Raw genomic sequence first — 70,645 nt, 5'->3', positions numbered from 1 at the left:
ACTTAGGGCATAAAGTTTCTATTTGTTCTGATGTGTGGACTGATTGTTTTTGTAAAAATTCGTATATGGGCATCACTGTGCATTTCGTTGATCACAGTTGGACTTTAAACAAACGTTTGATTGCATTTCGGGAATTTCCCGCACCACACACTGCACAAGCAATTGCTCAATTGATCATTCAAGTTTTGAATGAATTTCAATTGATCAATAAAATTTTTTCAATTGGTTTTGACAATGCTAGCGCTAACACTGCTAGCATAGATGAACTAATCAGTGCATGTTCTCCTGTTATTGATGGCAAATATTTTCATGTGCGATGTATTGCCCATATTTTGAATTTGTGTGTTCAAGATGCGATCGATTTGTGGCAAAAGTATGTTGATCCTATTAGAACTGCTGTGAAGTTGATTCATAACAAAGCTCCTATTGGTAGAGTTTGGAAGAGATATTGTCATAGTAAGCAATGCAGGTACACCAACTTTCGCTTGGATGTTTCAACTCGTTGGAACTCGACATATGATATGTTGGAGTCGACTTTGAACCACATTGAGTATTTATGTGATTTTTTAGAAGTTGTCCTCATGTTCCTTTTGATTTGATTTTGATACCTGCTTGTTGGGACCACAGCATGGATTTATTTCGATTATTCCGCGCTTTCAAAAATGCCAATGTTGAGTTATCCGGTGTTTATTATCCTACTTCTGTGCGCGTTTTGGAGCATTGCATGTATGTGGCAATTGGTTTTAAAACTTGTGTGAAAAATACTCAATTCATTGAGTTGAAGGCTATTTTGTTTTACATGGTTGAAAAATGGTTAAAATATTTTTCACGTATTCCAAATGTGTTTTTGATTGCAAAATGCTTGGATCCAAAGTGGAAGTTGCATGGTGTTTATAAAATTTTAGACATGTACTATGGTTGTTTGCACGCTTTGGATTTTTCTCAACTCCGCGAAATGGGCTTGACAAGAGGAGAATGCTTCGAACAAAGTATTCCGGATGTTGATGAAATCAAACTAAGGTTAGATAGTGCACTTCGTTCTCTCTACGCGGAATATGAAATGCGGTATAACACCGCTCACCAGGTACGTGCTCCTCCTAGTCCGTCTACATTTGATTTTGGTGGAGGGGATTTTACCAATATCATGATTGATCCCGACGTAGTATCACAATTGCAAGATCTATACGGTACTACAACCAATAGGACTAGAGCGACTAGTGAATTAGATATATATTTGGAATCGCGCTCTATTTTTCAAGATGCAGGTCCTCCTACTCAACAAATTGACGTCCTTAATTGGTGGGGAACACATGACAAAGAGTTTCCGATACTCTCCATCATGGCTAAGGAGATATTCGCCGTTCCCGCTTCCACCGTCGCCGTTGAACAAGCTTTTAGTGTCGGCGGTTGTGTCCTAGACGACAAAAGGAGCAATCTCTCCGCCAAGAACATGGAAGCCACTATGTTACTTGACGATTGGGCAAAGGCGGACATGAGAGCACAAGAGCCGGATTTCGACTTCCGTGTAGAGAGTGATGGTGAAGAATTTTCTTCCGAAGGCGATGACGAGGTCAGAAGCGAGAGCACTCAACATTAGCAATGAGTCAACGGGGGGCGGTGAACGGCGAGCACAGCCGACCAAAAAGGTAAGCAAGGTAAGAGAACTACGTGGGCTTTGATTCCTCAATAAAATTGTGGATACGTAGGCACCTCAACTTAAATTTTAAAAGTTTAACTTCGAAAGTTTAAGTTGAGCTCAAGCCCTTTTCAATTATTTCCCCCCCCCCCCATTTCATGTTTTTTTATCTGTAATTATAATGTATCGTTGTTGCGGCTAAGTTGTACTTGAAGATCATTAAAATATATTCCCCATTTGATAAGTATCTTATTGGTGAAAAAGTGGATATCTTTGGGGCAAATGGTACTGGAACACAAATTTATATATGATCTTGAAGTATCATCCAGATTCCATATATAAATTTGTGTTCCAGTACCATCTGCCTCAAAGATACCCACTTTTTCACCAATAAGATATTTATCAAATGGGGAATATATTTTAATGATCTTCAAGTACAATTCTTCTCAGAATCAACCATTTTTTCTTGCAAAATGTTGCCCATTTTCTAAGCAAACACGTATCAGCACGCCATATACACATTGCTGCATTGGAAGATCAAATTGCCCCTATTAGAAATGCATCAATGTGTATATGGCGTGCTGATATGTGTTTGCTTAGAAAATGGGCAACATTTTGCAAGAAAAAATGGTTGATCATAATGTAAGAGAACTACGTGGGCTTTGATTCCTCAATAAAATTGTGGATACGTAGGCAACTCAACTTAAATTTGAAAAGTTTAACTTTGAAAGTTTAAGTTGATCCCAAGCCCTTTTCAATTTTTCCTTTTTCCCCCCATTTCATGTTTTTTTTATTTACCTTCCGAGTCCCACGACCACGAGGCGACGACACTTGTAAATTATATTATATTGTTGTATGTTGTTGTATTGTATACTTATGTATTGTAAATTGTAATGTATCGTTGACTCGTTGTCCGTTACAACTCAAAATCAATAAAATTTATTTCATTTTCTCCATATTCGTCTTATTTGTGCTTGAATTATGCATTGTCTTGTTCCGATTTATTGTATAAAGCCAAATTTCAAATTAAAAAAAATAATAATAATTGAACCGGCGAAACCGCCGGTTCGAAAACCGGAACCGCCAAAACCGCCGGAAAACCGGCGGTTCCGAACCGGAACCGGAACCGGCGGTTTTCGAACCGGAACCGGAACCGTGAAATAGCCTCACGGTTCGATTCCGGTTCCGCCAACCGCCGAACCGGAACCGGCGGTTCCGAACCGGAACCGCCGGTTCGTGAACCGTGGGCATGTCTATGGGAATTTGCTCCACTGTTGAGGAAAGGAAATATAAGAATTAAAAAAAGGAGATGAATGCATATCAATACGGCACCATTTTTTTACCACTGCAGGCTCAGCACAGGATCCGGATCCGGGAAGGAAAATATTGGTGGCGTAGATTAACAACTTGTCTCCCCCTCGCGCATGTTAGTGTTTAGGTATTATCTTTATTGTTTTTTCACTAATTTTTTATATATCTATCCATTTAACTTCGGGAAAATCGGGTTTCTAGGCTAGTTTGCCTTTAAAATAGCGTAAATGTACCCATTTTGTTATCTATTCCATAAATGGGAAAAACGCCACCCTCGTTGGCGTGTTTTTAAGTGAAAACGCCAACCGTATTGGCGTTTTACAATTAAGAACCGTATGTGTCGTCGTATTGCATGTACGTTGAAAAACGCCGACGCGGTTGGCGTTTCCACCTTGAATTAAGACGTCTATGGAGTTGGCGTCTTCACCTTGAATTAAGACGCCAATCTTGATGGCGTGTTTTGAATTAAAACGCCAATCTTGATGGCGTGTTTCACAAAAACGCCATCTCCGTCGGCGAGTCTATACAGAATGTTGCCTTCCACCGTGGAAAAAAATGGCCAAAAATTCTCCAAGTTATACACGCCAATGGGATTGGCGTGTTTCAACGTACATGCAATAAGTAAATTCGTGTCTATGTGTGTGTGTGCTTGTGCCTGATATGTTTTCTCGAGTCTACTTAAGAAGGAATTACGAACCTATGCTTGTATGGGTGTGTGCGCTCTTGTATAACATGTTTTCTCGGGCTAATATGTTTTCAATCTACCGAACAAGTATATACGCACCTGTGTGTGTGTTGTGCTCGTGCCTAATATGTTTTCACTCGGCCTAACAAGTAAATATGTGCCTATATATGTGTGCATGTGTGTGTGCTCATGCCTAATATGAAGGGATTCGTCTTTATGTATGGCTCGATAAGGTATGCTGAAATAGTTTTCTTGTAGGCTGAGCTTAGAGATAGTGTGTTTGAAGCGATCGAAGAGGAAGATAAAGTAATTGAGAAGGAAGATGGATTGCCTCCTGCACTATTGGGTAGCTGCAATGATCGTGCTAAGCAGCTGCACTCACCTTCAGGTAGTTTTTGTTGTGACTGTTGGATTTTTCTTTCTTCACAATTGATCTGTGGATTCTTGTGGTTTACAAATCTATAGGATAATAACTTCCATGTAATATGTTTTCATTTTCAGGGAGGCTTCTAACTGCTTTGATATGTGAATATCTCGATTGGTCTCAGTTAAACCACACATTAAAAGTTTACTTGCCAGAGAGTAATATGGTATTTTCTTGTTACTTTTGTTACCTGATACTTCACCGTGTGGTAGCGTGCCCGCCTCTCCACCAACTCATGCGGCAGGCACGCTACCAGGTCCACCACTGCCCTCCCTTCCGCCCTCTCCAGCATCAGCCGCTCGTTGCTCGCGCAGCTCTCCTCCAGCTCCTCGAAGTAAACCCTAAACCACCTCAAGCACGCCGCTGACGGAGGTGGCGTTTTGTGAAACATGCCAATCCCACTGGCGTGTATAACTTGGAGAATTTTTGGCCTTTTTTTCCACAACTGAAGGCAACATTCTGTATAGACTCGCCGACCGAATTGGCGTTTTTCAACGTACATGCAATACGACGACACATACGGTTCTTAATTGTAAAACGCCAATACGGTTGGCGTTTTCACTTAAAAACACGCCAACGAGGGTGGCGTTTTTCCATTTATGGAATAGATAACAAAATGGGTACATTTACGTTATTTTAAAGACAAACTATCCTAGAAACCCGATTTTCCCTTTAACTTCCTCATAAATTTCACTTACAACAGAAGTCCGCCGTGTTCGGAGACACGATTTATGCCCTCCCACTATTTGAACTGAGAGGCGGGATTCCTAAGAGCATCCCCATCCGCTCTTGCCAAAGAGCAATATTTCCACAATATTAAAATGTATTCAAAGTGCCCGAAATACTATTACAAATTACTGAAAAGTAAAAAAATGCATAATTAAAATCTTAAAATTAAAAATTACATAATTAAAATTTTAAAAATTAAAAATTACATCCCCAATTTAAGGTTTAGGGTTTAGGGTTGAAAATTTAAAGAAGACTAGTTCGATGGCGGCATCCTCAATTGTTGTTGGAGGGTTTGTATCATCCAATGGTGAGCATCTATTTGCTCGGTAGTCACCTGAGACGTATCGGCGTTAATGTCGTTATTCAAAATGGCACATAACGTGTTGGGGGTTGGAGGCAATGCAGTGGGTGGAGGCGGCACAAAGGGAGCGGGAGCCGACGGTTCTGCTGGGGTCGCGGCACGATGGCGGTTGGCCGTCGCCATTTTATTTCCCTTCGGACGTCGTCAGGAATCGCTCGGGCCGGCGTCGGAGCTATCCAAGTGAGCTTCGGCAAGCTGGCTTGCCACCTCATCTTCACCAAAGTCAGATAGCGACATCGACCTTTTGATGGAGGAGGATTAGACGCCTCCCTTATACTTTGTAAGATGACACACCTTCTGCCAAGTGTTGAGATGCTTGAATGGTTTGTAATGCATTGTTTGGTAGGCCAACATGTCGTGTCGTGATGATGTTGACCTCGTTGGTGTCGTTCCCTGCCGCCCGCTTCCTCGAGGTAATACCCCTGGAACTTTTGGATTTCTTCGTTGGCTCTGTTGACGACGTTGCGCGCCATACTCTCAGTGCGCTCCACCATTCCAACCGGTCGACTGGCATTGTACCGGCGAGTGACGCGGTACCAAAACCTGTAACCGATTTGGTTTGTGCATACCTTAGGATCTTCGGAGATCGCGACATATGCATCGAATATCTTCTCCATCTCGGGTAGAGAGCACGGGGTGCGGACGTTGGGGTCACCGACACTACCACGAGTACGGACACGGACACCACGACCGCCGCGACTGCCGGAATTTCCCTCCGGAATTTGGGGCAACGGTTGTGTCTAGCCCTCCCTGCCAAGCTGTGTTCGGGTGCCCACCCGTATCGCCCATCAGGGGCATTTTGCATGTCCACCGGGTAAGGCCGGTAGCCTCCTGAAATTTGCGAGCCTTGGGTAAGAGGAGGGGGCGAGAAATTCGTATCCGGCGAATGGAGTCGGAGGGGTGTTCGCTGGAGTGGGGTATTCTCCGGACATTTTTGCAAGAGAGAAAGAGTGAGAATTTAGAGAAAATGAGATTCAGAGAGTTGTTAGGTGTAGTGTGATTTTTTGTGTTGAAATGGGGGGTATTTATAGATGAAAATGTGAATTTTGGGGTATAAATAATGAAAAATAAATTAAAAGTGGAGAAAAAACCAAATATATTTTATTGGGAAGTGAGAAAATATTTTTTTATTCAAATCTGAAAAATATCAGATTTTCGATTTCTAAAAAAAATGAAAAATGCCAACGGCATTGCCGTTGTCGAATAGTGTTGCGCCACGTAGGCGTGCTCTTCGGCACGACGGTGCTCGTTGGCAAGAGCACACTTGCCAACGAGCACCAATGGGGATGCTCTAAGATTTTTGTAACCTAATTTTGTACTATATGATTTTCTTGCTAAATTTCATATGTTTGATGAACAAGTTATGTCTCCAATTTAGTATCGACCGTGTATTTTAGTATTTTACTACTCCTATTTAATACTCCTAACATAATTATATCAAATTAAAAAAGGAAGAATGAAAAAACTTTGACGTTGACTATACAAAAGTATACTCTTTTTTATCGTATAAAAATATGTATATTTAAAATGACACGTGTATTAACACGCAATTAGTAAATAAGAGAAATGAGGAAAATAATAGTTAAAGTAGTGTTAGTGGATAGTGAAACGCATATTATTATTAATGTTTAATAGTTGTAATGGTGGACTATAGTGATATAATATTGATTTTCATTGTTGAAAATTTGTCTTAAACAGGAAGCAACGACCCGGTTTCCACCGAATCGATGGTCCCAGTTTAACCATCGGTATTAGTTTGATTTTTCCGCCTCCCTCTCCATCGCTGTGCCGCCACTTGCTGAACACGCCGCCGCTGTGAACACCCTGCCAGCTTGACGTCACCTCCCTCTTTCTCTGGTTCTTCTCTTCTTATAACTTAGCTTTTCAGTTTAAAATCACCATTTTTCGTTTCAATTTCATCAAAATTGGCCTTCTTACATGAGTTCTTGAATGTGTATTGCTTCAGCCTTGTGGACATTTTAAGAGTATAGAAACCATTCATCTCATGCAACCTTATTGTACTTTTTATTAATACGTCAGTGCAGTATCTAGAGAAGAGAAGCAAGGCATTTGAACCAGCTTATTTGTATAACATGGAAAAGGTTTATTTTTATTAGTTCATTTGACTTTCTTGTTTACTTTTCTGCATCGAGCTATTCCCTGTTATGGGAATAATATTGGTAATTTACATTTTGCCGCTGGAATAATACATATGCTATTCTACTGTAATAACATGTACATATGCAAATGGCCAACTTCAGAGTTTCCATGTAAAACAAAATCCTACTCAGTTTTGTGTACCGACTTTTATCTCGTTCCTTCCTGTAAATAGTTCACTTCATTTCCACCTCAAAATAATCTTCTTCAACCATATTCTCTTGCTATCTTAATTACAGACATATTTATCATAATTAATGTTAACCGTAATTTTATACCCCATTCCTTTGTTTTCTTCATATAATTTGGCATGGTTTGAAGTCAATGATGATAGTAAATGTTTGTTCATGATTACTCCCTTCGTCCCACAATAAGAGTCTTATTTTTTCATTTCAGTCTGTCCCACAATAAGAGTCCTATTTTACTTTTCAAAACATTCGATTCGGTTATTAGAAATGCTAATCACCCCATTACATTCTACTTTGCAAAGAGTTATCAGAACAACCTCAACAAACTCCATTTCTCCAGTGAACCACTTGGCTCCATCCATTCTGTAGCTGCAAGTTGTGCCGTGACTTAGAACTCAGTGTCGAAGTATGCTAACATAAGTTTTGAAACCATGGCCCTCGCAAACGGAATGTAGCTTGCACTATACCTGTACATAAGAGATTTGGGTATCAGCAATCAGGCTGAAGACTTCACTACCTTACCAACACCAACAACAGAATATTGCGCTCTATAGCAACTATAGCTTCTTGTACTGTGATATTAGTGTTGCTGGGGATGACTGAAAGAGACATTTTTTACTTATCAATCGCATTCGCAGAAATCAAGGCCTCTATTTCTGTATCTACCTACCTATATCTCTAGAGAACATTTTGCCAAAGCATTTCAACACATGCATGAACCATGGCCTTCCTTAAAATTGTCAATGAACCTTGTTCCATATTCTATAAATATTCTTCAACAAGTTTCCAAGTACGGAGTATATGCTAAAGCAACTCAAGGTTTCATTTTCTCCCAAGAAAGAAAATTACAAAAAATGCAAGTGCATGATGGAAAACCATTAACCACAAATTATACAAATACAACAAGACATACCAAATAAGAGCACCAAACTCCAGAACAATTGCCAGAAGCGTCAATAGCTTGTTCCGGACCTGTGACAATTTATATGAGAAACTCTTAGGCATAATAAGGAGAAGGAAAGATTGGTGAAGTTACAAATTGATGGCATAAAAACAACTACTTCATATAAGAAACTCACATATACAGCACAAAAAAGGGCAATTATGATGCTAGCAATATATATTGCTGTAGCATATATGCGGACTGGGTCAAGCATCATTGTAACTTGTCTTTTAGGGCCAATAAGAAATGCTGTGCTGCCACCAAAAGCATCAATGTTAGCATTTAAAATTTACTTCTGATGGACTTGAAAATGACCATAGAAAGTTTAATGGAATCAGAAACTGTGACATAAGTGGATATTATATGATCAAGAGCAAGCATGGAATGAGAACGAAAAAGACAGAGAAATGTCAATCTCATGTGACAAAACTTTATGGTCCTCCAATGATTACAAAAATCAAAGAAAGTACGCGAGAATGCGTTGTCTAAAATGGTTTCCTTGCCGGCACTGCCGTATATTAGTTCAGCAGGACAATTAATAACTACGTGGAAAGAGCTACATCATATCTTGGTAGATCCACAAATGAATGAAATGCAGTTGATCGTCCATGAAATGAAAAACTAGAAATGTTCAAATATCATTTAATCTCCGTATCATCTTTGTCTGCAAATTTCTTAAACGGAACTCTGTTGTGGTATAAATCAAGACATACAGAAACACAATGTCTAACAATACACCACGGCAACTGATTAAAAGATGAGATCATAAAAAAAAAGCATGTGATTGCGAATGCCAAAATGTAAAGAGAAGGTAGCTCATAGTATTCTCGGACCATCCAAGAGCAAGCAGATTGCCTAAAGAGAACGTTATCCCAAATTTGACAGGGTGGAAGAAAACAAGCATAGACTGTCAGGCATAAAACAAAATTACAAACTTGGACAGTCTATAAACAAAATTACAAACTAGTTAATTTTCAATTGGGAGATAAAATTGACATAAAACCATGCCCAATCATATGCATAAAACGATAATTGCATCATCTTCAATTCAGATACAAATGATTTGGAAACTTACCAAGAGCGTGCAAGTTATACCAGCAGATAAGCAAATTGCAAAACCGTACAGTCTCTGCAAGAGGAAGTAGAAGAAGCTCATCAACTATGATTATTCAATTCCAGTCCAAAACAAACCACGCTATAATTTGCAATTGCAATTTCCGGAAAAAATAATAACAAAGTTTCACCTGTTTGGAGGACAAAGTGCAGTTGCGATTGAAATCATCCATGTAAGAAGACTCCTGCTGCTGCAGCTGCTCTTCATCTTCAACTTCCATACCCACCAGCATTTTCATCCTCTCAAACGCTTAATTCATCTTCTCCATTTCTCTCGAACTAATTTTTGATATCGATTTCCAAATCAACTGTGACATAAATGAGCTTCTGAATTTGTAATCTAGTCCCCATCCAATTTACACTAAGACCCTCCAAATTCATATAAACTTCTTTATAACCCCTGAGTTTCGCTCTATCCAAACTCTTTAGGAGTACGTTTTTTTTCTACATTTTCTCTTCAAAGTTCAAACGATAAAACCTTAATTCAGGAGTAGGGGATCAAGCTCGTCTTCCTTTGCAAATCGATATGGTAACGGTACCAATTCTTTGATCAATCAATCATTCATTACTTATCAATTTTCATGGTTTTCTTTAATTTCCCTTCCTTTCCTTTGTGCGTGTGTATTTGATTGGATTGAATTTGATTATAATAATTAAGCGCCGTCTCTTGATGAACTGTATGTTGTTTTCAATCGTTTACCTTACGCCCATGATTTCTGTAAAAAATGTTATTCTGTTTTAGTATAAGTAGGCGGATTTCATGAATCAAGATCGACCTTTTCAATTTCTTGTAAACGGAGATAGAGAGCCGTGAATTGGGAAATACTATGAAACATGCATTTTCTGGATTTCCATGATACGAGCGTCTAGGTCAACCAAGTCAACATCTGGAAATTTCTTTTTAATCTGGTTCGCGATTTTGCTGATTGTGAGTATTAGGCTTCTTCAAATTCCAACTTTTTTTGGGTAGATAGTTACTTTAATTGCAGCTTTCTTGGTTGGGCCATTTTCTAAACAATGTGTGTCGGTTACTACCTGAAGGGAGGTTAGACAATGGAATCATTGGTTGAACTGAATGCAATTGTGTATGAACTAGAACATATTTTTCATAGTTCAATTGGCTATTGTTTGTTACCAAATGATAGTCTTCATTCCAAGGGCATGGTTTCTTTATCTAACAGACTACATGGCTCCTTGTCATAACCTCTTTCACTTTCGCAATATCATCCATCTTGAACTTAATTAAACCATTGAAAAATTAATTTGATCACCTATACAAAATTCGCTGTAACTCAATCCAGAATTCAGCTTGTTTTACTTTTTTTTCCCCGTCTTTCTATTGATATGAGAGGTGTTTATGTTAATGTGGCTGGTATTTATTCGGTGATATTGTTGAGTCGTTTGTTGTATGCATAGTCTAGTTCTTATGAGCACAGATATTTGTTTAGTTATTGCCTACTTATTGTAGTGGCAAATATTTGAATAAAACACAATTAAACTAAAACTACAGCTGGAAAAGGAACTTATTTTAGCAGTCAAATCTTATTATTTGTAGTATGTCCTGCTTTAGCTTTAACATTTATCATTCGGAAATCAGAAGGAGATAAAAATTGATTCTACTGACAAAAAGAGTTAAATGAAGTTAATGTATTTGAGCAAAAATGGGGATGAAAGCACTTGAGTATGTGGTTGGAGATTGGATAAAGTAAGACAATTCATGGAAGTTGGATCGTGTTGACTTCTTAGATTATTTTTTACTTTCGTAAGTAGAAGTGGATACAATGGCATTTAGAAGTACAGATTTTGAGCATATATGATCCCTATCATTCTAGAATCCTAGAAATCTCTCCATTCTCGTTCTTTCTTTTTGGTTTTGTCCTTCTCCAGACCCTTGTATGATTCTATTTGACATTCACCTATCGCAGTCTACTCTCTACCGAGGGATGTCCAGGAGAGACAAACCTAGAGGACGCCATCAGGGGTTAACTCAACAGAAAAAGCAGGAGATTAAAGAAGCTTTTGAACTTTTTGATACTGATGGATCTGGTAATGGCAGTTCCAGAGCAAATGAATTTGTCGTCAATACAGTTATCCATTCTTAATGGTTGTATTTCTTCAACTTCATTGCACGCAGGAACAATTGATGCAAAAGAGTTGAACGTTGCAATGAGGTATATTTTCTTCCTTCTTTTTATTTGTGTGGGGGAGTGGAGTTTAAGATGTAATTTTAAGTTGATGAGTTATTACTTACCCTGATGTTGTGGCTTTACAGGGCTCTTGGTTTTGAAATGTCTGAAGAGGTAATGACTTATTTTAAAAATCTGTGCTGCTGTTAAATTCTCTAAAGTGCTATGAGTTATGTGCATATACTTTAGGAGTAGAGCATAATCTACAGTTTTGCTTCAACAATATAGTCCATAAATGCTGCCCTGTTATCAGCAATTTGACCAAGGAAATGCAGGAGCTTTTATATTTTCTGTAGTGGCACAAGCGTACTTCAAGGATTAAGTTTTTATCGTCCTTTTATGAAACCATCAAAGAGGCTCAGTGGCTATCTAAAACATTTAAGACTTTGATCTTTATATTCTTTATCTTAATCCAAGAATTTCTGATGATCGAATCATTTAGCTGACTGTATCTTGCCATCTTGGTCATAGTGGGGTGCTATGTAATGCTTAATAATTTGTAACTGATACATTTCACCTAAAAGTTACTTAGCATATTTATCTTTTTCACCCCTGATATTGGATGGAATGAACCAAATGATAAAGGTCATGACCAGTTCTTCTAGCTGTGATAGTAGTATAACAATTATCATGTTACTTGTCCAGGATGAAAATGTCCTATTGTCTGAAAATTTCTTGCTTTTTACCACAGGAAATTACTCGAATGATAGCTGAAGTTGACAAGGATGGCAGTGGTGCAATTGACTTTGATGAATTTTGTCACATGATGACAGCCAAGTTTGGAGAAAGGGATACCAAAGAAGAACTCATGAAAGCTTTTCACATTATTGACCAAGATAAAAGTGTGAGTTTCTCGGGTGTCTTAAATTTCATTCCGTATTTATCCTCATGAATAGGTGTTCATCGTCTGAGTGCAGGGCAAGATCTCTACTGCAGATATTCAGCGCATAGCCAAAGAGTTGGGTGAAAATTTCACCGAGAAAGAGATTCAGGACATGATTGATGAAGCAGATCGTGATCGTAAGTTTGCTCTCTAAATATTTTCCTCCAGCTAGACATGAGATGCAACTTGTATTTCTTTTTGAATTTAGGTGGTTAATTGTGGTCATCTCCCATGATATGTTCAGGTGATGGTGAAGTAAATGCCGATGAATTCATGAGGATGATGAGGAGAACATCATACGGATACTAGATTCTTTATAGGTAATTTGTTGCTGGTGGATGTTATGTGTTGTAATATATGATGAGCAACAAGAATATTTGAATTCCAAGTTTGGTTATACTACTACAATTGTTATTTGAAATGAGTTGCTATAATTGGAGTCCTTTAATTTTCAGTTAACTGAATGACATGCTCGAATAAAGCTAGAAATCTGTAATCTTGACTATAGATACGTATGCATTACATTGCACAGAACATAGGAGAATATATAGATGAATTTAATTGATGATACGACAGTTACTTCTGATCTCTCCCTCGGAACCTTCCTTGACATCTAACTGTCCCATTTTAATCATGGCTCGCTGGAAATCCATGTTAAACAAGGCTCTGTTGAAGGCATACTTATTCACGAGTCCTCGAGTTGCTGCAGATTCAAACAGCGTCTGGTCAGAGAAGAGGACTCCTGCCCGTCTCTGCAGGGCGCTGAAGTAGTCAGTGTCGAAGGTGTTTCTGGTCGAATCAAAGGGCTGCTCCGCGTCATCCCCAGTGGCGCACGTCTTGGACAGGGTCTTGGCGAAGGAAGTCTCAATAGTGGGGTCCGCTGCATCCAGTCGGGACTTGAAAGACGAACATCTCGCCACACCCAGCGTGTGCGCTCCTGTATGACAAGGTCTGCCTCAGCCTATGAATATCTAACAAAACAGCTCTTTTGAATTTACCTGATAACGCGACCATATCCTGGGCAGTGAAGCCGCGGTTGCCGAAGAGGGTGATAAGTTGGGAAGAGTTTAAGGTTGGTGAGGGCAGATTAATGGTGTCTTCTATCTTTGATCTTGTTCCATCTCTTCTCCCTTTAGGAATCTCATAAAATGGACCACTAGCCTGCGCAGTTCATAATCATATTTTTTCCTAAAATTAGAAACTCTTTCCTTTTTGGACCGTTTCTTAGAAACACTTCATTTTAGGAAAGTTCTTTACGAAAGTTCTTTCTCTCTATGAGGTGTCACTCATTTTCCATTAACACAATTTTTGTCTCTCTCTATTACTTTACCAATTTTACATTAAAACTCGTATCGTTCCAAAAGTTTCTATTTTTAGAAAACGGATAGAGTATTAATGTAGTATTATTATTGTCACCACACATGGAAATGATGATTTCATACCAAAAAAAAAAAGCATACCAAGAAAACAGCATCTCTTGCAGCCATGGCAACAATATCAGCACAAGAAACAACACCAGGGCATTGTCTCTCCAATTCTTCTTTAGCGGCATCGATGATTTCGTACCCTCTCAGGCTTAAATTCGCCGGAGAGTCTTTCTCCACCATGTTGCTCTTTGTCGAATTGATCAGTACTGATCCATCACAACCCTACACCATACACCAGAAAAAGAATACGTTTTACCAACTAAGTGAGGGCAAAGCTAATCAATGAATTGAGTGAAAAGATTTAAGAGAGTGACCTGTACAAAGCAGTCATGGAAATGCATTCTTACAAGGCCAGCAGCAAAAGTGGGATCAGACTGGAGAGCTGTTTGGACAGCATTCCTTATGATAATATCAGCAGTTGGACATGTCATGAGGTAGTAGTTCATGCTCAACCCATTAGCCATCCCATAAATCCATCCATTTACAATCATGTACTTCATTACAAATATAACCACAAATACTAGATTGAGACTCACCATTTTCGAATTGAAAACAAGCAAGATTATTAATTAATGGCTACACCTACATCTACATGCATGTCTTGGATATATCATATATATATAGCATATTGTAGAACCCAGAGCTAGTGCGCATGGACATGCATGTGAAAAGTTAATTGGACGCCCAAAAAGATTATGAGCACTAATTCCAATTACAAAATCTTAATTGCTTCACTAATTGCCCCCATGGCATAGTCATTTCATAATGATTGGAAATGAGATGCACATTAAAATAAACTAGGTCTGACCATCGAGCGAGTTGGGTCGTTATCGAATCAACATGATATCGACCCAATCCAATAAGGCATAATCCAAATCCAACCAAAAATTATTGGATTTCTGTTCAGTCGACCCAATAAGATCTACCAATAAGGCTTCACGCGAACCAGTTAATTTCGTGTATGTTCGTGGCATGTCGAAAATTTCCAGCCCTATCAATAAAGATACGATACAATTCGAGTTGACACGACTAGGGAACTACAGAACCTAATATTACACAATTAAAACTTGATAGACAATAAAATCTAATAGTACTATCATACAATTAAACTATGATATAACACGATTAAAACTTTATTAAAAAATGAAGGCTTAATGTTTTGAAAATAATAATATCATTACTTAATGGGTTATCCAAACTCAACCCGAAATCATCGAATTCTTATTGGGTCGATTCGATAAAGACCTAAATCCATAAAGCTTGATCCAAACTTATTAATTTTATAGGTGTTCGTGCCGGATTTTTATATTGCGTAAATGTGGCAGTGCATAAATCAATCAGCATATTAAGGAATAAAAGCTTAGTGTGCCAAATTTGACTTGTTGTTTCTTAAAAAAAAGATGAACAAAGTGCTCAAGTAGTTCAATTAAGATAAAAGCAACAAATGAAAAATGCTGGTGTGTGTAGAGAAAGTCAAACTGAAGTGGAAAAGAGTGGCATCAGCTGTGGGGTGGTGCTGTGCTGTGCAGGTTCATAGCTGGTTTCCATATAATTGCAAGTGGAAAGAACTCGTCTCCACCAACAACCATCAATTCATCGAATCCTTCAATTCTACTAATTGATTTATTCTAGCATTAGCATTGTACTCTCAACTTAATTTCTTTTGGGCAAATTATCAAAAACTAACACTCGATTTATATCAAATTCTCGTCAATTTCACAAATTTTCAAAAATTACTGATTACTATTATAACTTGTCATGAGAGAAATTATGTATGAATATGGCTGACTATCTGAACAAAACGTACAGTTACTTAAATGATGTTTTGTAAAACACTTAATCAGTCATATCTTTTATTTAACATATATCATGTTAGGTCAATAAATTTAGACATATAATATGTTAGAATTTGATTTAGAAATAAGAAAGAAAAATATCAAAGTTACAATTGATCATTTTTAATGTTGCGAGCAATTTTCCCATTTATTAATATTTCCTCAAACAATAGACTCATATTTAATAAATTTAATTAACTTTATTTTTTAAGTTTTTCTTTATTGTAAGTTCTATTCTCACTCATTTTGTCATTTTTGTTCATTTAATAAAATTAGTTAACTTTATTTTTTGGTAAGTTTTTCTTTATTATAAGTTAAATTTGTTCTACTGACATACTTCAATTATTTTTTCTTTTACTCTCTTTTATATTTACCAATTTCACATCAAAACTCTAAAATCTCTAAAGTCCCTATCTATAAGGGAGATAGAATATCTCTTTAATGTTTTATCAATTCCTTCAATATGCACTTCATCTTAGCACGATATGCATTAGGAGAAATCGGTTTTAAATAGTACTTACGCTGGGTTTAATATAAGTAATTTGAACTTGTTATTGATAAATATCTTCGTAAACTTGTTACGTTTTATTCGAATTTGATCACAAATTAATTAATAGGATGAAGAAAATGTTACCAACATATAACACAAATCTTTTTTTTAAAGATTATTAGGTTTTCATATACACGAACGCAACGTTAAAGTGCAAGAAAAATAAAGCCCAAGCAAAGAAAGGATATACACAACTCCATTTCTGAAACTGGAAAATGCCATAGAGCTCATGGAATTCATTACAAAGACCCTCTTCATATATATATATACACATCTCACCAGACCTTGCTTGCTTGGGGAAATCAAAAACATTTTTATTTACAGATTATATAACCCCAGTGCTCATCCCAGCGGCGACATCAACAAAAACATTATCCACCACTTGTTCCCTGCATTGCCCATTTCCCTTGTTCATGCCCCTGCCTCTACATCTATGGCAACAGAACTTCACCGGAGCACCATCCGAGTCAGGGATCCCCGAACATCTAGTGTGCTGCCATATCCCACACACGTCACATGCCAGCATTCTCTCCCCGTCGTCGTCCTTTGCACCACATAAACAATCCACTATCCATCTCTCTAGACCCCTTTCCATTCTATACCTACTCAGACCATTTTTCCCGTGGAACTTCCCCCGGATCCGCACAGACTCCATCGACCCTAGCAATAGTCTGATCTGAGTCGATTCATCAACACCCCCGTAACCAACCACCTCCTCTGCTTGGAACCTTCTCATCATCAGATACACATCTTGGAATGCCCTCATCGCTTCAACCTTCAGGTCAGCAATCGTGGCATCTGGTGACAGTACAAGTAACTCTGGCGGAGGATTATGGTTTTTATATTCTTCGGGTTGTTCCATCAGATCAACCTCACACAGTACCTGCACTGCATTTTCCTTTGAAACTGGCAGGAAATGTCTTGGAAGGTAGTCCTTCACGAACTGCTTGCAATCAAGAATCTTCGTGACAGAGCAAAGTGCAACATCTCTTTTAGCTACAGGCACGTGGAGTACCATTGCTTCAGGCTGGAGAAGACAATCATAAAAATACTTGAGATCCCCCACAAGCCGTTCATCAGATGGCTGGTTTGCCATGGGGAAGCTATTCAAACATGAGCTGGCTGGAATGGATGCACTTCCTGGCTCAAGTCTGTAAAGAACAGAGAAACATGAGCAATAATGAAATACGGCACAATCAAGTCAGGTAAAGTTCAAAATTGCTAACCTGTACTCCATGGCACCAGAGTCAGAAATGCACCGAGCAGCAACTACCATGCCGGTAGCTGCCTGTTTCCCCTTAAGTTCTTTAAGGCAGTAATCCAAAAGCTCCGGTGAACCTACTCTGCAAACAGCACCTTTAAGAGCACGCCAACTCACCCAGGTGGATCCACTAACAGCACGCAACACTTTGAACATGGCTTCTTCTACACGCCTTATGTCATCAATAGTCCAAGAACACAAAGCCCTCGAGTAACTAGTCTTAAGTTTCTTGCGAGGACATTCATCTTCCCTTGCAGAGAACTGACGGCGGTCATGAATCATACCCATCAGGAAACTGAACAGATCTCGGATGTTTACAAGCTCACGTTCAGATATGGACTGGTAAAATGATATCAAGTCCTGCAAGCGTGTACGAGCCTTCCTTCCTTGAGCTTGAAACAATGACAATGGCAGAGAAGAAAGATTCTCAATTGCCATCTTATAGTCGTCCAGGTTCAACGAGAAACTTCCCGCGCCAAAGTGATAGCCCCAATCTCCATACCATGGATGACCGTTAACCACAGCATGGAGCAATCGGAACTCCAGCCCATTCTTCTTCGACACATCCATGACGCTGACCTTTCTGTTCATCCATAAAATTAAAAGTGTGAGTCCCCTACAGTATTGTATGACAAAAGAAGAAGCCCAGAGCTTAATAAATAAACTATGGCCAGAAAAAAATGTAGAAATCCTCACCTGACTCCAAGCATTTTGCAAAGCCTATCCCAGAAATTCATTATATGTCGTCCCGAAAGAAGCCTGGATCCACCTTCTCTACCATTTACTCTAAGAAGATGGCCATAGCCGTTTGCGTGAATAACACCATGCAACAGATGTGTCGTGTTGTCCAGCTGCTGATACATCCAGTCTTCGACATCTTCCGTTGTCATTACATGATTGCATGACTTGCATCTGGAAATAACAATCCTCACATTAAAACAATAAGCTACAACCAAGAATCCCCCAATTATATTCCCAAATTGGACAGACGAGATCAGTAAAACTGACATTTAAAAGAAATAGCGAAAAAGTTAGATGCATATATACACTAAAAGTTCAATCTTTTCAAAATCAGAGCAACTCAAAACGCTATTTCCCCCCCAATAAGTAACTTTTCCAATGAAAACATATTAAGAACCCATGAATAAAGACTCTCTCTACCTAGAATCAGTCATATGAAGAGCGTCACCACAGCCAGCACACGTCTTATTGTAGCCAGCAATAGAATTGCCATCAGCTTTAATTATGAAATGGTACCTCTTTCCGCTTACGGGATTGCTACTCCATCCTAATATAACAAACACAAAACACGATCACCAAATTTACCAAATCATAATGGCTTCATCCCCAAAATTAACCCGTAATTAATCATTATAGTACTCTCAATTAACGATTACATTAAACAAAAAAAAAGTAAATAAATAAACAGGCGCGAACAGAATCGTAGGGCGAAAGTCAGTCATCGCCTTAATAGAGAAGCTACACGTTTTATGTTGGTGACTCATCACACCGTACCGGATCTAATAAAAGACACTTCTGACCTCATAGACGCTTGTTGACCACAGATGATTGAGGGGTAGTTTAGGAAAAGACAGCATCAATTATGAATTTCGGAAATAAAAAAACAACAGGGAAACAATCACGGGAGAGTGGCCACTAGCACACTTCTCTTTAATTTTGTTTTCTATTTAATTTAATTCTATGGGATTTAATTTATTGGGCAGTGGGCCGGTACTATGATATTAGCTTGCCACCTATGCACATAACTGGCCGGTCCCACTTCCACCTATAATCTAATTTAATTTTATATTCGCCTCGGAAATATGAAATCAATTTTAGGGCGTATTATCTTCCTTCGTAAAAATAGTTAAAATTAAAAAAATTATAATACCAATCCAAAAATGCATCGGTTTTCCACTAATCCGCTAAAACTCACCCCACCCAAAATATTTGTGTTTTCTTCTTTACCAAAAACGAGCGCTTAATTCTTAAAAATAACTTAACGAAAAGAAAATCTGGAATTAGCACTGGCACGGCAAGAATTAAAAAATCAACTGAGTCAGCGCGCCTGACTCGGTGCTGAGAACTCACCAACAACACGACACTGGTCGCAATAAACGGATCTGGATCTGGAAACATCCTCTTCCACGACGTCAAGGCAGACGATGGCAGGCCCGCCGTCGTCTACAGCTAGGTCGCCTACGCGGAAGAGGATCTGCCAGGTAAGCAGGTGGGGGAAGAGCGAGGAAGGGGGAGGGAGGATCGCGTGCTTCGTCAGGAACGCCCTGACCGTGGTCCTAAACGGCCTGGCGGCCGCCGGAGATTCTAGATCACCAGCGCTCGGGAACGTGAGGAAATCACTGAGATCCGCAGTGACTCGTCTCTTCACCAGCCTTTTCGTCGGCCTCCCGTTCACCACCATGATTCTTCTTCCGTAACGATCCTCGTCTCAGATCTGGAACGATGACAGATCGGACGGCCAATATTAATATACAACAGATTCAGTTAAGGGTTATAAGTTAGTTTTTGAGGGATAAATTACAGAAAAATTAAACGACGAAGAAGAGGAACAGGAAGATCCGTAGGAAAAGGAACCGGGGAGAATAGAGATGCAGAGAAGAAGAGAGAGGGGAGATGAGAGAAAAGCGGAGGGGTGGGTTTGTTTCGGCGGGTTGGAGAGATTAGGGTTTGTTTGGTGGGCTTTTTTGTACTTTTATATAATCTTTTAATTTTTTCAATTTCCCTCGATTCTAGTAAATTTCGAGAATTTTATAAGTCGGTCTATTATTTATATATGGCAGGTATAGTGCATTCATTGAAATTTAATATGGCAAGTAAAAAAGAATTGCTTGTACATGCATCCATTTTTATTATCAGTTCCAAATTCAAAACTATGGAATTAAATGTGGATTTCATAGTTGATTTAAATTCAAATTAATTTGGTATGGTGAGTGAGATAAGAACAAGCTGTGGCAATCAACGGATATATTGCGAGAGAGTGATTTATTTATGAGTGTGATGATTGATGAGGTAATTAGACAAAAATGACCTCCGTTAAAAAGTTTGATTAAACAGCGTAGTGGCAGAAACGTAAAAACATTAAAAGTTTGAGATTTGCTGACTTATAAGAGGTTGAGTCAAATAACTTTATATCCAATCTTCTTAAAAATATAAAATGAGGCGGTGAAGGAAGAGTGTGACGTGGCGGGAAGATTCTAGAATCTATATTATGTTTGGACGTGAATAGAGGTCACCAATCCGAACTGAACCGGACGAACCGGCCTGGAACCGTCACCGGCGGTTCTGAACCGGAACCGGAACCGGAACCATCGGCGGCGGTTCGAACCGGCACCGGAACCGCCGGTTCCGCCGGGTCGGGTTTTTTTTTTTTTTTTTTTTTTTTTTAAAAAATTAACTTCATATATTTATATCATATATATGAAGGAGGAAATTACAAATTAACTCCTATAACAAGGAGGAAAGACAAATTACGCCACCCAGGGTTCGAACTCGTGACCTTTAGGATGGACGCGGTATCCAGCACCCTTTACCGCTATGCCAAGGAGCTTGGATTGGTTCCGCCGGGCCGGTTCCGGGTCCCATATTTCGCGAACCGTACCCGGCGGTTCCGAACCGCCGGTTTCGCCGGAACCGCCGGTTCCGAACCGGCGGTTCCCGACACCTTTTCAGACCTACTTCTTAGCCTTTTCAGAAACCGCTCCCCCGGCCGCCGGTTTGGTCAGAAACCGTTGACGGAAACCGTCTGTTTCGGCTGAAAAACCGCCGGTTTCGGCGAAAACCGGCGGTTGCGGCGGCAAAACCGGCGGTTCCGGCCGCATTTTTCAAAATTTGAAATTTCAAACGGTCCTCAAAACCGCCGGTTCCACCGAAAACCGGCGGTTCCGGCGGCAAACCGACGGTTTCGCCGTGATTTTTCAAAATTTGATTTTTTTTAATCACAATTTTCCCCTATAAATACCCCCCATCCTCTTCATTTCTACTCACCCCATTCTTGTGTTAATAAGAATTTCTCTCTCAATCTCAATTTCTCTATTCTCCATCCTCATTCTCTCAAGTTATTTACGTTATTTGCGCTCATAATTTACTCACGTTGTTCACGTTATCATATTCACACAATCACACTACTCTCTACTCTCCACTTTGAATTTCCATAACTATCATGTCTTCATCTCGTCGTGGCGGTGATCGGGGAAAGGGACTTACCCAAGATCAAAGTGATACTCGTCGTCGCCGTGCCCCTACTAGAGCACAAGTTGCGGAGGAGGTGGGAAGGCGAGCCGCTCTTCGAGCACAAGTAAGGTCTAATGTGTTTTATTTTTATGTTAGTATTAAATTCATTTGTGTTAGTATTTTTACTTAGTCGTATCGTATAATTTTCGTAGGAGGAAGAAGATAGAAATGCGGCCTTGTTACTTGCCCTCGGCGGGCCCGACGACGACGACCAACAAGGGGGGCATTCACATTCGGCTTCGCGGTTCGAGTACGATGTGAATCTATCGTCGGACGAAAACGATGATGGATCGCATCAATTACCCCCTTCTAGCACCGGCCAAGTAAGCGAAAATGATGATGAGGAGGCCGATGCTCCTCCTCCTTCCGCAGGACGACAAAAGAAGAAGATGCCTCCCAAGTTGAAATCCGATATCTTCACCAAACATTACAAGAAGGTACCGGTTGTAATTTCAAATCCTAATGATCCGACCACTACCGTGGAGACAAGTGAGTTCAAAGCATTTGAAGACAAAACACCCCGTGGAATATGGGCATACTAAGTCCCAAACCCAAATCAACTTCCCCTCTGGCTCATCGTCTCAAACAGGTACGCCACTATTTAAATATGATCATAAAAATGTTACCGATACCATGGTAAGATGGGCGGCAATGAAACATTTGCCGTTCAATTTTTTTAATGATAGAAAATATGAAATTACTATGCAACAAGCTTTTAATGTTGCTGCAAAAAAAATTCCCCCCACTACTGCTCAAAGATCTAACAACCGTCAGTTTTTTGACAAAAAAGGGAGATTGGAAAATTTCTATCCACCTTGGGGCACAAAGTTAATATTTGCTCCGATGTGTGGACGGATTCTTTCCAACGAAATTCCTACATGAGAATTTCATGTCATTTTATAGACAATAGTTGGTCTTTAAATAAAAGTTTAATTGGTTTTAGACAATTTCCTTCCCCACACACCGCACAAGCAATTGCATCTCTAATTATTCAAGTTTTGAATGAGTATGAGTTATGCAACAAGATATTTTCGGTTGGTTTTGATAACGCAACCGCCAACACCGCAAGTATATCCGATTTAATTGCGGCTTGTTCCCCGGTGATAAGTGGTAAGTATTTTCACCAACGATGTATTTGTCATATTTTAAACTTATGTGTACAAGATGCTTTGTCTTTATGGCAAAGACATATTCAACCTATTACTACAGCTGTATCCTTGATCCACTGGAAGCCTCAAATTGGCAAGGCGTGGAAGAAGTATTGCCACTCGAAGAAAATAAGGTACACAAAGTTTACTTTAGACGTGTCTACTAGATGTAACTCTACATATGACATGTTGCAATCTACATTAGAGCATATAGATTATTTAGTTGATTTTTATAGAACTTACCATGTTGATGATTTGTATCTAACATCTTCTTGTTGGGAACAAAGCATGAGCTTATTTAAATTATTTAAAGGTTTTTGAAATGCCACTATGGAGTTATCGGGTGTGTATTATTGCACATCCGTTCGTGTTTTAGAACATTGCATGATCATATCACTTGGTTTTAAAACTGCAATGAAAAATTCCACAAACAATCTTGAGCTAATGTGTGTTTTATATTACATGGTTGAAAAATGGCTCAAGTATTTCAATGATATCCCAACTGTTTTTTTGCTTGCCAAAGTTTTGGATCCAAAGTGGAAACTAGTTGGTACTTTCAAAATTTTAGAATTTTATTACAACAATTTGACTTCTATTGATCTTGAACCACTCCGAGCTTTGCAAACTGACGAAGACGGCGACAACTACATAAACCTTGCCCAAACATTCCAAATAAACCTCCCCCACCTCCCAAGCCTCCAAAGAAATTTTGAGTTCGACTTGCGGGCTCTCTTTCACGATTACGAAGCCAAGTACAACACTACCCACCAAGTTCGACCTAGACCCCCCCCGTCAAACACATAACTTTGGCTTCTTCCAAGTTGATGACCCCGACGCCCAATCCCAATTGGCGGACCTATACGGCTTCAGCAGTGGAGGAAGGATGTCACATTCGACAAGTGAGTTAGATTTATATTTTGACTCACATTTTTCATTAAATGAGGAAGAAGGAGGTCCCGTTCCCCAACAAATCGACGTCCTAGAATGGTGGGGATCACACGAGAAAGATTTTCCAATCCTTGCATCAATGGCCAAGGAGATCTTTGCGGTTCCGGCTTCCACTGTCGCCTCGAGTCCGCCTTTAGTGTTGGAGGCAACGTCTTGGACGACCGAAGAAGTAGACTCACCGGGCAAAACATGGAAGCCACCATGTTACTTGATGATTGGTGCTCCGCCGAAATTAGAGACCAAGAACCGAATTGGGACAATCAAGTAGTACAACCCGACCAAGACTACTTCCCCGACGAAGAAGAGTAGGCGCCAATTCCTCCAATCAAGCCAAATAGGTAAGCAAGGTAAGAGAACTACGTGGACTTTGATTCCAAAATGCAATTGAGCATTGAGGATACGTAGGCATCTCAACTTAAATTTTAACTTAAATTTTAAATTTAAGTTTAAATTTAATTTGAGCTCAAGTCCTTTTCCTTTATTTCTTTTTTCTCCCCTTTGTTTCGAATATGTAATTTTGTAAATTGTAATCAAGACTTTAAGTTTTTGTAATTTATAATTTTGAAGTTGTAATTTCTAATTTTTATGTTGTAATTTGTAATTTTAAAGTTGTAATTTGTAATTTTAAAGTTGTTTGTAGTTTGCAATTTTAAAGTTGTAATTTGTAATTTTAAAGTTGTAATTTGTATCAACAAAATTGCATTTGAACATCGCTTTATTCTAATTTTATTTATGCAAATATATCTACATATTTTACTTGAATTACAAATTTAAAATGCAAAAAAAAAAAAAAGCCGAACCGGATGAACCGGCCCGGAACCGGGCAAACCTAGGCGGTTCCGCGGTTCATGTGAACCGGCGGTTCACGGTTCCGGAACCGGAACCGCCGATCCTTGGCCGGGCTGGTTCCGGTTCCATTTATTTTCGAACCGGAACCGGCGGTTACGAACCGTGAACCGCCGGTTCCCGAACCGTGGTGACGTCTAGACGTGAATCAATAAAATAAATTCAATTTTCATATAATCTAGATTTCCGATATCCATTATACGTGAATTAGCACACATATTGCCCCTCACATGGGTGCTAAAACGATTCTTCGTTTCTCGATTAATCGAAACTAGAAATAGAACCAGACTGTTAATTGAAGAATTGGATATCGGAAAATTGGTTTCAGTTCATATATCGGTTCCAACTTATAAACAAAATGGTTCTGGTTCTAGCTGGAACCGATGGGTTCTTAACAGGAAACTGGATTACAATTCAAGTTTATTTTTTTATAATTTAATATACTAATAATCTAACTTAATTGAACTAATATTGAATTAAAATAAAATCATTTGAAACATAGAGTGATTTTTAGATTTAAACCGTGTTAAATTTGCGAGCTCTATTTTCTGAAGTATTTAAAATATTTAAACCGTGATACTTTGAATATACACTTATTTCCCCAATCCAATATTTATGAACTAACTACTACGAGTAAGACATCATAAGTTTGTTTTTCATCTAGTGCTTATACAAATATAATATCATTTCATATGATAGAAATGTATCTTTTTAACAAATTCGATGTAACAATTCATTTAACATACGATTTTAATCTGTTTGTGAATAATTTATTAATTGTTCCATTTTAAACCAAAAAGTCACAATAAGATCAATTAGTATTAGAAAATCCATTGAATATTTGTTTAGCCAAAAAAAGGGAAAATTTAATTCAATTTTAAAACTCCTTTTAAAAAATATTGCTAAATTCTAGAACTCTTTTTTTTAATAAAAGAATTGCGAACGTAAACTAGTTTGACCTACTATTTGTTAATTCATTTAATGATTTTTTACAAAATAGTACTACAATAGGAATACCTCTTAAGTCTTACCCATACTTGAATATTATTCTATTATTAATTTGTATTTTTTGTGTATTTATTTAAATTTTTAGGTATTATATGTTATATTTTTAGTATGGAATTATTTAAAATTATAAATAAATTCTGATTAAAATTACACATCGATTGTATTGATTATGGTTTAGGTTCCAGAATTTGTGAGAAAATGAAACCATTAATCGGTCAACCAGTCCGGTTAAAACCGGACCGGCCCAATAAGCAAGCGTAGCCCCTCGCCAGATTTACTACTCGTCTAATTAAATTTTTCTTAATCTAAATACATTTTTAAACGTAGAGTAACCCTTACATTCTTTCAAACAGATTTAACCGAAAAAATACTCATTCCATCCGATAAAAATATGGATTCTTTCCTTTTTAGTCGTCCCACGAGAATATATAAACTTTTTAAATTTGGAAACTTTTTTTCTCTCAAATGAGGTGGGACCCATTTCAGTTAACAATACTTTAATTCATTTATACTTCTCTTTTATTTTACCAATTGTGTAACTTAGAGCATTCAGAGTAGAATAAGCCCTCCCACAACTCTCCCAAAAATTCCTCCAGCACATCATCAGCCAACCTCACAGCCCTCCCATTTAATTCATTTTAATTGTTGGTTTTTTTTTATCAAATATTAAAACAATAAATACAATATTAATTGAAAAAAAAAACGAGATAAACTCAAACGTACTTCATTAAAATAATACTCCCTCCGTCCCATAATAGATGTCACACTTTCCTTTTTAGTTTGTCCTATAAAAGATGTCACATTTCCATTTTTGGAAAAAGTTCACTCTCACATTAATATAAAAACTATATTTTCTCACCCCATTTAACACACAAAACAAAACCTCCTAAAATCTCGTGCCGTCCCACAAGTGTGACATCTTTTGTGGGACGGAGGGAGTAATAAAAAAGAACTTCTACTAAAATTCTGTCACGACTAAGCCTTGCTAAGGATAGCATTGCTCGGTGAATCATGACTAGGGGAGGGAATTTAGAAGAGGGGATAGAAAGGGGATGAAAGAATTAACAATAAGACACACAAATACTTCTTCATAACCTAAAGGAGGTTCACAAGCCAACGAAAGATCATGAAGATTTAAAAGAGTGTTTATCACGGGTCACTCGTTACTGATCATTGTTCCTAAGACCCATCTAGTACAAAATACTACAACCATGCACAGCGGAAGGAGTTGAAATCACATGGTCACGTGTATGAAGACACATGCCACGAAAATCCTACAAAAGAGATGAGACGACCACACACTCACTCAGCCACCATTTCATCACTTGCTCAACATGCACATTTAGAAATATATACTGGGCTGAGTACGGGGTACCCAGTGAACACATTGCCGAAAGATACACATATAAGAAACGGTTATTATCATGCCATCACAGTAACACACAAGGTTTTTCTTAAAGGCCCGAGCTTACTAAGTTCATTTTCATAAAGTTTGTCTGATCAGACTAAGTTCATTCCACTAATCCACCATATCTGAAAGTTCATTTTGTGTCGGGAAGGTGGCCACCTTCCATGATCACATTGACCGGCCAACCCTTACGATGACTCACGGTCCATTCCTTTGTGTACACTAACTCGAATAGGATCATGGTCCTATTGGAGTCCGAATTTGATTTATTCATTCATTTGGCATAGCCAAACAGATAGGCATCATAAAACAAATAATTTATGGCACGATAACATTTGAAAAGAAAGTAAGTGCAATTTTATCTAACAAAAACCATTTCATATATTTGATAATTTTATCCACACTTAATGTGTTGGATATAAAGTCCACCTCAAAGCTTCAAAGTAAAACTCTACAAGCTCGACCTCGGAAATCAAACTCCACGAACAAACCCTTCTTGAAAGAGGATATTGATTCAATTAGTCTTAAGTACATACATAAGGTGCATGACATGCAATGGTCCTACATGGAATATGCATCCTATGTTCGGGGTTCGATCAAGATGACTTCATTCCATTAAATTTATGGATCTCTATTTTATAAGAGACCTTAAAGTAAATAAATAATTATCTGGGAGAGAGTTTATTTAGCTCATTACATTCCAATCCTTAAGAATTAATTAGGAGGAGTAAAAGTATTAATTATATCTAGAGATTCAATTAAAAGAAAAATAATCAATCACAAGATTAATTATTTAAACACCTCAACCAAATCAAAACAAAACAACATTCAAAATAAAACATCACTCAACAAAAAAAGTAATTAAAAGTCCATTACTTAGGATTCCAAAGCCCAAATTCCTCATTTTTTCTAAAATTTTCGGCCAACACTAAAAAATTAAGAGACCATATCACACCAAAATTTATTTGGCCCAAAGGGGAGGCCCAATACCTAATTAATTTGTAAACCCTACATACTCCACCAAATTAAAAAAGAAACAAAAGGAAGGGTGGCGCCAATTCCCCCCACCTCACGTTCTCTCTCTCCCTCTCTCCACTGCCGCGCCGGCCATGGCGTCGCCAGCGAGGACGGCGGCCGCCGGCGCGTCTCCCTCCCTCCCTCTTCTCTCTCTCTGTCTCTCTCTACCGCCGGGGACGACCACCTCCGCCGTCGCCGTTGGGTACACGGCGGTCTCACCGCCGTTGACCGAGAGGTAGGGTTTTCCCCACGTTTTCCTCCTTCTTTCTCTTTTTCTTTAGGGTTTGTTCATTTTATTTGATATGGGTATGTGAGAATTAAATCTAATCCAGATTTGTAACTGTTGAAGGATGATATATGCGGAAGGTTTAGGATGTTCATTTTTCCAAAAATAAATCAAGATAAGGAAAGGGTGAATTTTTTAATCGAAATACATGTGTGTTGTCTGACCATAATACCCCCATACAATGTACATTGACTTGACGTCATTTGGGATGAAGAACTTAATTTGCAGGGGTAAATTAATAATTTGAAGTCCATTTCTTGACACATTCTTCAAAGAAGATTTAAAAACCACCAAAAGGCTATGAATTGAATTAAGCCTGTTACACATCCCAACAGTGCAGGCCTTCATTTGTACCTCGGGCTATTCAGAAATTAATAATGAAACCTGAACATCATATAATGGCAAGAAGTAACCCCATTTCTTAACATTCTGGGAACTTGAACAAGCCCTTATCTATACTAATCTAAAGAGACAGTTTGATGAAAAGTCAAAATTGCCCTTTTTGGCGGGAAATTCTAAAGGTAACACCCTTTTGGTCATTTTGTGCTGGCTGTATTCAATTATATTTTATGTTTTTGTTTATATTTTTAAAAGCATTTTTTTAGGCTTAATAGTGCACATAATAGTTTCACCAGCCTAAAATAAAAAGCTGGTTAGCCGTGTTACACTGCAACCAAGAAATTTCCATGTTTCCAAAGCTACTTAGTCTTTTAGGAGTATCACTTTCTAAATAGCTAATAAAATTCCTTATGGTTGTGCGTGACACATTGTGAATACAAGTATGATTATTAATAACACATCAATACATTTATTTAGCTTGTGCCTGTACAAATCATAGTTCACCATGTTAGTATCTGTATTTATAAAATCTGATATCAAAGTTCACCAAGTTATTATGGTTATTTAACTAAGAAGGAATAACATCAACTCACAAATTAGAAAAATGAAATATAGGACAGGAGAGTGAAATCTCAGACACATTTATGGTGTGGGAGATAGAGAGACGAGAGAACGATTGAGAGAGAGATTGAGAGTGATAGAATTCAAGAGAGAGAGAGAGAGAGGAGATAGCTTAATAAAAACATATATCTAAATTGCTAAGCAACTTTTTAGAGTATTAAACCTCTTTCCAATGCAATTTTTTCCTGAAAAAGATAAAGAAAAGGTCAGTGTTTATGTATATGTAATGTGTAGAAATCGATGTTTGTAAATATTGGTGTCTGTAAATATAGGGAGAAACACTTCAATAAATAATTGAAATTATACAGTAATCTTGCAACATACCATATCTGCAAATATCACAATTAAACAAGCTTCCTTAATTTATGGTTTGAATGCAGTAGGATACGATATGTATCTTATCAGTAAATATAGGAATTACTGATACCTATTGACAATTAAATCTCAATGTAAATAAGTAGTATAGAAGAGTAGTGACATAAGTATTTTGGAAATTTACTGTATTTGAAATTTTACAATTGTATAGTGCAAATTTTATACTGATATGAAGCAGTAGAATATGATATGTAACTTAGCAGGTATAGGAATTAATGGTACCATGTTGACAACTAAATCTCACTTTACATAAGTAGTATAGAAGAGTAGTGACATAAATATTCTGGAAATAAATGTAATTACCTGATAAGTAAATTTATCTTGAATATCCTTATAATATTTGTTGATTTTTGTTTTATGTATGAAATGTTTGTCTTCCTTAAATGAATTCATAACCTGTGCATAAAAATGGAATTATTAGTTCTGGAATTAACTTTAATTGAAATTCTACAATTGTATAGTGCACACTTTATACTGATATGAACATAGTTAGGTGTATTGTACTGATGTTAGAAGTAGACTTAATGATTGGTAATCTGTTATAGAAAGGGTATTAAGTTACTTATTGGAATGTGTCTAAACTCATATTATTTATTAAATGTGTTACCTTTTGAGACCCATCGCTTTGGCCTTCTTCTTCTCATATAGACTTGAAGAGGTTGCAGCCTCTATTTAGGTAGCAGGCTATTTGAATCTTTTTGTCTCTTGCTTTTTTTTTTGGAGAGAGTGGCTGGCGGCTGCTTTTTAGGGTTATAATGAATTCCTTTTGCACTCCTGTAGAATTGGATTAGTTTAAATAGAGGAAATACCAATCATCAAGGTCATTAATTGGCTTAGGCAAATGCACCAATCAATTAATTGCTTTAACTGATTCATTCTGTTTCCAAGACACAACTCCGACTCATTTATGTTACTTATCATTAATTCGGGTAATGCATTACCTATTATTGCTAATTCATTTTTTACATTGTTTTATTATTTTTATACTCATTTAATAATTACTAAAATATTATCTGGTATTTATTTTTAATCAGATATGTGAAAAGTACTCCTAATCATTCTGTTTTTTGGGAATATGGTATGGTGTACATGTGTGCAGTGCATGCTGCCTCCTTCCTGTATAAATATGGTTGATCACTCAGTTTACAAATCAGTTAGCTACACTCTCTTAAAAACTGCAATCAACTTCTACTCTCAGTGATAAGCTTGATTTTTGGTAGTTTTTTCTTCATTTCAATTGTTTAAATTCAGTAGGGATTGTGTTAGATACCTGAGTGTTTTACCATTTGCTGATTGATCTTCTTGGCATCTTCTTGCTTTCACAGATGTCTCTCTGTTTGTTTCACTATTTCTGCAAAAATCAAGATTATATTGTTATTGGTTGATGTGAATGATAAGTGGACTAAGTGTTTCATCTTCTGACAATATTTCAATTCCATCTAATTCAACAGATTGTGTAGTAATGGCTCCTTTTGTAACCTGCTTAACCAATCTTTCAAAGGCAATCACCACCTCCACCATTAAAGTAAGATGTGTCTGTAGGTATGAAGGGGTTCCAGAGGATAAAAATGATAACAACCTAGAGTGTGTTTTGCATGATAATGAGGTATGATCTATTTTTCTACCAAACAAGTAGCCTTTTATTGCAGTATAAATGTAACTAATGTACTTATGACTTTTGTCTTATAGGGGACAAGAATTCAAGCATCATTCACTAATAACATTATGCAAAAGATGGCCTTTCAAATTAGGGAAGGGGGTGTCTTTTATATAAAAAACTTCTTGGTGCAGAGTAACACTCTTAAAAACAAAGCAACAAACCATCAATTTAGGCTGGTAATGAATAGCTACACTGAGATCTTTGAGGTCAAAGATTTGGCTTTTCCTAGAAAGATATTTTCTTTCAAGCCATTTCCTGAAATTTTACAAATGAGACACTATGATGATACATCCTTTTTTGGTAAGAATTTAAATTCTATGTTGTAATATGTTTCTTTTTAATACTCATTACATAGGTTGGTTTCTGATTTCTTTTTTTAACAGATGTTATTAGTGTTATCACTAATCCAGGAAGAGTTCTCAATCAATCTAAGTATAGGCTTATTGAGATTGAAATTAGTGATGAACAATAAGTTGTAAGCATTATATGATGCACCCAAAAACTTATGAAGAGTATAAAGTTTATTATTTTACTCCAGTTGTCTGAAAGTTAACACTTTTATTGTGTGTACATGCATAATAAAGTCTTTTGTACAATTTGGGAATCAAATGTTGATTCCTATCTCTCTGATTTCAAAAAGAGTGAAGGAACTATTCCGATTGTTATTGTTCAAATATGCAAGCCTAATTTATATAGAGGTTTCATTTCTCTAATATTTGTCTCTTTGTTGTTGTTTTTTCTTCTTTGTTTATCTGACATAACTGTATTCATCAATTGTGTTTTTATGTTTTAGGTGAAATGAGAATATCAACACACTTTCAAGCATCAAAGGTTCTAATTAATCCAAAATTAGATGAAGTTACTGATTTTAGGAAAAGGTATAAGCTATTAGTTGTACTATAGTTGTTACATTTTTTAAAATGAATATGTTTTACAGCTTTGTAGTCTCTTATTGTTAGGGTTTTGTATACTAGAAATCACCTTTCGAGTGATTGCATACTGTAAAACTCTAATGGTTATTTTCCAATAAATACAACAAATTATTTTTGTCATAATATTGTTATGTTTTACATTTAATGGTTGTTTATTGCATATTTAAATGTATAAGCAAATGTAACAAAGTCTAAGTCTTTGTTTTAGTAGACCGGTTGTGGCCGTCGTCCAATTTAAGGTAACACGGTCAGTTCTAAACAAAGAAAAATAAGAATTTCACAACTTAGATAGGCCTAGACTACCTATAGCGAAAGGTTGCAATGTCAGTCCGATTATTTCTAAGCCTTATTGAAATTAGATGACGTTGGTGTGGTATAGCACTGAATGGATCTAACAGCAAGACGAGTCTTTATGCTATCTACTGAAAGACGAGGTCTTGATAATTAATTTCTTAATCAATGTACGTTAGCATTGAGCATACGATATTGAGTATCCACTACTTTGACTTACCACAGGTGCGGGTTTTTCGTAACCCAACAATCCATGTATATTGGGTAGCGGTGATCATTATCTAGAGGTGCTAGGATTGCTATTATGTTGAAACGTGCGCAAGGAGAGTCTCGTTTGATAACATCCACAAGAGGAGCTCGAAACAAGGTTTTATTATTCGGAACCTAGCTAGTTGGAGTTTAATTACTCTATGAATAATAAATAAGAGTTTCTTGCTAAGTCCACTCTTGGAATTCGAAATATGTTAATTAATTAAGTCTATAGCAGACATTAATTAATTAATGGATGCTTTATCTTAAGCGCGGGAAATAAATCAAATGCAATTAAAGGAAACCCGGAATACTTGTAATTTCGGATTTGGAATGCAGTGCAATATTACTTCTGTAGTGGCTGCTCGTAATATTTCAATATAAGCTTATATTAAATTGTGGGTTCAATTTAATTAGTAAAAAGCTAATTGGGTGAGGCCTGTTCCAAATTCTTCCTTAGATCCCTGACTGGGCCCAATGTGTGACTTAATATAAATAGGAGAATAAAGGAGACAGAAATCACTTTTTGAATACACAAAATTTTCGTCCCCCTCTAGAAAGAGAGAGCTCGAAATTTGTGCTTCCTCCGTGAGCAGTTTCTGTCTTCCATTATTCGAGTCCTAGTACGTTGCTGAGATTTGCCCACACAAATATCAGCGTATAGTCCGGGACACCAGTCAAAAGATCCGAGGTCTTGTATTGAAGATCTTCACGTGGAGACGGAGCAAGCCATCATCGATTCTTAATTGAATCTACGAGGTAAATTGGCTAATTCCGTAGTAAGCATGTTTTAGGGATTTTATGTGCTAAAACATGTTTTTAATTCAAGTTATGAGCATGATACATGTGATAATTACGCGAATAGAATTTGTCTAAATAATCTGCTAAATGGATCAAGTTCATATGATCGGTAAATTCATGCACGCTTCCGCTGCCAACCCCCTTCAATTGGTATCAGAGCCAGGTTTTGGCTCTGATTATTTGGATTTAAATTTCACGAAATTCATGTATGCATGTGTTATTTGATTGCGAAGCATGTTCTTGGTGTTTTTGTTTAATTTTATGCATGATGAACTCAAGAACTATCGAATCAAAGAACTTGAATTGCTCGAACGCACCACGAGCGATCGAGGTAGGGGTGTCGAGACAGTGGGAGCCGGGAGCCGTGATCACGGGGCGACGCGCAGACGAGTGGGGGCTCGTGCGCGCCGCCGGCCGAGACCACACGCACCAGACAGAACCCGGGTCGAGGTCGACGCGGCGGTGACTGGCGCGGAGTGGTGGTTAGTCCGAGAACCACCGAGACACCGCGAGACACCAGGCCAACCCTAGGCGGAAGGCTTCCCGAGACGAAGCTCCAGTCGTGGCCGAGACGTGTGCGCCATAAGGCGCGACGTGTGCCGAGACGAGAGGAGAATCCAGGCTCGGGAGGGACGAGACGGACGATAGCAAAGCAGTCGTGCGCGCTGTTGGCCGAGAGTCGCGGCACCCGACGAGCCACGACATCGAGACGGACTTAGCGGCTGGCCGAGAGCTGAGGCGCCTGTGCGCGTCTCGCTGGCTGAGAGCTGCCGAGACACCGACGAGCCGGTGGTCTAGCCAGGCGGCCGAGAGCATGTGCGCAATCATGCGCTGCTGGCCGAGACGCTTCATGCGTCGTGATCCAATGACGAATTCGTCGGATCTTCATCGTTCATCGTTCGTTCGAACCTCGTACGATGAGATAACGATGAATGATTATTTTAATGATTATTTAATTATTTTATTAAAAGATATCATTAAAATATTATTATTTAATGAAAATAAAATCTTTTTGCAAGATTTGTCTAGATTTTAGGAATATTTTTATTATTATTTGTATCTATGGAAATAAATAATATTATTTTATTCCTAGATGATATAGATGAGAATAATTTAATAGTTTCATAATATTTATCTAGATTTAAGGAATATTTTTATTATTTTCTATATCTATGGAAATAAATAATATTATTTTGATACCTAGATGATATGGATAAGAATATTTTAATAGTTTCCTAATATTTATATATCTAAGATCCTAAAAAGGATAGATATGTATGAATACATTAAATAATGAAATATCTCTTCATAATCTTGAACATGTTTGAATTTAATTTTTCATGTCTTATTAAGAATTAAATAATTTATTTATTTTAGACAAATCTTATAGTAGACATGAATAAGAATTAAATTCTAGATCAACAATTTCCTAAAGGAAGATAACAACATTAATCTAAAGATTTAATTATCCAGTAGATTAAATACCAACAGAATTTAATTAAGCATTAAACTGCCTCAAGACTAAGGATAATTAAAGTAAAACCATAACCCAAAATATCTAAGCTATAATTACGAACTCAACGTTTGTATATGGTCTTCATCAATTGGTCTGCAATTTATGAAGCATTTTTCTAATATTATCGCCACCTGCTCTGTGGGGACAATAATCCTAAGAAAATAGCAAGTTCATGAGTGTGGACTTCTCAAATATAAATAGTATGAACTAGATTGTGGTTTCCAATATTATCGCCACCAGCTCTGTGGGGACAATAATCCTAAGAAACTACGAGATTCAGAAGTTCACACAGAATTTATGAGATAGCTTGATCTTGTTAGCAACACATAAGCATTGTTATGGGAGTGTGTTGTAGAAACGAGACTCTGTAATGCTAAAGAGATGGTCTTGCTTAGGCAACATTTGGCGGCCATGCCACTCTGTGGTCTCTAGACTATTCGTCGGTGTTGTGACCAGTAAAATTGTAAGATTTTAATGCGTATTGACTTTCTCTGGAGGGTACAAAATTTTAATTTTACAATTGTAAGATTTTGAAAAGTTTTATGGTTAATCTAATCAAACTTCTTACATAAGTTTATGACAATAGTAAAATACTCTGTTTTGCAGTGCAAATCAAATCGTCAATATGTCGTTCAATCCTCTTTCTACAATTCTCAAAGAAAATAAACTCGAGGGCTAAAATTACATAGAATGGAAACAAAATTTGGACATCATTCTCACAGCAGATGAGTACATCTTTGTGCTCACCACCCCGCGACCTCCAGTGCCGCCGGCTAACGCTGCGGCAGGAGTCAAAGATGCACACAGACGGTGGCATAAGGCGAATGAGATGGCTAAGTGCTACATGTTGGCTTCTATGTCTTCGGTACTCAAGCATCAACATTCAGCCATGGAAACAACCGTCGAGATTATGCAGAATCTCAAAAATCTTTTTGGTACTCAGAATCGAACGGCTAAGTCTCAAGCCTTTCGGAGTATCATGTCGAAGACAATGAAGGAAGGCTCGTCTGTGAGGGACTACGTCCTCGAGATAATGGGCCACCTCAACCAAATTGAGGTATTGGGAGAGACGATCGATCCCGAGTCCCAGGTGACTATCATCCTTCAAAGTCTTCCCCCTAGCTTCCAACAGTTCAAGCTCAACTTCGAGATGAACAAAAGGAATTACACCTTGGCAGAGCTGTTGACTGAACTTCAGTCGGCAGAGGACCTTATGGTCCAGGCTAAGGTGGCCATGATGATTTCGATGCCTCGTTCCTCTGGCATAAAGCCTAGCAAAGGAAAAAGGCAGGCACCGAACTTAGGACCGGCCAAGATAGCTAAGGGAAAGAAGAATAGGGCTAACAAGAAGCCCACGAGGAAGTGTTTCAAGTGTGGAGAGAAGGGGCATTGGAAGCCAGACTGTCCTAAACGAGGTAAGGCTACAGGTATGCACCAGACTCTAGTTGTCGAGTCTTGTTTGACTTCGACATCAATTTGCACTTGGGTTATTGACACAGGAGCCACTGGTCATATTTATTTTGATCCTGACTTAATGCAGGTGACAAGATGGCTACATGATCGTGAGATCGAAGTCCAGCTGGGCGACGCTATCAAAGTGGCAGCCGTTGCAGTGGGAGAAATTTATTTGCGTTTTACTAGTGATAGATTTTTGATTTTGAAGAATGTTTTGTTGATACCTTCTTTTTGAAGAAATTTAATTTTTGTTTCTAAATTGGTTTATGATGGATATCCGATTTCTTTTAATGACAACTGCGTTATTAAGAAAGATGGTTCTTATATCTGTCGTGGTATCATGGAAAATAATCTGTACACAATCACTTCTACACAGTTTAATAATCGCAAATCAGAACTCAATACAACATCGAAAATTTCAAAGAAACAAAAGGAACCTTCAAGTTCAATGAACGAAACGTACTTATGGCACCTTAGACTTGGTCATGCAAATGAAAGGAGGATCCATTCTCTTGTTCAACAAGATCTTATTAAAGGTCTAGAGGAGGAACCTTTTCATAAGTGTGAGTCATGCTTAGAAGGCAAGATGACCAAGAGGCCTTTTAAGGCTAAGGGCAATAGGGCCAAGGAAGTACTTGAGCTCGTTCATTCCGATGTATGTGGACCAATGTCAACGGAGGCAAGAGGTGGTTTTCGATACTTCATCACATTTATTGATGACTTCTCTAAAATTGGATATGTCTATTTGATGCGTCACAAGTCAGAGTCTTTTGACAAGTTTAAAGACTTTAAGACTCTTGTGGAGAAGTATCATGGAAAGAATATCAAAAGCCTACGATCTGATCGTGGAGGCGAATACCTCAGTGCCGAATTTTTGGACTACTTATCGGAGTCGGGTATTGAATCCCAACTGACTGCGTCGGGCACGCCCCAGCAGAACGGCGTGGCTGAAAGAAGGAACATGACCTTGTTAAATATGGTTCGATCGATGATGAGTTATGCACGTCTGCCTATTTCGTTTTGGGGACATGCCTTGCTTTCTGCAAGTCACATTTTAGACAATTTACCATCAAAATCCGTACCTAAAACTCCATATGAGTTGTGGACTGGGCGTAAGCCCAATCTAGCACATCTCAAGGTTTGGGGTTTCCCGGCTCATGTATTGGAAAAGGATCCAACTAAGCTAGGATCTAGGACGGATGTATGTTTGTTTATAGTATACCCCAAATGGACGAAAGGTTATGAATTCTTTAGTCTCCGAGATAAGAAAGTCATTGTGAGCACTCACGCGACATTCTTAGAGGAAGACTATGTAATGAATCATAAACCCAGCAGTGAAGTGACTCTTGATGAGCTAACTTCTGTCACAAGTTCCATTAACCAAGAACAAGTACCAAGTGTACAAACAATTCCCGAAACTTCAACTTCTACTCAAAATATTGTAGTGCCGCGCCGCAGTAGGAGGGTCTCACATGAGCCCAACAGATACATTGGTTTGGGGGAATCTATGGATCACTCCTCGGACAGCAATGTATTAGATCCCTGGAACTTTGTGGAAGCGCTGGCAGATGTCGATCACTGCGAATGGGTGAAAGAAATGTATTCGGAACTACAATCTATGATAAACAAATACGTCTACGATTTGTCCGTCCTACCCGAAGGCTGTACTGCCATTGGGAGCAAGTGGATATATAAACGTAAACGTGGATCCGATGGACGAGTTAAAGTCTTCAAAGCAAGACTAGTGGCCAAGGGGTATACCCAAAAGGGAGGCATCGATTATGATGAGACCTTCTCCCCAGTGGCCATGCTCAAATCGATCCAGATACTGTTGTCTGTTGCAGCTTATATGGATTGGGATGTATGGCAGATGGACGTTAAGACTGCGTTTCTAAACGACAGTCTTGAGAAGACCATCTACATGGAACAACCCGAAGGATATGCCATAAAGGGCAAAGAACACATGGTTTGGAAGCTTAAGAAGGCCATTTATGGCCTCAAGTAAGCATCTAGATCGTGGAACCAATGTTTCGATCAGACTGTTTGCAAGTTTGGATTCGAAAAGTGCCCAAGTGAAAGCTACGTGTATAAGAAAGTTGATAGGGAATGTAGTGTTCTTTGTTTTATATGTAGATGACATTCTTCTAATTGGAAACAATAAAAAGATGTTGTCATCAGTTCGAACATGGTTATCAAGCCAGTTCGAGATGAAGGATATGAGAGATGCAGGACACATCATCGGGATCAAGGTTCTTCGGAATCGAGAGAAGAAGATGTTGTGCTTATCTCAAGAATCTTACATCAAAACAGTACTTAGTCGTTTTAGCATGCAGAATGCCAAGAAAGGTTTCTTACCTTTTAGACATGTCATCCATTTATCTCAAGAGATGTGCCCTAAAACGCCGTCTGAGATACAGGAAATGAGAAGGATTCCATATGCTTCGACAGTTAGAAGTCTCATGTATGCTATGCTTTGTACTAGACCTGATATTTGCTTTGCTGTTGGCATGGTGGCAAGATATCAGTCGAATCCAGGCCAAGGACATTGGACTGCCGTAAAGAACATACTCAAGTACCTTAAACGGACTAAGGACTATGCTCTAGTTTACAATGCAGTCGAGCTATGCCCTTTGGGATATACTGACTCAGACTTTCAAGCTGATCAGGACTCGAGAAAATCTACTTCAGGATATGTGTTCACCTTAGGAGGTGGAGCCGTAATTTGGAAGAGTGTGAATCAGAAATGCATCGCGGACTCGACCATGGAAGCCGAGTATGTGGCCGCTTTGGAGGCTGCAAAAGAGGCTGTATGGTTCAAGAACTTCCTTATGGATTTAGGTGTGGTTTCGAATCTGCCCAAGAACATCACCATTTATTGTCACAATTCTGGTGCTGAGGAGACATAAAAGTGGTCAAGATTGCGTCAGAGAACAACCTGGCAGATCATTTTACAAAGGCTTTGGCGGTGAAACCGTTCGAGTGCCACGCTGAAGGGATGAGAGTTTGACTCATTCAAGACCTCAACTCGCTTTCAGTATAAGTGGGAGAAATTTAGACGTGTGCACTACCATTTTGTATACTCGAAAGCTGTTTTGAGTATAAGTGGGAGATTGTTAGGGTTTTGTATACTAGAAATCATCTTTCGAGTGATTGCATACTGTAAAACTCTAATGGTTATTTTCCAATAAATACAACAGATTATTTTAGTCATAATGTTGTTATGTTTTACATTTAATGGTTGTTTATTGCATATTTAAATGTATAAGCAAACGTAACAAAGTCTAAGTCTTTGTTTTAGTAGACCGATTGTGGGCGTCGTCCAATTTAAGGTAACACGGTCAGTTCTAAACAAAGAAAAATAAGAATTTCACAACCTAGATAGGCCTAGACTACCTATCGCGAAAGGTTGCAATGTCAGTCCGATTATTTCTAAGCCTTATTGAAATAAGATGACGTTGGTGTGGTATAGCACTGAATGGATCTAACAGCAAGACGAGTCTTTATGCTATCTACTGAAAGACGAGGTCTTGATAATTAATTTCTTAATCAATGTACGTTAGCATTGAGCATACGATATTGAGTATCCACTACTTTGACTTACCACGGGTGCAGGTTTTTCGTAACCCAACAATCCAGGTATATTGGGTAGCGGTGATCATTATCTAGAGGTGCTAGGATTGCTATTATGTTGAAACGTGCGCGATGAGAGTCTCGTTTGATAACGTCCACAAGAGGAGCTCGAAACAAGGTTTTATTATTCGGAACCTAGCTAGTTGGAGTTTAATTACTCTATGAATAATAAATAAGAGTTTCTTGCTAAGTCCACTCTTGGAATTCGATATATATGTTAATTAATTAAGTCTATAGCAGACATTAATTAATTAATGGATGTTTCTATCTTAAGCGCGGGAAATAAATCAAATGCAATTAAAGGAAACCCGAAATACTTGTAATTTCGGATTTGGAAGGCAGTGCAATATTACTTCTGTAGTGGCTGCTCGTAATATTTCAATATAAGCTTATATTAAATTGTGGGTTCAATTTAATTAGTAAAAAGCTAATTGGGTGAGGCCTGTTTCAAATTCTTCCTTAGATCCCTGACTGGGCCCAATGTGTGACTTAATATAAATAGGAGAATAAAGGAGACAGAAATCACTTTTTGAATACAAAATTTTCGTCCCCCTCTAGAAAGAGAGAGCTCGAAATTTGTGCTTCCTCCGTGAGCAGTTTCTGTCTTCCATTATTCGAGTCCTAGTACGTTGGTGAGATTTGCCCACACAAATATCAGCGTATAGTCCGGGACACCAGTCAGAAGATCCGAGGTCTTGTATTGAAGATCTTCACGTGGAGACGGAGCAAGCCATCATCGATTCTTAATTGAATCTACGAGGTAAATTGGCTAATTCCGTAGTAAGCATGTTTTAGGGATTTTATGTGCTAAAGCATGTTTTTAATTCAAGTTATGAGCATGATACATGTGATAATTACGCGAATAGAATTTGTCTAAATAATCTGCTAAATAGATCAAATTCATATGATCGGTAAATTCATGCACGCTTCCGCTGCCAACCCCCTTCACTTATTATCTTATTGTCAACTGATTTTTGGATGATATTTATATAGGATTGAAGGTGATGAGAGATTTATTCGCAATGGTTCTTTGGGTCCAGTTGGACCAAACATGAGTAGTGAGTTTGATAATCTTACAGTGAAGTCTCTTGAGGATTTAGAATGTCTAGAGGTATTAAATACTTATTTTTCAACTGAAATGAATAAGTTTACCTTGACTTATTTTGTTAATAATACTGTCTTAAACTATATTAGTTCCTTTCTGCCATTTATTCACAGGATGGGTTATATTGGATTTTTGGAAAGATTGTATCTGTGGAATCACATTATGATACATGGTATTACATGTCATGTAAGACCTGTTTCAAGAAGGTTGAGGCAGAGGATAATAAGTTTTACTGTTCAGTATGTAAGAGCACTTATTCCCATGCTTATAGAAGGTATGATAGCATTGTATTTTTATCATAAGAATATTGAAGCAGACTTCAGTAAGTATAATTTTTGCTAAGTAACATATTTTTAATATGTATCTTATGCAGGCATAAATTTATTGTCAATATTGTTGATGATACAAGCAACACTTCAGTTTTAGTGTGGGATAGGAAGGGGATCCAACTGATAGGAAAAAAGGTTTATGAATTTGTAGGGGCTGATAATCAGGTTTGTTATTTAAAATATTGATATGATGCATTTATTCTTTTTGCTTTTAATCTTTAGTAGCTCTTACTAAAATCACTTAAATTGCAGGTTTTGCCAATAGAGGACATTGCTAAAGAAATTGAAAAGAAGTTGGTGGGGCAGAGTGTGTTGTTCAAGCTCCAATTCAGAAATTAGCTGGAGTATTACAAATCTTATCCACATACAGTGAACAAAGTGTGCTATAATCCTCATGTTGTTGAGAAGTAACCCCCCTAAAGCTTGGTTCTCAAGAAGCTAAGAGAGAATTAAAGTTATCTGATCTCATCTTTGGTTCTGATCTTTCAGAGGTAATCATATTTTGTGTTGAGGTTTTGCAATATAGTAACAATTCTTATTTATATGGATTGATGTCTGATTGAATTTCTTTTATTATTATTATTTCAGGTTTCTCAGAAAAGCTTTGTTACTCCAGATTTGTCAAGTGTAACAAATGAGATTAATCATGAGTGCAACATTGAAGGATCTGTTAAGAGGTGCTTGGAGAATGATTTTAATAGCTATGATGATATTTTCAGCTCTCAGAAGAACAAGAATAAAAAAGTCAACAAGTAGTATTAGATTTTTGAGTCATTGTTGGTGGTTTTGTACCATGGATTCCTACATTTTGATTAAATGGCAGAGTGGAATGCTCAGATTATCTTTTTTGAGAAACAGGTTTTGTTGGCAGAACATGATATGAGCATTCTATGGTGTACTTGCTTCAGTTTAATGATCTTTGTTTTGTTTTATGTAATCCTTTAATTCCAAGTGTATTTTTTACTTTCAGGCTGTGCCCTTAATATTTATGTACTTAATGACATCAATCTTAAATGAAACTGAGTTACTAATAAAAAATTTAACTAATGATAGTGTTTATTCCAAAAGAACTAGAGCTTAAACAGTGAAAAAATATCTATGTGAGATAAAACTATTAAATTTGTAGTGAAAGTGTCAGTTTCAATCACCAACCTCTTTTTCTAATGAATTTGAAGTGTCTTCTCTCTCATGGCATGCCTATCATAAGTTGGCTTATAATAAGATTCACCTTAATCCTAAAACGCAAAACCTGCAATATCAGATGCATAATTTCAGATTTAGTTCTAGAGACAAACTTTTAAAAATGGAGTGAAACAAATCTACCAATGCTTACATCCAATTGAAGGAATCTATACCCTCATTTTATGTCTTCATTGTAAAATTGAAGACCAACTGGTTTATAGTTAGTTATAGTTTGTTTAAGGACAACACAACTAAAAGAAAAGTTGTTCGATTTTGCATTACAGATATGCAATTACCATGCAGACACAATTTGTGCATCAAATAATGGAATTCTCTTTTAAGTTCTCAACAACTTTTTTAAAAGACTATTCTGGCATGTCATATTTTACAACCTTTACAAGGCCAATATTAGTACATCGTCTAAATTGGATGTAAGCATTGAAGAAGCTAAAGACATACATAAAGTTTGGGATCAGTTAAATCCCCTTTGGAACCATTTAATTAATTTAATAAAGACATGTAATACAAAAGTGTTAGGCATAACAACATACATCTTATTCAAGTTTATGTACTTATATACTTATCAATCAAATATTAATATTGGTTCTTCAATTGGATGTAAGCATTGAAAAATACAAAGACATGTGAAAACAAGTTCAGCGAAATCCCATTTGGAACATTTAAGAACTGAAAGACATGTAATACAAAATTTTAAGAATTGAAAGTTTAAATCTCAGTAAGAGTTACAACACTTATCTGCTTATTTCCACAAGTTGTAGGCATTCTGCTTATAGAGCTCCAGTTGCAATATGAAGATTTCTTAGTTTGGTTTACTAATATTATAGTATGTTATTCAATAACTTACTTTAGATTAGTACCACAATAGTAGATTTATAACCATTTATATAAGGATGTATAGAATAACTTACTACAAAAATTGTAAGATCTTTTTTGGGGTTGCTTGAAAATTGGTGATAAATGGTTTTTTTGTTACAAGCCCAACAGTAATACCTAATTTCCATTTTAAAGCCCATTTAGCAAGATTTAGGGTTCTGGAAGCCAAGGATGAACTGAAAGGTAATCTTGGTTTATGTGGTGTTATAAACATATAAAATATCAGCACATCAAGTATCCATTATTCCTCACTATTTTCTTATATTTTGTTTCTGTTGAGCTTCATATTATTCTAGAATCTGTTTTGGATTCAATTATTAGCTCTGAATCAATGAAGTAATTAAAAAAATCCACAGTACTAAAGAGTTTGGCATCTCAGAACTTTACCCATTCAATTTCAGGTACTTATTTAGCAATAATTAAAGTTCTCTATTTGGACTATAATTTGACACAGATATGACTTTTTACAATCTGTGAAGCCTGTTGTGATATATATGTAAACATGCTTTGAAAAAACAAGTGATTTATGTCTGTTGAAGTTGGTATTCGTTTCTAGCCAGGTGTTTAAAGCCAAGTATGAATGCTCTCGATTTTTTTTCTCAGATCTGTGTAGGTTTTACCAATATGTGACTATCATCTACAAAAAAATAATTCTTCTATGGTTGGGAAAAGGAATTTTGTTACCTTTTGCAGTTTATGCCCGAGGTTCAGTCACGAATCCATTTGACAATCCACCGCTTTCATGGGCGCCCTTTCAACATATCTGCGAGTGTAGAAAAACATGTTTGTGTGTTCTATGAGAACGGATTGGAAATCTAAATCAATTACGAATCCTTTAAAATTCATGAAACAAGACCGAAATTTTTACCTTTAATTCGTTCAGAATCCAAGTTGAGAGGGCGAGAGAAACTGTTGGATTTGTAGGCTGAAATCCGTTAGGGTTTTTGAGAGTTGTATTTTGCCGAATGGAGGATGATGTAGTCAGCGGAGGGGGGAGTCATTCGTGGCGGTGATGGAGGTAATCGTTGGTTTCGGTGTTGGTGGATGTAATCGGCGGAAAAATCGCGCTGCTAGGGTTGAGGGAGATGTAATCTCGGTGACAGAAAATGGAGGAGGAAGGTTAATTATTTTTTGGCGGATTAAAAAATCTAATTGAGTAAAATAAGATTAGTTAATTACCTAATTCACTATTCTTATATTATTAAGTTGTTAAAAACCTAAGATAAGATTAGTTAATTTATTTCTCACAATATTTTAGGTTGATGATATTGGCTTAAATATATGGCAAAGTCTGGGCCTGCAATTTCTTATTTGGGCTAAATTTACCATTTTCATATAGGCCATTCTTTTAATCTATTTGGACTGATATCTTATGGATGTAGAACCATATTTTGGGCCCGTTTTTATATAATGTATTTATATTAGATAATAACTTGAGAAAAATAAAATAAAATTTTTAATTCTTATATTCATTTTAATGAAATTGTTGTATGGTAAATTTAGTTATGTCCTGAATCACATTTTTTTTGTGTATCAAATATTGGTATATTCATTCAAATGTCAATAGCTATGAGTTATGTTGTTTTCTAATTTTCCTCTTTAATTGGTAATCAAATAACAGGTTCTTTAATGCAGTATCTTATTCTAACTAACTCATACTCTTCGATCATTAGTCATACATCTCTTATTTGTCATTTATTTTACTCCACTTATATCATAAATTAAAATTGTATAAAACTGATTGCCGAATATCAAATATTTCATTTACAGATGATGAATAAATTCTTCATTTAGTATAAATGTTTTATTTATAATCACATTTATATTTTTATAAATCTTTATAGTGTTTTAATTCTTAGTTTCTATATTTCATTAAAATTTATATTCATTATTTAAAAATTATATGCTCCATGCATAGCACGGGTGTAAACACTAGTTTTCTTAATTTGAGGGTTTACAACTAACAATTAAGTCTTAAAAAGTGTAGATTTGGATAGATCGTGAAAACATGGTCGAAGGAGGTTAGTTTTCACAGTGAACCACCGGACAGCCGCCAGAAAGTCGCCGGAACGCCGGCACCGGCGCCATTGGCTGACAGAAAATCAGGAAATTCGGCTGCTTCATCACCCGCAAGATAGGCTTCCTAACAAGTTTGTTATTATTTTCGTACTTCGTCTCAGAATTTGGGCATTGCTTATTTGATTTCTTTTGTCCTAGTTTTCTTTTGGTGAGACAAAAGCTATTCTATAAAAAGTCATATGCATGATTGATAAGGAAACTATTAAGGAAAAAGGCATACAAAATTTGGTGTTTGACATGGGAAGCTTCTAATGTTCATGCTTTGAATGTAGTATAAAAATGACTATGCAGTAAAAATAATTGTTAGGAGAATTTACCTTGACAAAAAGGAGAAGAAGAAGGTAGTGTGTAGGAACTTAAACTCCTCTTCTTCAAACACTTATATGCATCTTTTCTTGAAAAGAACTTTGTTTAGAGATTTTGGATGGTGAATCAAAAGGGTAGATCATGAAATAGTGTGGTATTTATAGAGGAAATGATGCATGGTTTTACATGGTTAGAAGCTTGGTTCAGGAAGAAAATGTATTGTCCAAGGGTCATGGACTTTTTGCCAAATGAGGCAAGTCGTCATTTCAATCATTCCTTATGCCTAAAATGGCAAGAATATTATGTCTTGTCGTTTAAAAAGACGTTCACCAAGTACAACTGTCGTTAGGAAAACGTGAGTCGTCGTTTGATAGGCGTGTTTGATGTTATGTGATTTCGTCGATCGTCTCATCTTGATTTAATACGCTTCTTATCCATTCGTGTAGGTATCGGGGTTCAAAGCGTGACTATTGAGCAAGATCCAGAGGACATGAAAAGTATTTTTTTATTTTTTTTTAACTCAAACGTTGAACTCAATGTAAAACGTGTACGAACTTTTATTTGAAGCCCGGTCTTCACAAACGGACTTTGAGAATACTATATATATTGTAATAACACTATTTTCATTCACTACTCAAAATATATTTCACAACGATTGATCATATCGAGAAGTAAAAGAAGTTAGGCGCGAAACTTATATATATATTAATAGGTCGGTTTTCTAAAAGTCTTAGAAGTAAAAGTCTTATATATATATTAATAGGGAATAAAAAGGTGGGTGTTACAAATTCAACGCCCCCCTGGCTCATTTGTTGGAGTCCTCCCCATCATCCCCAGCACCATCCACATTATGACTTAGCGGAAGCTCATGCTGCTGAAAATGCCAAGGACTTTGACAAGTCAGAGCTTGAGAAGGTTCTTCAGAAGAAATTCATTGGGCAGGATGGAGAATATGACTTAAAATCGGGTGTTGTTGTTTAGGTGTCAGCATCACCATAACTGCAGCACAATGAATCTTAAGAGTTTCCTAATATGGAACATGTACCAGCTTTGTTGTTTTTTTTTTTCTTTTTTTTCTGTTTCAGATGGATTTCATAAAGATGCCTGAATTTTGCAATCACTTCCAATAAATTCTGGGGCAAGGCTGAAATTTCAAAGGATCAATCCTGGTAGAAAGTAATTCTTATGCGCGCCCTCTTCATCTTCCATTGATGAAACACTTAGATATTGCTTGTTCCTTTCATGATTATCTGTTTCGACTTTATTACATGCCCTTTCTTTTGATATGTAACACCCCTTACTCGGTTAGTTTTAACCGAATAAGTGACGTTACCTTTCGGTACGATAGATAAACAAAACCTGTTTTTTTTTTCTCTCTTTTCTGCAACCACTCAACATACAACACTATCATAAAAGAAACTAAACCTGATAACACAACTGTTTACTACTGTACATAACAAAACAACATTAACCTGTTTCGATAGATATTTATACAACTTCACTAGCAAAAAGAAGGTTATAACCTTACATTTCCAACTAACTACAAACAACCAAAAGTTAGCCTAAGCATGCCACGTGAGAACTCCAACTTTACCAGCAAAAAGGGAGGGTAGTGACTTGACACGTGCTGCTGCCAACTAGCGAGCTCACTCGCTTCTATACTCTGCAAGATGGAGAAGAAAGGGGGGGTGAGCTTCGAAAAGCTCGTAGTGTAATCGCATTCCAGAATAAAACCTCTAAAACTTCAATCTATATCACTACCACAAGTAAACACTTTATTACCTGGAATGTCGTACAACACATATTCAATTTACATCGGCATCAATATACAAATTTAAAACAATATTACTAAATATTATCCTTACTAAAAGTTTGAATCAGTTAACATCACATATATCACTTGCAAATAATCAACACATTCATCCTGTACAACAACATGATATAAACAAAGGATCCTGTCAGCAGTCACTTTCCTTCGTTAACATAATTATACTATAAGAAACATAACTATTTAAAGAATTCAAAGCACAACCATATTATTTCAAAAATAGAAAGTCACATTCAGCCCCCAAGTTATGCTTAGTGATGGACACGGGTACACGGACACTATCTGTAGCCCTATGAGGGCGTCTATCATGTAAGTCCGTATCGGACACTGTAATCTTCCAAATGGCCTATGCAAGACAACTGTCATATATTACCCATATAGGGTACATTTCAACAATCGATATATCATATAGATCATCGCTTCGGTTGTCCAGAAGACGAGTGATCAACATGTGTGCAGTACTGCTGTCCTATGGCATGCCAACTATACCCTGTGGTTCACTCAAGCAATGGGGCACAACGCAACTATTTCACATCAACTTTCACATTATTCAACACATATAGCTATTTACATCACTTGGAAGTATACAAAATCCACACAATCATTTTTAAGTTCTATGGCATAAGCATACGAATCACACAACCAAATAGTAACATTTATCGAAGTTAAAGGAATTAAATTCTAGAACACGCGTACACTACCTGTACACGTTAAAAAAAATGCTATTACTTGCTTAGTCAACCATGGAGGTGCCCTTTTCCCTTATCGCTTGTGCTTGCACTCGGTTCACCTAATTTCAAACAATCACATATACAAATAAAACCACTAACTAAACTATAAATTCTAATCTCCAATTCCTAATTCTTCTAAGGTTGGGATATTACATGATATGTCTAGGGGAAGGCATCAGGAAGATGAGTTGTCATGTCTAAGAATTTGATATTGAGCTACAAGGAAATTCATAGTACTACTTAGCATGAGTAAGCCATGAAATTGTTGTATTCTTTCACCAATAATGGGAGGCACCATTCTGTTGTTTTTTTGTTGAAATCTTGAAAAATTTGGCACTGTGGTAGCATTTTCTTAGCACAAATATGCATTTAACTTGTGCCTACTTCTGCTTCTGCCTCTATTCATTTCTCTCAACTCTTAAATTGTTGCAATATTTACTGTTCAAGCTTGCTAATATACTTCATATATAAAAAAAAGAGCTGATCTATCTTAAAAGTGGCATTGATTGAATTACATAATTGCTGTGATTTTATAATTGGAGTTGATATTACACTGGCACTAACACCATCTTGACATTTGGTACTCACTGATTTTGAAAGCTCAAGTGGCCTAAAACATAACATTATCACAGTGCAAGATAAACCTATTTAACTCTTGTAGAATGGTGATGGGGAATGTGAGTGAGATTCAACAGAACAACACCCAACTTATTTGGAAACAGTAGACCAACAAATCTTCACAATGTTGTGCACATGCTAAATTCATTAACATTTTCCGTTCTCACCCGCTTCCATCTGTTTTTCCTTAGTTACAGAATTGTCAATGGTAGTATGCTTTTTCTGGGAATCCAAAGTGGATTCTTTGTTTTCTCCATTGCTGTGGGTCTGAGTGGAAAACGGCAGCAATCCCTTCTCTCTGCAGCTGTCAATGGCTCCTCTAAACATTTCCTCTAACGTGTACTTGAACGAGAACCCCATTCCTTCCAGTTTCTTGGAGGAGAAGCTCACCACAGGTATGTTCTTGTCAATGCCTTCAAACCTGTCCATGAAAACATAACTTTTTGTTAGTGGTAAAATTTAGGGGTCGGCCAAATCTGAGACTAGGCTTACTCAGTCGGGATGCTGTATGCAGGCCATTTTTCTCTGATCAAATTTGCTATGTCGTAGATAGTTGCATCGTGTGAGGAGCAAATGTATCTTCCCTCGGCTTTAGGGTGCTCGAACAAGAATATATGAGCTTCACATAGATCATCTACATGGACAAACTGTCCTTGCTTTATGATGGAGTAGTGAGCTTCATCCCCTAGTTAAAATTGAGTAAACATTAGTTGAAAATGGACTTGAACTCTAGACAGGCACCAGATACATGAATGATGAAATTCACCTGTAATAGGAGAGAGGGCTGTGAGTAAGCTTGGCGGGAATGTAGGCATGAAGAAGGGTCCAACCACCAATGGTGGTATGATGCTGATGAAGTTTATGTTACTCTCTTTAGTTGCTTCCATGGCAGCTTTTTCAGCTAAGATTTTAGACACAAAGTACATCTGCAGCAAAAAAAGAAAATCATTTAATAGTGTTCCCACCAACAGCTGATAAACAGAAAGAGGAAAAGAAAAACAACCCATCCAGTCATTTTCTTGGAATATATGAATTCCAGATCACTCCAATTTGTTTCATCATAGGCTGGTTTCAGATGCTCTTCAGCATTCACTGTCCCAGCTGAGTTTGTGAATATTACTTTCTTGACAGTTTTGGCCTTGGCACATGACCTCATTATGCTCAGCATCCCATCAATTGTAGGCTTGATCACTTCACTCTGTTACACCACCCCATCATTTCATTTCAATGTCCAAACCAATCTATACACAGCAATGAATCTTTCTTTCAACAATCTTACCTCGGGATTGACGGGCTCGAAATCCATGGGAGTGGCCATGTGAAACACCCCTTCACAACCTTGGACTGCCTCATCGTAGCTTCCTTCTATACTCAGGTCTGCTTTCCACAGTGTCAAATTGGTATCTGCTCTTGCCAATTCTAGTAGGGGCTTTACCTTCTTCATGTTTCCTGCACAATTATATTGTCAAGATTATATCTCATGATTAAATATGTACTTTTGTTTGATTTATCAGATTGAATCTCATAACTTAATCCTCTATAAATAATCATGTGTCATGGTCAACTATTTAACTAAAATGATCTCATAACACAATTTTAGATTATCTAGGAAATCGAGCACCACCATAGTATATACTTATTGTGATGACTAGTTATACCTGGATCACGGACGGTTGCGCGAACAATGTAGCCACGTTCCAAGAGTCTCATGACAATCCACGAGCCGATGAAGCCGGACGCTCCGGTCACACATACCGTGGTGGATTTAGGGGTCGGTGGCGTGGTGGTTTCAAGTGGCATTTTTTAGAATATGGTTTCCATTGGATGTTGTTTAATTATTTATAAAAGTCCATAAGTGCCAATCTACATAGTAGGTTGTACAACCACGTGACGTTACTCACCATTCATGCACACCACCAATAAGTCTACAAATGAAACCTCATCTACCAAATTAATCATGTTCACAACTCATTTTTATTAGTCACGATGATTGAATATATAAGATACATATACATATATATGATACGATAAAAAAATAAGATTAAATAATCCAATATACTCCATTGGTCCGCCATCAGAAGTTCCGGTTTACCGTTTTAGTTCGTCCACCATTATGAGTCTCGATTCACTTTTACCGTAAATGCTAGGTAGACACTACTTTACACTAACTCATTTCACTTCTATTTTATTATAAAACTAATATATAAAAATCGATTTCCATGAACTCATTTTCCTTATATGAGACTTTCTAATGGCGAACAGAGGGAGTATATAATTAAAAGGGATATTGGTCTCTAATATCATGAAACTTTTAAAAATTTGTTTTTTCACAAACTTTTAACTTGACAAATAATATTACGAACTTTATCCGTTGTTATTTTCCACCGGCGACGAATACCAGCTACATTAACATGACATGGATTCTAAGTTCGTATACATCTATATTAACAAAAATCGTGAATCCTGAATCGCGAACCCAATTGAAAATAACAATTACGGATAAAGTTCGAGATATTATTTGCCAAGTTGAAAATTCTTGGAAAACAATAATTTTTTTAAAAGTTCCATATATTAGTGGCCAATATCCCTAATTAAAACTCGACCCCTTTTGCTTAGAATATGCAATTTGGACGTGTACACATACATTCGGACGGCAGTTCCATGCCAAGCAATAATTTAGATTTAATTAAAGAATGGATACGAGGAGATTAAACTATAATCACCAAGAATCAGTCTCTATACATTATCATAATAATTTTTTTTCAACCCAAAGAAAAGGTCAACACATCACAACTATATGTAACATAAAAGAATACTCATAACATGAGACCATATATAGAATTAGAAACCTCCTCATCACACTACCTCACCAATAAAACCTACTCATTTTTCTTCATCAACACAACAAATTACAAACACCTCTCTCTCTCTCTAGAAATCCGTGGGTTCCATCCTAAAACCAATTGGTGATAGGAGGAGGGACCCATGAGACTTATATACTAGTTTCAGTTTTATCTTGACACCGATGTGAGACAGTTATATGTTATATTTTTAGTTTCAATTGCCAACATATATATCTCTCTCTCTCTCTCTCTGAGATAAAAAAACATCCATGTTTAGAGCTCTGAGCATACGGAGGCAGGGCTACGAGCACCTGGACGAAGGAGGCGAGCCGTCGCCATCAGCCTCTTTGATGCCAAAGTTGAGCCGAACAAAAAGCGTGCCTACAAAAATGATGAATTCCCCAAAAAGGGTGCCCACCGCGGCGCAAGAAGCCAGCAAGGCACGCAAAGTTCATCCCTTTTTTAGTATGTTTGAGACGAAACGGAGGAAGAAGGCGACGATGAAGCCGGAGTTTTCTCGGTATTTGGAGTATCTCAAGGAAGGAGGGGCATGGGACATGGCTGCAAATAGGCCAGTCATGTATTATAAATGAAAACTACTAATGTTTTTTTTTTAATTAGCTTTGGGATATATGTTTAATTAAGAGCACTCTCATAAAATTGTGAGTGCAATCACATGTGCTATGCAATATTAATTGTATTTCAAAATTTTTGAGGTGATTAATATTGCCACAATGATTATTGCTTAATTAAGGAAGGTCACTATCGCCTTGTTTCTTGATTGTTGTTTTTTGGACTTTGTGGTCGCATATTTTCAAGATTTAAGACTTTTTAAGGGTGGTTATCAATCATTTTCTTTGGTAAGGGAAGAATCAAACATGATGAGATTTGATAACCTATTTTTGTATAATTATTTCAAAATTTTCACACTTTATTTTGCTATAATAGTTACTTATCTTAAAATTTTAAATCAGAATATTTTGCCACAATGATTATTGCTTAATTAAGTTCACTATTGTCAAATTAGAGTTGAATTTGAATTGAAATTGAAATTGAAATTGAAAAAGGGCTAATTGCGTTTTCACACGTTAAGCATTTCGTTGACCGGAACTCAAGAGTCTTAACGATGGTAATCGAGAGTTAGGCGATTCATAGGGCAATTCAAAGTGAGAAAGATGTTTGGAGAAGATGATTGTTATTGTATTTGATGATCATAATCACACGGTTCCTCCCTCTACTTAAAGGGAAGATTACAATGTAATTTTGGTATTAGATCAATCTATTCTAGGACTATGTATTTCACATTAATTCCATATCAATTACATATCATTCTCCACTAATTACTTCTCTTCCTTTGGTAAGTCTTGACTTTGGTATATTTGACACTCCCCCTCAAGTTGAGCAATGGTATCTCCAATGCTTAACTTGGTCAATACTTCTTTAAAGATTTTCGGGTGAACTGTCTTGGTTAGGATGTCTGCAAGTTGCTCTTCCGAATGGACAAACGGGAACTCAATAATTCCTCCTTCCAATTTTTCTTTAATGAAGTGCCGATCAACTTCCACATGCTTTGTTCTGTCATGTTGCACTGGATTTTCAGAGATGCTAATCGCAGCCTTGTTATCACAGAACAATTGGCTCTTTCTAGTAGGTGGGAAGCCAATTTCTATAAGTAGCCTTCTTAGCCATAGGATTTCCATGAGTCCACTTTTCATTCCTCGAAACTCGGCTTCGGCACTTGATAGGGCCACTACCTTTTGTTTCTTACTTCTCTACGTAACCAAGTTTCCCCCTATAAACGTGAAGTAGCCCCCTGTAGATTTTCTATCCACCGGATTACTTGCCCAGTCAGCATCAGTGTATCCATCAATCTCTAGGTCTTCTCGTTTTGCTAGGAATACTCCATATTCTATAGTGTCTTTCAAGTAACGCACTATCCTTAAAGCGGCTTCCATGTGATTAGCTTGAGGTTTGTGCATGAACTGGCTCACGATGCCTACGGCATATGCAAGGTCGGGTCTAGTATGTGAGAGATAAATTAGTTTTCCGACCAGCCGTTGGTACCTTTCTCGGTCAGCGAGTTCCACTCCGTCTTCTAGCTTCAAGTCATGGTTGGGAATCATTGGAGTGTCAGCTGGCTTGCATTCGAGGAGACCAGTTTCAGCTAACAGGTCTAGGACATACTTTTTCTGCCTTAGGAATATTCCGTGTTTGGATCTCAACACTTCTATCCCCAAGAAGTACTTCAGTGCTCCTAAATCTTTCATCTCAAATTCCTTGAACAGATTTTCCTTCAATTTTTGGATTTCCTCTACATCATCTCCAGTGATGATCATGTCATCAACATAGATAATTAGACATGTTACCTTATTGTCTCTCCTTTTTGTGAAGAGTGTGTGATCAGACTGGCATTGTTGGAATCCGTGCTTGAACATGGCTTGGCAGAACCGGCCGAACCAGACCCGGGGGGACTGGTTCAACCCATACAAGGTTTTCCACAGTCGACAGACTTCCCCTTCTCCAAATTCTCCGGCGAAGCCTGGTGGGACCTCCATGTATACTTCTTTATTCTGTTCTAGCTCTCCATGTAGGAAGGCGTTCGTCACATCAAACTGGTGTAGATTCTAGTCTTTGCACGCTGCTACAGATAGTAGTGCTTGAACAGTCTCCATCTTAGCCACTGGGGAGAACGTCTCTTCGTAATCCACTCCGTACACTTGGGTGTATCCTTTTGCCACGAGTCTCGCCTTGTATCTCTCGATTGAACCATCTGCTCTCCTTTTTATGGTGAATATCCACCGACATCCAACTGGCTTCTTTCCTTTTGGCAACGTACACTTCTCCCATGTGCCATTCTTGACAAGGGCATCTATTTCCTTTTTCATAGCTTCTCTCCAGTGTTTGCGTTTGCTTGCCTCTTCAAACGTCTGCGGAATGTCTTCTTCCTCATATAAAGCAGCTTCGAAGGCCCGGGCCATTTATGATAAGTGACCCTGCGCAATATTGGATACTGCGTATTTTTCCTTTCTCCCTTTCCAGTCTGGTGAGTAGCGTCTAGGAGGTACCCCTATTGTTCTCCTTGGGGGCAGTTCGTATAGATCCTGTGTATCTCCACTAGTTTCACAGTCCTCATTGTTCCTGTCAAGATTAGTATCAACATCTGAACTGATTACCTCAGGAATCGAAGGCGGGGTTGATGGTCGGGTAGTGTCACTTTGTTCCTTGTTCTGCATTACAGGACTTGACGGCCCGGCCGTGTTGCTAGCTTCTTCGGGTGGACCAACGTCTGTGACAGGACTTGGCTGTGGATCTCCCCCTATCTGTGGTTCCCTTGTCTGAGGTTCTCCCCCTAACTGGTGGTTTTGGATACTTGGCAGCCAATCTAGGAGGTCGTTGTGAGGACTATTGTCTGAAGGTTGTGTCTCCCCCTGACTACTAGATTGGGTAGAAATATTCCCCTTCCACAAAATCGCAATTCATGGTGGTGTGTATCCTACGGGTTTTTGGGTCATAGCATCGATAGCCTTTCCGATTTTTACCGTAGCCAAGGAATACACATTTAAGGGCACAAGGGTGGAATTTGGAACGGTCTTGCTTAGGAATATGAACAAAGACCGAGCACCCGAAGACTCTAGGTTCAAGAGAGAGGGATGATGGGATTTCAGAATGTTGGGAAAAGGTATCGAGGGGAGTTTTAAATTTGAGTATTCCGGTCGGAAGACGGTTGATGAGGTATACGGCAGTGGCGACAGCTTCGGGCCAGAAGGATTTAGGTACTTTGGACTCAATTAAAAGAGCTCGTGTGATTTCTAGGATGTAACGGTTTTTCCGTTCCGCAACCCCATTTTGTTCTGGATTGTATGCGCATGAGGTTTGGTGGACTAGCCCTTTATTCCTAAAAAATTCTTGCATTTTATGATTGACAAATTCTCCCCCATTATCGGACCTAAGGATCTGGATGGTGTGTTTATATTGGGTTTGAACAAGATTATAGAAGTCTACAAACTTATCAAACACGTCATGTTTATTTTTTAAGAAATAAATCCAGGTCATGCGGGAGTAGTCATCAATAAAGAGAACAAAATAACGGAAACCTTGCCCCCCAGCGATGGGTGCCGGACCCCAAACATCGGAATGGACTAAAGCAAAAGGAGATTTCATTCTTGTATTGTTTAACTTGAATGAATGTCTATGGTTTTTAGCTAACACACAAGTATCACAATGAAAAGAGTTCAATGATCTAGCTAACTTAGGAAAAAGAAGGCGAAAATACCCCAAAGACGGGTGTCCTAACTGACGATGCCAAAGCTAAGCCTGTCTGTCACTCGGTCCGCGAGTCAGCATCAATGCAACACTCTGTTGGGCTATCTCGTCCACATAATACAGGCCGTGTCGCTCAGTGCCACGCCCAACTATCGTCCCCGTCTTGATATCCTGTAACATGCAAAATCGAGGTTGCATTAGTAACTTGCAGTTCAGTTCTCTGGTCACGTGACTAATTGATAACAGTTTATGAGACAGAGATGGAACAAAAAGGCAATTAGAGAGGCATAGTGTGGGCGAAATGTTGACTGTGCCAGCCCCCATAACTTTTGCTAGGTCCCCACTGGCGGTTTGGACATAGGTTTTTTTTATTTGACAAGAGATACAAAATCTGAGGCTTCGAATGAGATCGTATCGGTTGCTCCACAGTCAAAAATCCAGTGAGGGTCTTTTTGGTCGGAGTTGGATGAGGAAGAACAGGCTAAGGTATCGAAAGGGTTTTGACATGGTATGGTGGGGTTGTTTTCGAGGTGGTTTTAAGATTGGAGTGTAATTTGCAAGGTTTTTGCAAAGGAGGGGTCTGATTTGAATTTTTTATTTTTGTGGGGTGGTGATTTGAATATGTGGGAGCTGCTGGGGTCAAATCGAAGGTTAGTTTTTCGGTGGGATGGATCTGTGAATATTTGAGAGTTTGTGTGTCGGTTTTGAGAGGTATTTTTCGGTGGGGTGTTTTTGGATAAAAGAGGGATTTGAGGTTTTATTAAACTTGAGGGGCTTATTTGCAAAATGGAGGGGGGCTTCTTAATGTCATCGGCAGGGTAGAATTTGGGATGCTTCTCCTCCATTGCCGGCGCTGCTGCGGGCTTCTCATGCTGGGGAAATCTTCCGCCGTTTTTGGCCTTGATAGCCCAGAGCCCACGCTTGTGGTACATCTGTGAGCGTGAGCACTTGCGAACTCTGGGAATCAGTTGCAGGTTACGGATTGATTTAACCGATTTGGGCCCTTCAGGAGCAGCCGCTGCCACTTCTTCAGCCGCCATCGTCGCTGCTCTAGCCGCTTCAGACGGATGCTGCTGCCGACGTCGACGCCGACTGATGTTGCTGTTTTCGCCGCCGTCGTCGACGACGCTGCTGTCTGTGACGGGTGGAGCTGCAGACACGTTACTCCTTCGGATGTTCACCTGTGTTGCTGCAGCAGTGCATTTCGATCCTTCGCCGAGGTTCTTCAGCAGGTAGGAATTTTGGCTTTGGTTTGTGTTGGATTTGTACAAATCAATTAGATTTGAGATTATCTCGATCAATAGCTCGAGAGTGGATATTTGGTTTACCTCCATTGGAGGTTTTTTATTGGTTTCCTGCTTTGATACCATCTTAACGATGGTAATCGAGAGTTAGGCGATTCATAGGGCAATTCAAAGTGAGAAAGATGTTTGGAGAAGATGATTGTTATTGTATTTGATGATCATAATCACACGGTTCCTCCCTCTACTTAAAGGGAAGATTACAATGTAATTTTTGGTATTAGATCAATCTATTCTAGGACTATGTATTTCACATTAATTCCATATCAATTACATATCATTCTCCACTAATTACTTCTCTTCCTTTGGTAAGTCTTGACTTTGGTATATTTGACAAAGAGCTCTAAACTCGTATACAAATCATGCTCTTCGCGCTTAATTAATACTTGCGAAGATGCATGTAATTAAAATTGTAAAAGCATACAAAAAAGTCAGAAAATCGAAACTTGACACATGGTTTATCCGTTTTTTATATTTTTCATATCTTACCTTTATTAATTATAAATATAAAAATTTCAAAAAATTCCATTTGATCATGAACGACTAATTTTGATTTTAATTTTATTTTATACTCCCTCCATCTCACAATAGGCATCTTATTTGGTTTGAGCACAGTTTTAAGAAATGTTATAAAAAAACGAGTGGAAAAACTTAGTGGAATGCGAGTCTCACATTTATATATTATTTTTATAATAGAATATGAGTATAATGAGTTAGTAGAAATTGGAGTCCATTTACCAAAAATGGAAAAAACAAAGTGGACATCAGACAGACTGAAATGGCAGGTGGACAACATTTCACGAACGGAAAGAGTAAAAAAAAAGAGAAGATGGTTGGGTTGGATGAATATGATGATGCCGAAGATGATATGAATAAAATAGAAATTAATTAAATATTGAAAAAGTGGATGGTTGGGTTGGATTGAATAGAATAGATGGTGATGAACATGGTCTTAGACCATGTTTATCAACAACCCCCAACCCAACACAGCCATCCACTTTTTCAATATTTAATTCATTTCTATCTCCTCCATATCATCTTTCACATCATTAATATTCATCCAACCCAACCACACATATTTTCATGGTTTATCAATGACCACCTAACCACACTATTATATATTTATTTTTATATTATTTTTTAATACTATTATTATTACATGAAATACTTATTATTGTAAATCTATCGAAAAATGTAATAAATGACAAACTAAAAATTATAAAAACAAACAAATAAAAAACATAAATTACAATCATTGAAATACGAAATTGAAAATACATAATTGGTGCTCATACATGTGATGAAAACTAGTCATTCAATTGCAATTGCTGAATTTTGCCCATATATGCTCTACCAAATCGTTTAGCAGAGCTTTGTGAGCTTCTCTGTTTTGAAGTTGGGCTTTATTTTTCATGTAAGAAGCTAGACTCGCAATCCTATTCGTAGAATATATGAAATCATTATTCGCATCTCCATCTTCATTCTCACGACTACTTTGTCCAAGTCGATCTTGAATAAATTCTGCTGGATCACAATAGTTCGAATACGTGCTTCTTTCGTCTTCCACTATCATATTGTGCAAGATTATGCAAGCAATCATTATTTTTCCCATAATATCACGATCCCAAATAAGACATGGACATTTGATAAAAGCAAAACGAGCTTGCAAAACACCAAGCAGACATTAATGCCATAGATGGTTACTAGGTTGGTTGGTGCCAACAACTGCATTCGTGCTCACGAAACACCAAGCGGACATTAATGTATTAAAAATATATAAATTATTAAAAACAATAATATCAGCCAATGAAATTGTGTCATTTGGCACAATCTCATTAGTTGAGTGGTGAGAGTGGGGGGAGAGACCTTTCGGTCTGTTTGAAGAGAGAAGGCAACCTATGTCAAAAAGAGAGACTCATGTATTGAATAATATTTTTTAAAAATTAGTTTAATGAGGTGGCGGTCGACCTCATGGACCAATAAACATGGTCTTAGAGACCAAGGTAGGAAACGATTTCTGCTCATATTACAAAATATCGTATCACTCTTCCAAATAATCTCTAACAACTCATTAAATATCATGGTTTTGTGATTATATGTTATGGAGTTGATTCTTGAATGATAAGCTTGATAGATGTTTCATTTTCTTCTAATTTCTACTATTTTCGACATTTATATTAGTCTCTCATCTCATCTCTCCTGTCCCGACCTTTTGCAGAACAGCAAGGCGACTCAGGCTTTGGAAAAGAAGACGGAGATGGATCTGGGGTTCGATTTCTGCCACATTGATGCTAGGTTCGGGAATCTTATTGTACTCTTACTTACACGGTGATAATGGATCGTCTTCCAAAAGCTCAGCACAAGCTTCAGAGACTAACCCGTGGCCCAAACAAGTGAACGATAGTGTAGTCACCGCCCGATTGGGGCTGCATTCCCCAACAACCCGACTCGCCGACAGCGCCTCTCCGGCGCCCCTTTCCAGGGACTTGAGCCCGGTCCGTCGCTGCCACAGCCCATACGGCCATACTGTAAGAATGATAGTAGTCATAATAATAGAAAAACAAGGGGTTAAACACCATCTCGTGACTGCCAACTCTGAGTAGCTACTATACGGAGGCCATTAAAAGCCAAAATATGAATCTTTGTGTTTTTTCCAATAGAGAATGTCTACACTTCAAGTAGAGCTTGATGTAAAAGATTGGCTCGTTACATGCCAAATTCTTTAGCAATTTTTTGGTTCTTACTGATAAAACCAAGAAGCTTACTGATAAATAGGATGTTTTTTCTTAAACATTCATGGGTCAATCTTGTTAATTTCTAGATGTGCATAAAAAATTCCATTTCATTCAGTACAGAAACAGTCCACAAGCAAAAATGAAACTAGAAATAGTCTATATACTAGAAAGCCAGAAATTCAAATAAGATGCATCAACCTAGTGCTCAAATGTGACACTGCCCGACAAAAGAAGGTTACAACGATTAGATGAACATCAAGAAAGTAATAGGCGTCTTAATTCATGGAACATAAATCGCTAAGAAGAAAAGTTCTATGCGGCCATGTGATTCTCAAGCCATTATTTTGGCTGACCTTGCATAGAGGCTGTCCACAACCTTCTCCATGTTTGATATAGTCTCCAAAGTCACTGGGTAGATGGCGTCAGTCTTGGGATAATCAAATATGATCAGGCATCCAGCACCCTGGTCTAGAGTCCCTGCAAACTTCTTATCCAGAATCATCTGAGATAATTTCTTCTCAACTTGGTGGGATGGCAACTCGATTAACTCAGCAATGTGGGCAATCTCGACTCTTGAGAATGGCTCGATCAACCTGCAAAGATTCTGCTCCTGTAGTGTGTCATAGAGGGCGGAAAGGTGCCTGTGGACAATTGGGTCCTCATCCAACTCATTCTTGAAATTCTGCAGGGCAGTCTCAAAGAGCTTCAGAGAGCGCTTTGAGTGAGCGTCAGCAATGGCCTTCATTGCATCTAGTTCTGGTCCTTTATATTGCAAACCAACCTTGGGTGATGATATAATTCCTGCCACGTCTTCAGCCTGGTTCACCATAATTTTGCACAGAAGCATGTACTTAAGGCCGTAAATTGCCTGGGGATCTGCAAGGGTGTTGAAAGCTTCAAATGCTTCAAAGAAGTAGCTGTATGCTGTTTTGTAGTCCTTCTCTTCAGCATGGAGGATTCCACTCTGCAAATCTATGGTGCCCTGCTGCGCTGGGGGCACATACACCGCATTTGCTGCTGTTCTTGCAGCAGTAAGTGCAGCCTTGGCTTTGGGCAGGTTTCTCAGGGCAAAATGGAGTTTGCTCTCAAGCAAATCAATTTCCACAAGCAGCAGCTTGTCATCTAATCTTCTAACCTCCTTAATGAGACCTGAAAGAAGATTCAGTGCTTCTGAATATTCCTTACTTTCCATCAAAAGAGCTGCAAGCCTAGCCTCAATTCGTTGACTGAGAAAAGTTCGCTTCTCAGCCCTTGTCCATTGCACAATCTCCTTGCAGAGAGAGATTTGGAGATCAGAGGTCCCAGGTATTTTAGCAACTGAATCGATAATACCACGGACAAGCTTTGCAGTTTTTGCTTTAGGGATCAAGGAAAAGAAAGGCCGCAATTTAGTAAGTAGGCTCTGCAGTTCTTCTGCTCGGCCAACTTCCCTTAGACGATCTGATAGGTCGGTGATAGCCAATTCTTTGTTCTTTAAGGCTTCTGAAGAAGATGATGGATCTTCAAGGATCCCATAAAGGAGAGGGATGGCCTCAGCAGCAGTTTTCTCTTTAGCAGCACTAATCGAATCCTCAGTTGCAGGAACACGTTGGGACGACATAACTACCACTTTCAGAAGGAGGTTCTGCCAGATTTTAACTCATAGTTAGAAACAAAATCTCCAACAAGGTCACAAATCACAAGCGGAACAAACAAGACAATTAAACTGATCCGTAAATTCATTGTTCCGTGAGACTTCTACTCAGAAATTCAAAAGGCAACAGAGTAAATAAAACCAAAATCTGAGACAATAACAATCGTGTTTAACAGGAAATCAAATAGAAAACCAATATAAAGACGGTGGAGCAATCTCTCACGGTTCCTCAAATTTTCCATCACTCTTTCCTAAAGATCCCATTTTTCCTTTAGAGATCAAAATTTCAGCTGAAGTTATGAATAGCACTGGAGCCTACTGCTTCAAGCAATTAAACTTCAATTTCACAAATACTTCCCCCAAATATATCAAACAAGCATATAAAATACCACAATGTCCAAGTACAATTAGGGCAAGGGGAACGAAAACGAAACTGAAAATCACGAATTCATAACACACGCAAATTAGACAGATAAATAAATAGCATACAGCAATACAATAATCACATACTCAAAATCCTTAACGAGGAAAGCTTACGAGTAAATGTCAGAGCAAATCCACCGCCGGCGCCGATGAGAAGAGAGAGAAAATACGCAGCAAGAAAACTGATAGAATCGAAATAAATTAAACCATTTCTTGATGAGAGGGGTAACTCCTCTATTTGGGCCGTGGAGTTTTTTGACCCATAAACAGAAGGCTGATGGGCCTGGTGAAATACCGGAAATGCCCTTCATCGAACGACGTCGTAGCTAGTGATGACATGATACAGTCGAACAGATAACGTTCAGTTTTTTTAGCTATGGAGTTTGCAAGCTTTCCCCACGCTTAAAAATCGAGCGACGGCGGTTGGAGGCGGAAGATACGGCGGAGATGTGTATCGAATTTTGCCTGTGAACTTGAAGAAAGCCTAAAATGAAGGAATTAGCTCTGCAATACAGCATTCCCCCCTCTTCCACCACAAAACTAGGAATTTTCCAACGGATGAATTTTCCCCAATTTCAGTCCTCTAGGAATAGGTGTGTAAATTGCAGCTCCGCCGCCGCTGGTAGCCGGAGAAAATCGAGCAAACCTCTACAAGTCGAAGAAATCGAAGATGTATTGCGCAGCAGTAGGTATTACGTGCAGTGCAGAGACGAGGAAGAGGAGGTAGAAGTGGATGAAGATGGAGATGAAGCGACTTCGTCGTCGATGCTCCTGTCATTGAGCATAAAGCCTGACAGGAACATTGCTTTGCTGGACGATTACGAGATGGAAGAGATGGATTACGTCTCCGACGACCCCAATCACCGGAGCGGCTACGTGGCGGTGGTCGGAAAGCCAAACGTCGGAAAGAGCACTCTGTCGAATCAAATGGTCGGTCAGAAGCTGTCAATCGTCACTGACAAGCCTCAAACAACTAGACATCGTATCCTTGGAATATGCTCTAGCTCGGATTATCAGGTTAGCTTTCTCTCTCGTTTCTATGAAGATTTTTTGTGATGCTTAGTATTTCTAACAGTTGATGGAATTGATGATTGATTGTGTTTCTTTTTTTTAATGGTGTTATCTACCTTTGTTAATAAATTGATGTAATTTTGGGGATTCTGCGTAGATGATTCTGTATGATACACCGGGTGTTATTGAGAAGAGAATGCATAAGTTGGATTCTATGATGATGAAGAATGTGCGGAGTGCTGCCATTAATGCAGACTGTGTTGTCATTGTTGTTGATGCTTGTAGGGCGCCTGAAAAGGTACTACTTCCTCCCTCCGTCCCTCTGTAGTAGAGAAGTTTCTTTTCGGCACGAGATTTAAGAAATTGTGTTCAAAGTGAGTTAAGTGAAGAAAGAATAAAGTAGGAAAGGAAAAAAGTAGAGTGATGAAGAGATAATAAAGTAAGAGAAAGTAAAGTAAGAGAGAAGAAAAGTTGGTGCTTTTTACCAAAATAGGAAATGACTAAACTACAATGGGACAACCAAAAAAGGAATACGACTTAGCTACAGAGGGACGGAGGGAGTACTATTATTTTTCATTTTTGGAAGAAAGTTTCAGTTTTATGTCTTTTTTGAGTTGAACTACTTATCTCTTATCAGATTGATGAGGTGTTGGAACAAGGAGTTGGAGATCGGACGAGTAAGTTACCCACCTTGCTTGTTTTGAACAAGAAGGATCTGATCAAACCTGGGGAAATTGCAAAGAAAATCGAGGTATATATTGCTCTTTTATGCTGGTATCCTAAGATATGAAGAAGTTGATCAATATTGTCACAAGTGCCAGATGATATTCTGTTAATGAAAGCATGGTTGGGTCTAGTGACCCTAATGAATGAGTGCATGCAGAGTGCTTGATATAAGCTGTGGTTGTGTCACATTATTTTGCCCAAGATTTCTGGTCCCGATCTTCACAGTTTAACCTGCAAGATATAGTTTTCTTCCTCAAAACTAGTACAGGCATCCATGCTTCCAGACTCCAGTACGTTCGTGTAAATGCAAACATGGTTAACTATCACATCTCTTGCAGTGGTATGAGAAGTTTGCGGATGTTGATGAGGTCATACCTGTGAGTGCCAAGTTTGGCCACGGAGTGGATGATGTCAAGGAATGGATTCTATCTAAACTACCTAAGGGACCAGCTTATTATCCTAAGGTGTGGTGTGTATATTATGTTTCCAATATTTTCTGAAATTTTTTTAAGAAAGATTTCCAGAAGGTGTAATTGTAGCTTTGGAATGATTGGCTTTCATCTCTTTAATCAGAAATCTATTTAATATTACATGGGTTCAAGCCATGACCAATTGTTTGGTTAATCCTTTCAGAAGGTAAAGATCTAGATTTGAGATCAAGTTATTACTTGTCTTCAGGATATTACTAGTGAGCACCCCGAGAGATTTTTTGTGGCTGAAATTGTCAGAGAAAAAATCTTTATGCAGTACCGAAACGAAGTCCCTTATGCATGTCAGGTAACCTACACTTGAAATTGTTAAAAGTAATTCAAGATATCCATAAATTGTCGATGATATTGTCTTATTTGTTCACTGTGACATTTTGTACAACCGGACAGGTTAATGTTATTAGCTATAAAAGTAGGCCTAATGCAAAAGATTTCATCCAAGTAGAGATTGTTGTGGAGAAGAACTCACAGAAGATTATCCTTATTGGAAAGGTAATCTTTTCTATCCATGAATACACACGATCTCCTGTACTCTGTATATCTCTGGTTGTTTTGATTTCTGTTAGAAGTTAGATAGAGAAGCAGTAAATGGCCCCTCTAAGGATTCATATTCTTAATAATCTTGTTGTTGATCACATACTATTAACATCGCAAATAAGTAAACAGAAAACTTTAGGATCCTTTTATTGAAACATGGTTTGAGGCCAAAATGAAATATTGATAGAAAGGAATATTAAGACGATCAGTCAGAAGGAATATGTAGGTTTGTATTCCTCAAATCTTATGATTCTCTTTTCACTCTCACTTCCTTCTTCCCATGACAATGGCTTGGCTCCTTATACTGTTATCTACTTAGATTCATAAAAAGAAAAGCTGAACTGCATAGTATTGAAATTGCTAGCAACTAAATCCATTGGCAACTGTAATCAGGAAGGAAAAGCATTGAAGGTATTAGCAACAGCAGCACGGCTAGATATAGAAGATTTCTTGCAGAAGAAAGTTTTCCTCGAGGTATGAACTTCTCCAATCGAGCAATCATTAATGTCCTTTTCTCAAGATCTTCCTTTAAAAAATTTGAGCTAACAAAATCACGTGTGCAGATAGAAGTGAAGATAAAAGAGAACTGGCGACAGAACGAAGGACTGCTCAAATACTATGGATATGGTGGCCAAATACAAGCTTTGTGACACACATATGACCTTCGATTCGTACATATGCCGCGAGTTTTGCTCATGGCCAAGTTTTGGTGTGCACATATTTGAGACAAGAAATTGAGGAATACCATTGGAAGATCAGTTGCCATCATGCTGAAAGGAAGGTAAAGCCAAAGGTGCTCATTGAGTGTTGGCTCATCGTTTGCCTCCTATCAAGGATGGTGGCCGTGGTATTTGATAGGTAGGAGACACCACGCTACATGTCTTCACATATTAGGTGCCACTCTTCACGCCTCAATTAATACATAGCCCCATTCAATGTTCCTTTTCTGTATACTCATTTTCTCTTCTTTTCTCTTTAATTTGGAAGAAAATACTCTTATTTTCAATTACGAAAAAGGTAAATAATGCAATGTAGGGAGCAAAATAAGATTGCTTGGTTTCCTTCATTTGTTACGTCGGTGCCCTTTATTACTTTTTACTTGATGAAACCACAGTCCAATAAAAAATAATACCAGTGACCCACCATGTTTATAAAATTAACAAAATTTAAATCTCTTTAATTTTTAAAAAAAATTAAATACATTTCCCGTTAATTCCGGTACACATAGACATAACTGCAAATATAAACTTCCACAACCAATCCCAACCAATTCATCAGTTAGGAATTCTTGTATTCATCTAATGAGCGCAGCGGAAATTGCAGACAATACTAACTTATCTAAATTAATAATTATATTGCAAGTTGAGCACGTAATACACAACGGAACTAAATCTTACTTGTTGTGTTTTCTTCTACGATTGTGTCTTGCAAGTTGAATCCACTACTATCAAGGTCCACGTGTATTCTGATCCGATGCAGGAACAATTCCTTGGTACAATCGTTCTATAGAGAAAGCTAGGAAATCTCTTGTGAACGTAGCGCCGCTTTTCTCTCTTAGAGAATTAGGTTTTCTGTCTCTTGTGTTCTCTACAATAGAGCATATTAGCATATATATAATAGAATAATTGTAACATTGGACCAAGCCCAATAGAATTATTTCCTATTAATCTAATCTAGCCCTTTAATCTTTCAATCTCCCACTTGGACTAGCATTAGATATAATAAACAGCTCTAACATTGTACCCTTGAGCGGATCAAAATACACATATAGTGTGACCCTTTAGGCCCTCATTATCGACGACGATCTAATCGAAGTCTGCACAAAACTCCTAGACTGCGTTCCTAGTGTAGCTCGATATATGAAGGACGTTTACGTGAATTCGGTAAACATGCCTTTACACAAAGTTTATAGTAATATCCTTTCATTCACGAACCACCCGATTGAGCCTAAGATTTGTCATGTGTCATCCAAATAGCTCAATCACTTTATCTCATCTTTATTAAATGACCCATTCGATCATATTCAATTACTTAAATTGAATATATCTTTGCATTGGCCAATGACTTAATGGTCAAGTAATATAGAGAATTTGAGTGTTCTCTCGAAATTCTAATCAAGGAAAGAATCTCATTCTTGGCTCAACTACCATTTCCATTTATCTTATGATGTACCCAACACAAGTCCGTGTCTCAATTCTCCGAGGGGAGGCAAAGCGTTGTACAAGGTCAAAGCACACCACTCAACAAACAAAATGTGTAATGACCTCAGATCCAAGGACTATTACATACTTCATGTACTAATAAACTGTAGACACTCAACAAAACAGTTTAATAGTAGGGTATACCAGTACTCTTCAAAATATATCGTGTGTCCATTAAGAGTATCTAATATCTCATAGTTGTGAGAACAACTACATTCTCGAAGAATGTGATGCAAACCCCATGCTAACTTATAACATATCTTCAATATCCCATTCTTGATGATCATTGGTTAGGGCTATTTTAGAATTATAATACTCCCTCCGTCCCGGGCTACTCGCTCATTTCCTTTTTGGCTCGGAGATTAAGGAATGAGTGTATAGGAAAGTCAAAAATGACGGCTGTAGGTGAAATTTTTTACTAGAAATGGAAAGAGTGCAAGTAACTTGGGACGCCCAAAAAGGAAATAAGTGCGAGTAGTGCGGGACGGAGGGAGTATATCATTAATGTCTCACACCATTAACGACAGTCATAATTCAAGGGAACAAATATTTATAATAAATGCAAACATTTTAAACAATTATTCCAATAAGTGCACAAAACCCATAGAAAATAAAATTTTCATATAATGTGATCAAGTAATATTGTCTCAACACAAAATATTTCTAAGACATATAAAACTGTTACTCCCACTGATTTAAAGCCATCTACCAATATGCTTAACACCTAAGCTCTCAAAGCGCTTGTTGTGTTTTGCTATACATAACGGTTTGGTAAAAGGATCAGCCAAATTATCATCAGTGGGTACTCTTTCTAATTTTACGTCGCCTCTTTCAATTATTTCTCTAATCAGATGATATCTTCTGGGAACATGTTTGTTCTTGTTCGTAGCTCTGGGTTCTTTTGCTTGCGCAACAGGACCAGTGTTGTCACAATACAAAGGTATTGCACTATTGGCACTCGGAATGACACTCAGTTCTTTAACGAACTCTAACAAAGCAACGACTTCTTTGACAGCCTCAGATGCAGCAATATACTCGGCTTCGGTGGTGGAATCGGCAGTTGTACCTTGTTTGGAACTAGGATATAGGAAGCATCACCTAGATCCTTCATCATAAAAGAACTAGACAACAACTCTTTCACGGATTGCATCATGGAACGATCGCTTCCCATAATCAAGATGTCATCAACATATATGATGAGGATGACAACGTTTCCATTCTCGCGTTTACTATAAACACATGAGTCCTCTTTGCTTCTGACAAAACCAAACGATTTGATTGTTCTGTCAAAACAATTATTCCAACTCCTCGAAGCTTGCTTAAGTCCATAGATGGACTTCTTTAGCTTGCACACTGCATTCGGCCTTTCTTTCGATACAAAACCTTCAGGCTGTGTCATATAGACATCACCTTCTAAATAAAGCATGACCCCAGAGAAATAAAGGAAGACTAGCTAAACTTATCATGGATCGAACCATATCTAATAATGTTCGGTTTCTCCTTTCAGATACTCCATTCATTTGTGGTGTACCAGGAGGTGTCCAGTTTGACTGAATTCCATGCGATTTCAAGTAATCAAGAAATTCTCGGCTCAAGTATTCCCCTCTTCTATCTGATCGAAGAGTCTTGATACTTTTCCCAAGTTGTTTCTCAACTTCACACTTAAACTCTTTAAATTTATCGAAGGCCTCAGATTTATTTTTCATAAGATACACATATTCATACCTTGTCAAATCATCAGTGAAAGTAATGAAGTACGAATAACCACCTTTTGCTTGAGTTGGAAACAGTCCGCAAACATCTGTGTGGATCAACTCTAGCACATCATTAGCACGCACCCCTTTCCCAGAAAGTGGCTTATTAGTCATCTTTCCTTTGAGACAGAATTCACAAGTACCATATGATTCAAAATCAAATGAATTTAGATAGTCTAACTTTCTCAATCTCGCTATCATTTTCTCATTGATATGACCAAGTCTACAATGCCAAAGATAAGTAGCATTATTCGTATTACATAGCTTAAGTCTTTTATTTTACACATTGAGAATATTCCGTTTGCATTCAAGCTTATATAATTCATTCTCTAAAGAGGCATTTCCATAAAACAATCCATTATTAGAAAACGAGCATCTGTTGTTTGCAAAATGGAAGGAAAAACCTTCGATGTCCAACATCGGAATGGAAATAATATTCTTTGAAATAACTGGAACAAAATAACAATTATGTAAATCTAGTCTATGTCCTGAGGGAAGATCTAATCTATAAGTTCCCATACGTTCGGCAGCAACTTTTGCTCCATTTCCAACACGTAGGTCTACTTTCCCATGCCTCACTTTCCTGCTGTCAATTAAACCTTGCACATTATTACAAATGTGTGAACCACAAGCGGTATCCAATATCCAGGATTGTGAGTTATTCATAGACATATTTATCTCAATGACAAACATAGCTAAGCTCCCACTCATTGCACCTTGTGCCTTGAGTTTTGGGAAGTCTCTCTGCCACTCCGTGAAATTTGACCTAGTCAATTTGTTTGTTTCCATCATACACTCATAAGATAAGCTTGACATATTATCTGAACAGAAAATAAAACGAAAGGCAAATTAGAAAAACATACAAAGATCACATTCGCATCACTAATCAAACAAGGGTTTATAGTATTGATTAGCTCCCACTAATTTTAAAATATATTATGCCCCCAAACATAAAATACGAATTTATATCAAATATAAATTTTAGTGGTCCAAGATCAAAGTCTATATAGTTGTAGCCTCTGCGAGGGCTGATGACTACAATAATATCACCAGGTAGGCCTCCAAGCCAATTGTAACAACAATTTTACAATTCTTGGTTTATTAATCTAATTAATATGCGTCCATAAATCATTTGGTTGCGAGGGCTACTCAAAATAATTTAAGCAAGTCAACCCCATCACACGATGT

The 70,645-nt window shown here is 37.8% G+C and overlaps 7 protein-coding genes across 10 annotated transcripts; 3 read left to right on the top strand and 4 right to left on the bottom strand.

Annotated features, from left to right (window-relative positions):
• The first annotated feature begins 9,937 nt into the window (after window positions 1-9,937).
• LOC121767213 (caltractin-like) lies at window positions 9,938-13,778 on the top strand. Of its 3 annotated transcripts, XR_006043055.1 has the most exons (9): window positions 9,997-10,082; window positions 11,473-11,593; window positions 11,682-11,718; window positions 11,820-11,847; window positions 12,425-12,577; window positions 12,651-12,753; window positions 12,861-12,936; window positions 13,326-13,565; window positions 13,642-13,778. XR_006043055.1 is itself a non-coding variant. In XM_042163433.1 (7 exons), exons 1-7 carry the CDS (start codon window positions 10,074-10,076, stop codon window positions 12,923-12,925), a joined length of 510 nt encoding a protein of 169 aa, XP_042019367.1. In that variant the 5' UTR covers window positions 9,938-10,073; the 3' UTR covers window positions 12,926-13,037. The 3 variants fall into 3 exon arrangements, 2 of the variants coding, with proteins under 2 accessions (XP_042019367.1, XP_042019366.1); XM_042163433.1 differs by lacking the exons at window positions 13,326-13,565; window positions 13,642-13,778 and having other exon boundaries at window positions 9,938-10,076; window positions 12,861-13,037; XM_042163432.1 differs by lacking the exons at window positions 13,326-13,565; window positions 13,642-13,778 and having other exon boundaries at window positions 12,861-13,037.
• LOC121767212 (peroxidase 47-like) lies at window positions 13,065-14,648 on the bottom strand. Its single transcript, XM_042163431.1, has 4 exons — window positions 14,358-14,648; window positions 14,077-14,265; window positions 13,615-13,777; window positions 13,065-13,553 (listed from the first exon to the last, which is right to left on the bottom strand). Exons 1-4 carry the CDS (start codon window positions 14,580-14,582, stop codon window positions 13,174-13,176), a joined length of 957 nt encoding a protein of 318 aa, XP_042019365.1. The 5' UTR covers window positions 14,583-14,648; the 3' UTR covers window positions 13,065-13,173.
• A 1,979-nt stretch (window positions 14,649-16,627) lies between these two features.
• Window positions 16,628-20,395, bottom strand: LOC121767210 (PHD finger protein At1g33420-like). Its single transcript, XM_042163430.1, has 5 exons — window positions 19,781-20,395; window positions 18,851-18,977; window positions 18,386-18,601; window positions 17,655-18,272; window positions 16,628-17,579 (listed from the first exon to the last, which is right to left on the bottom strand). Exons 1-5 carry the CDS (start codon window positions 20,109-20,111, stop codon window positions 16,754-16,756), a joined length of 2,118 nt encoding a protein of 705 aa, XP_042019364.1. The 5' UTR covers window positions 20,112-20,395; the 3' UTR covers window positions 16,628-16,753.
• Window positions 20,396-31,398: 11,003 nt separating this feature from the next.
• On the top strand, window positions 31,399-42,660 carry LOC121766799. The gene is made up of 9 exons (XM_042163042.1): window positions 31,399-31,542; window positions 31,626-31,896; window positions 32,390-32,474; window positions 41,464-41,581; window positions 41,689-41,849; window positions 41,949-42,069; window positions 42,157-42,211; window positions 42,313-42,395; window positions 42,493-42,660. The coding sequence occupies exons 1-9, from the start codon at window positions 31,399-31,401 to the stop codon at window positions 42,658-42,660; spliced, it is 1,206 nt and encodes a 401-aa protein (XP_042018976.1).
• A 6,750-nt stretch (window positions 42,661-49,410) lies between these two features.
• On the bottom strand, window positions 49,411-51,360 carry LOC121769161 (dihydroflavonol 4-reductase-like). Its single transcript, XM_042165876.1, has 6 exons — window positions 51,201-51,360; window positions 50,822-50,991; window positions 50,546-50,740; window positions 50,309-50,468; window positions 50,035-50,227; window positions 49,411-49,963 (listed from the first exon to the last, which is right to left on the bottom strand). The coding sequence occupies exons 1-6, from the start codon at window positions 51,340-51,342 to the stop codon at window positions 49,690-49,692; spliced, it is 1,134 nt and encodes a 377-aa protein (XP_042021810.1). The 5' UTR covers window positions 51,343-51,360; the 3' UTR covers window positions 49,411-49,689.
• A 9,464-nt stretch (window positions 51,361-60,824) lies between these two features.
• Window positions 60,825-62,966, bottom strand: LOC121768543 (26S proteasome non-ATPase regulatory subunit 11 homolog). 2 transcript variants are annotated; one of them, XM_042165079.1, is made up of 2 exons: window positions 62,855-62,966; window positions 60,825-62,308 (listed from the first exon to the last, which is right to left on the bottom strand). In XM_042165079.1, exon 2 carries the CDS (start codon window positions 62,282-62,284, stop codon window positions 61,016-61,018), a length of 1,269 nt encoding a protein of 422 aa, XP_042021013.1. In that variant the 5' UTR covers window positions 62,285-62,308; window positions 62,855-62,966; the 3' UTR covers window positions 60,825-61,015. The 2 variants fall into 2 exon arrangements, with proteins under 2 accessions (XP_042021013.1, XP_042021014.1); XM_042165080.1 differs by having other exon boundaries at window positions 62,828-62,957.
• Window positions 62,967-63,103: 137 nt separating this feature from the next.
• On the top strand, window positions 63,104-66,568 carry LOC121768542 (GTPase ERA-like, chloroplastic). Its single transcript, XM_042165078.1, has 8 exons — window positions 63,104-63,757; window positions 63,909-64,049; window positions 64,389-64,502; window positions 64,816-64,941; window positions 65,156-65,254; window positions 65,356-65,457; window positions 65,896-65,976; window positions 66,066-66,568. The coding sequence occupies exons 1-8, from the start codon at window positions 63,230-63,232 to the stop codon at window positions 66,150-66,152; spliced, it is 1,278 nt and encodes a 425-aa protein (XP_042021012.1). The 5' UTR covers window positions 63,104-63,229; the 3' UTR covers window positions 66,153-66,568.
• Window positions 66,569-70,645: the final 4,077 nt, after the last annotated feature.

Source organism: Salvia splendens, chromosome 15 (genome assembly GCF_004379255.2).
Source record: "Salvia splendens isolate huo1 chromosome 15, SspV2, whole genome shotgun sequence".
In the NCBI taxonomy this organism is placed as follows: domain Eukaryota; kingdom Viridiplantae; phylum Streptophyta; class Magnoliopsida; order Lamiales; family Lamiaceae; genus Salvia; species Salvia splendens.
Note: the sequence above shows the minus strand (reverse complement) of the source record. Positions and strands in the feature narration are given on the sequence as shown.

Excerpts from the sequence above, each read along its gene's own strand:
- LOC121767213 (XM_042163432.1), top strand. Across the intron at positions 11,594-11,681 it reads TTTTGATACTGATGGATCTG|GAACAATTGATGCAAAAGAG; the intron begins GTAATGGCAGTT and ends CATTGCACGCAG. Across the intron at positions 11,848-12,424 it reads GTTTTGAAATGTCTGAAGAG|GAAATTACTCGAATGATAGC; the intron begins GTAATGACTTAT and ends TTTTTACCACAG.
- LOC121767212 (XM_042163431.1), bottom strand. The coding sequence starts at position 14,582 with ATGGTGAGTCTCAATCTAGTATTTGTGGTTATATTTGTAATGAAGTAC. Across the intron at positions 13,778-14,076 it reads CAAGAGATGCTGTTTTCTTG|GCTAGTGGTCCATTTTATGA; the intron begins GTATGCTTTTTT and ends TGAACTGCGCAG. Across the intron at positions 13,554-13,614 it reads GGATATGGTCGCGTTATCAG|GAGCGCACACGCTGGGTGTG; the intron begins GTAAATTCAAAA and ends CTTGTCATACAG.
- LOC121767210 (XM_042163430.1), bottom strand. The coding sequence starts at position 20,111 with ATGGTGGTGAACGGGAGGCCGACGAAAAGGCTGGTGAAGAGACGAGTC. Across the intron at positions 18,602-18,850 it reads CTTCATATGACTGATTCTAG|ATGCAAGTCATGCAATCATG; the intron begins GTAGAGAGAGTC and ends TGTTATTTCCAG. Across the intron at positions 18,273-18,385 it reads TGCAAAATGCTTGGAGTCAG|AAAGGTCAGCGTCATGGATG; the intron begins GTGAGGATTTCT and ends ATGGATGAACAG.
- LOC121766799 (XM_042163042.1), top strand. The coding sequence starts at position 31,399 with ATGGCTCCTTTTGTAACCTGCTTAACCAATCTTTCAAAGGCAATCACC. Across the intron at positions 42,070-42,156 it reads TTGTAGGGGCTGATAATCAG|GTTTTGCCAATAGAGGACAT; the intron begins GTTTGTTATTTA and ends CTTAAATTGCAG. Across the intron at positions 42,396-42,492 it reads TTGGTTCTGATCTTTCAGAG|GTTTCTCAGAAAAGCTTTGT; the intron begins GTAATCATATTT and ends TTATTATTTCAG.
- LOC121769161 (XM_042165876.1), bottom strand. The coding sequence starts at position 51,342 with ATGCCACTTGAAACCACCACGCCACCGACCCCTAAATCCACCACGGTA. Across the intron at positions 50,992-51,200 it reads CGCAACCGTCCGTGATCCAG|GAAACATGAAGAAGGTAAAG; the intron begins GTATAACTAGTC and ends ATAATTGTGCAG. Across the intron at positions 50,469-50,545 it reads CCAAGAAAATGACTGGATGG|ATGTACTTTGTGTCTAAAAT; the intron begins GTTGTTTTTCTT and ends TTTTTGCTGCAG.
- LOC121768543 (XM_042165079.1), bottom strand. The coding sequence starts at position 62,284 with ATGTCGTCCCAACGTGTTCCTGCAACTGAGGATTCGATTAGTGCTGCT.
- LOC121768542 (XM_042165078.1), top strand. The coding sequence starts at position 63,230 with ATGAAGGAATTAGCTCTGCAATACAGCATTCCCCCCTCTTCCACCACA. Across the intron at positions 64,503-64,815 it reads AAATTGCAAAGAAAATCGAG|TGGTATGAGAAGTTTGCGGA; the intron begins GTATATATTGCT and ends CATCTCTTGCAG. Across the intron at positions 65,977-66,065 it reads AGAAGAAAGTTTTCCTCGAG|ATAGAAGTGAAGATAAAAGA; the intron begins GTATGAACTTCT and ends TCACGTGTGCAG.